The sequence below is a fragment of the Miniopterus schreibersii genome (assembly GCF_964146895.1).
Source record: "Miniopterus schreibersii genome assembly, chromosome: 8".
NCBI lineage: Eukaryota > Metazoa > Chordata > Mammalia > Chiroptera > Miniopteridae > Miniopterus > Miniopterus schreibersii.
Window position 1 is genome coordinate 33,817,400 of NC_138109.1, and position 72,089 is coordinate 33,889,488.

The following is a 72,089-nucleotide window of genomic DNA, read 5'->3' on the forward strand; positions in this document are numbered from 1 at the left end:
TCATATTTGGACAACTTTTAATAGTGACTTTGGGTCACCCATGATGTCTACCACCATTCCTGTGCTGCCATGATCTGCCTTATGAGTCCATTCACTCATTCGATAGTGGTTTTCTTGAGCACCTACCCTGTGTCAGGCCCTTTTCCAGGTTCTGGAGAGACAGCAAGGAACAAAGCCAGCTCATTTCTCATCAAGCCCAGATTCTAAGGGGAGGTGAATGTATCGGTGGGTGACGGGCTGGATCTTACTTTATTTGCTTCAACAGTTCCTTCTCAAGTTGGGAACCAGGAACAAAACCCCAAGCTCCTTGTCTTTCACTATCGCCAACATGTGCTCTCTTTCGGGTCAATTTTTGGGAATACTTTGTTATTCATCAGCAAATTCTGATGACTGAGTTCAGTTAACCACAACCTGGTAACTTTTCTAGTAGCTGAGGTCACAGTAAGAAGAGGGGGAAAGGAAGCCACATTCCAGGCTTGCTCCAGTTCTTAGCGGGCCGCTGCGAACAAAGCTGTGAGTGTCAGTCCTGCTGATTGAGGCCGCATAGCCTGGTGGTCCACACACTGCAGACCTGCTTCACATTCCAGCTTTGGGCAGATCACTTAACCTCTCTGAGACACATTCTCTGCTGGCCCCCACCCCCACCTCCCATAGAATGAGGTGACAATAATCACTTAAGAGATTGGAGTAATCATTAAATGAGATTATATATAATGTATGGTTAGTATACTGAGTGCTTGGCACAAAGCTCAATAAATGGCAGCTCTTTTTACTAAGTATAATTTAGTATTTCTTCCCTGCCTCCCAGTTTTATTGAGGTACCATTGAAAAATAAAAATTGTATTTATCTTGGGTATACAACATGATGTTTTGATATTTGTATACATTGTGAAATGATAACTAAATCAAGCTAATTAGCATATCTGTCACCTCATGTAGCTATTTTTATGTGTGTGTGGTATGAACACTTTACAGTTACATTCTTGGCAAATTTCAAGTATTTAATACAGTGTTTTTAACTATAGTTACCATGCTATACATTAGGTCTTCAGAACACATTTATATTTTAACTGAAAGTTTGTGCCCTTTGACTAACATCCCTCCATTTCCCTTCGCCCAGCCCCTGGTAACCACCATCCTACTCTCTGTTACTATGAGTTTGACTATTTTAGATTCCACATATAAGTGAGATCATGCAGTATTTGTTAGTTTCTTCATTTTCACATATTATAAGGACATCATAATTAGACTAACCAGGCAACATATCCCATATAGTTTGACAATTGTTGAGAAAAGGGAAATATAGGTTGATACTGGTGCATATAGCAGAGAGACCTGACGGTATAGGCAGGCTGCCTGGAGGAGGAGTGACTTATAAGCATAAAAATGAAAGATGAGTAGGATACAGGTAGAGAAGGTGTGTATGCCATGCAGGTGTGTGTCAGGGAGCAGTTGCTAAAGGATCTCAGTCTCATGGGGGAGACACGTAAGTGGACAGGACAGGATCAATGTAATGTAGTAAATGTCACGATGGAGGGGCAAGCCTTGGGACTTTAGGAGCCTGACAAACTTCATGAATCTGCTTCATGATGTTATGGATATGTAAAGCTAAAAGGTATGCCGCAATGGCTGTGCTCTTTGGTATCAGCCCTGGGTTTGAATCTTCTTTTGCCTTTTAATAATTTTAGCTTGGGCTAAACACTAAACTTCTAGAAACCTCAGTTTTAAATCTATACAGTGAGGATAAAAAAGGTCCCTGCCTGGCAGGATCAACATGAAGTTATCTGAGATACGGCAGATACAAAAAAGCAATTGGCAAAAGGCAGGCATCAGGGCTCTGTTAGTGGCAGTGGCTTTAATCCCTGCGTGTGAGTTCTTCCAATGTCAACACTGGGTGTCTGGCCCACAGAGGGACTCTGAGGTCACAACACCCAGGAGGCAGCACAGAGAGAGGACGAGAGTACCTAGGAGCCCTGCCGGAAGGAGCCTGCGAGCATAGCGTGCTGGAGCTGAGGCAGAGCGCCCAGCAAGCTGGTGACTGCTGAAAGCCACATGCACAGAGCACCTGGCTCAGAAAATTTGGACCTTCCGCCCAGTTCTGCTCCCATAGGCTCATCCGATGAATCTGGCCTCTGTGGATCTCAGTTTCCTTAAACGAAAAATGCAGAGGGAGTTTGCAGGGCAAATTGGATCTCCAATCCCCTCAGCCGCCCACCAATGGAGAAGCAGATTGAGAAGAATTCAGAAGCTTTGTCCAGATGCAGGAGGAAAGGGCATTCAGACCAGTGGCTTCTGCCCGAGTAACAGGGGAGTGGCGGCATGTGGGCCACCCATTTTCTGTCCCGGGCACTTGCTAAGAACCCCTAACACTTATGTGCTATGTTGTACCAGATACCTTACTAAGGCTTTATGTAAATTATATCATTTAACTCTCTTAAAAACCCTGTAAGGTTCTTATTACCCTCATTTTACAGATGAGGAGTCTGGCACAGAGAGGTTAAGTAATTTGCTTTATGTCACACAGTTAGTTGTGGCCAATGTCTCTTCCAGTTCTCACAGTCTATCTAGACTGGAAGCTATTTGAGGAGGAGGAGCTCGGTCATATTTATTTTTGAAAACCCAGGGCCTAGTGTCCTTTCAGACCATATTTATTGCTATGCTGAATTCAGGGTTCTGGCTGAACATACAATCATTTGGGGGGTTAAGCTGCTCACACCTGGGCTTGGCCTTAGGTCATTTGCATCTGAATCTCTGAGGTTGGGGCCTGGGCACATGTGCCTTCTGATTCTGAGGCACAGCAAAGCTGAACCCACTGGGCTGAATATTCTGCTTCTTAAACAAACTGTTAGCACCCCCTTTCCTCTTTCTGTTTCTTGGCACTGGGGGGTGCTGTTGGATAGCCTAAAAAGTAGTATTTCCCTCAACCCAGGAATGACATTTTTTTTGGTTTTCAAATTTGTTTTGTGTATCTCCTCTTAAGAAATGGGTGAAGAACTTACCTAGGTGGACAGTGGCCTGAGCTAGAATTGCTGTGCCCTTTTGAATGTTAACCACCATTGTTTAAGTAGGCAGATGTATAAAGTGTCTGGTGAGTCTACAGTTTCATCTTCTTTGCAGCTTTCCTCCAGGAGACTTTAGTCTGTGTTCAGGAAAAAGAGGTTTGCAAAAGGATTCATGTGGGGTGTAGGAGGCTGAATAATGGATCCCCAAAGGTGTCCACATCTTAATCCCCAGAACCTGTGACTATGCTACCTTACATTGTAAAGGGGATTTTGCAGATGTGATTAAATAGGGAGATTATATTGGATTATCCTGGTGGACCCAATGCATTCACAAAGGCCCTTAAAAACTAGAAGAGGGAGTGGAAGGTTAGATCAGAGAAGAGGGTCTAAGGATGGAAGCAGGAACCACAGTCTGATGCTACAACGTTGGCTTTAAAGACGGAGGAAGGGGCCACAAGTCATGGCATGAAGGCAGCTTGCGGAAGCTGGAGGTGGATTTTCCCCTAGAGCATCCAAACTCAGCCATACTGATCCCTTGATTCTACCTATTTTGGACTCCTGACCTCCAGATCTGTAAGATAATAACGTGTGTTGTTTTAATCACTAGTGTGTGGTAATTTGTTACAGCAGCAATGTGAAACTAATACATGAAGAATACCTGAGATATTCCCTATGGTAAACATTACTGCTTGGCTACCTAATGGCTATTCCTAATGCCCTCCTCTCATGCTTTTATCCCAAGTGTTTATACTCCCAGCACCCTTTGTACTCAGGGATGACCACGAGACGCAATGAGTCATAAGGAAAAGTCAGATGGGGAGATTCTCTTTCCCTGATAAAAGGAGATACGTACTCAATGGGACCTCTCTCTCTCACTGCCTTGGCCACCTCCTTGATTTCTTGTTTTGGAAACACTGTGAGAATGTGATGGTTAGAGCTGCAGCAACCATCTTGGGATCATGAGGTGCAAGTCCATGCATCACACCCTCAACCGTCCTTAGGATCTGAAACCACTGTTAGGTGAGCCCAATGCATGCTACCAGTCATGCTTCACCTTCCAAGATATGTCCACAATTACTCTTTCAGGAGTCACACAGTTTCCTCCAGAGAAACATATACATCAATAAACAGTTACTGAAGCCTCCAGGCTGAGCACTGGGGCAAAGATGTGAATGAAGCAGTCATGTTCTGGAGGAGTTCACAGTGTCTTTATAAGATCTCATTTGGCTGCAAGTGCCAGAAACCCAACTTTACAGTGGTGCTGTGAGCATTAGATGAGACAAGAAATAAATTCAAGATACCTAGCATGGTGCTTATTGTGTTAGTCTAATATAATCATTAGTGGAATTTCAGTTTAGAAAGCTCTTTCACATGTTTTTGATTCTGATCTTTATATTCATAAAAATCCTGAAAATAATAAGAATAGAATTGTTACTCTTAATTTTCATATGCAGAAACAGAGACCAAGATTTTGCATTACTTTCTTAGTGGTATCAAAAGCCCATGGCAGGGTGAAGACTAGTCCCAGATTTCCTGATTTCTGCCTGGGCACTTTTTCCCCCACTCATAGATCACACAATGTCAAAACTGATCAAAACCCTTAGAAACCATCTAGCACAGAGATAGCAAATAGGTTTTCTTTACTTCATATGCCAGCTCTGGCCTAGTCATAGAGATTGCCTGAAGCATGTGTTGTATCCTATTTACTGGGGAAGGGTGATGTGATTGATTAGTAATGTCTGCATGGGCTTTGACTGGGTGAGTATGTGTGGGACATACTTGCTCTACCTCTTCTAATCCAAACTCCTCACTTAACCAACCAAGAAATGAACCACAGAGAGAGGACTTGATTTACTCCAGGTTCACAATGAACCTGGGGCAGAACTGGGACTAATGATTTTTCTCACAATACAGTTCCCAAGACCACAAATCAGACCTTTCCTTTTTTAATGTTGGCAAGATTTCCATCATTTAAATGGAAATCACTGAGGCAGCTTAGAATACTAAGGATTATATGGTCTAATCCCAGCTATGATGCTGTGTAGCATTAAACGAATTGGCTAATCTTTTTGAGTTTATGGTTTAAATCTGCTTCCCCTAGATACCTCCCTCTATCTCAAAGAAAATGTACAGTTCAAGCACTATGAACTAGATGTTGCCTAAGAAATGCCAGTTGAGAAGACTAAAGTGAAAGAAACACCATGACCTAGAATATGTAGAGTGTGTGACAGGTGGCTTGAGTTGCTAAGTTGGGCTCACAGCTCACAGTGTGTCGAGGCTCTATGCTGGAGAGGGAAGAAGAGTGGCTAGAGTTGCATTCTAAGAAATAAAACAAGAGAAGCAACCCTTTGGCTTGTCAGCTCACAGAACTCTGGCTTGTTTTTCATATGTGTGACCAGGCATTTGGTCCTTTACGCTGGGGTCGGGTTGCTCTCAGGTTTTCAAGTAATCTTAAATTCTCAGTTTTGGAGGGAGAGCAGTGACTCCAGCCAAGGCAGGAACTCTGCCTGGCTCTGTATGCCAGCAGTAGTGTCCTTAGGCCATGGGATATGTAGAACTCCCATGGTCTGAACAACAGTGCGATTTCTGTACTTTTCAGAGAGGGGCCTGGGGGAAGAGTAGGAGTCCATGGAAATTCTGTTTATCAGGACAGTGAACTGGAGTGGCCTGGGTAATTGAATCAGTACACTGGGTTTTCTAACGGAAACATAATAGACCATAAATGCAGAACCGGATCATAAAAAGTATGTTTTTATGGTTTAGTATTACTTTTGCCCTCAAGGTTAATAGTTGTTTTTTTTTTTTGAACACTCCATAGTGTTTCAGAGTTTACAAAGTCCTTTCACATATATCATCCGGCTGACTTTCCACAACAAGTGGACAGAAGTGTTTTCCTTAATTTAAGGAAGAGGAAACAGAGTCCAGAGAGGCCAAGTGACTGGTGGAAGGTCAGGCGGTGAATCACTGGAGAGTCTGAGACTTGAATGGGGGTATTTGGTGCTGAACCCAGCAGTATTTCTATCTCATGGTGGTGGCCTTTGCAGGATGACTATGGGTTCTTGGGGTCCTGAGAGAGAAGTGGCAGGGGAGATACATGTGTGGTAGGAGCAGCTGGAGATGTTGAACTTGGGGTGGGCCTGTGTTGTTGGAGGGCTGGGAAGGCGGGGTTTTAGAGGCAAAGAACACAGCACAGCCAGGAAATTGGTCTGGCATCAGCAGCTATTTTTTGAGTTTTTACTCTGGGTTAGGCAGAGTAAAGGCTTTATACGCATAACCTCCTTTAATTTGTGACACACTATTATTTTTAAAATGTGGAACCCGAGTCAGGGAGGCTGAACACCTTGCCCCGAGTCATATAGCTTAGAAAAGAATGGAGCCCAGATCAACAATCCGATGTGTCAGCTCCGAGGCTTCACCACCACATGACGCCAGAGCTGTGAGTCCAGGAGGTATATTATTGAGAAATAAACTTGTAAAAGTAGTCTGGGGCCAGTTGGGGAAGCTCTGAGACGTCATCTTAAGGCACTTTGGGCATTGTCTCGTGGGCAGCGGGGAGCCACTCGATGGGAGAGAAGAGCAGAAGGCTGCCCTCCTTTCCGAGTAAAATGGAAATTTACTCATAAGTCAAGTGGGCACATGCATGGTAATGGCTTCGGTGCCATTTCCAAGGCTCTCATGCTGCTTCGCCCCCTCTGGAAAGGGTACACCGTTCCCACTACTCCCTTCCAATTTCTTTTAAAAATAAAATAAAAATCATTTAAGAGCCTCTTTTGGCCTCATAAATTCTGGAGCCACCCTTGCGGAGCGCTTGGCGAGGGTCCTATGAGGATGTGGAGGGACAGCCTTGGGCCCAGCCAACTTTCGCATCTCCCTTTGGCCAGCGGCCGCTGCGAGGCTGTTCCCTGGGGAATGCACTCTGTGGCATCCTCATTGCACTTCATATGCCCCTAAATAAACCTTGTGGATTTAACTGCTCCCATGGGGCTTCTCTGGAGAGAAGAGTGTTCGTGAAACAAAAACTTGAATGACGTTCTTGCGTTGCCAGCTCATCAGTCATGCTGATGAGGGACCGACTTCCCAACTGCCTGCGCAGGCCGTCATCGCGGATGCTGCCGGGGCCTGGCCTGGCTCCCCCCTGGCTTCACATGCCAGCTGCGAGGCACTCTGCGAGCTTGCCTGGACCCTTCATGGCCTAGGGACGTGATATGACGTGTGTGATGAAACAGGAGTGGCCTGGTCGAGATATGCCCAGGATGTGTCATTTACTGTATTTCATACCTGTGGCCCTCCCTACCCCCATAACATATAGTAGATCATATCTGTATTGCTTTACGCTTTATAAGGAGCATATGCTTACATGAGCTTATCGAATTCTCATACAACAACCCTGGGAAATAAAAGTTATTATATGAATTTTATAGGGCAGAGCACTGAGTCTTAGACAAATCTCAGTGCACTATCCTTCTTCCCCCCCACCCCCAAATGTGTAATTGGGTGAAGCTGGATTTCAAAGGCTATCAAGTCAGGAGTGAGGCGAGCATGTCTAGGACTCGCCGTGGCGTGCTGCTTGGCAGAGGGGCTGTGCGCTGGTTATCTGTCTTTTATCTTCCCAGCTCCATTCCCTTCTCTACCTGGCTCTGTGCCCTGGGGAGTTGACCCTAACAGTCTGCTTCTATGGCTCACTGCCCTCTGGCTTCTGGTTGGGTTTTGGCAGGAGTTGGAGGTGGGAGCAAGGTGACATTGCAGGGTGACATCCCAGCCAAGAGGCCGTGAGTTACCTAAGTTCTAGGCAGCCGAGCTGCTGTGACCCAAGGGCGCTGCACTACTTCTGTTGGTTCCCTTAAACTCTGCTCACATTATTCAGAAGAGCTCCTTTATTCGCTCCCTACCCCCATTACAGATTAGTGTACTACCTGTGTCTGCCAGGAACTCGCACAGTTCACTACACGGGTAGTGAGCTGCCTTGAAAAGATTGCCTGTCACATGCGCTAAAGAGGGCATCGGGTGTCAGTCTGCTCTGGGGATGGGCTGCATCTCTGCAGCCACCGACTCTCGGCTTTGAATCATCTGCCTGTTAGTCTCTTTCTCCTCCACTTCCTGCCCAGTTGGGAATTTTCCACATAGTAAAATTTCCAGATAACGAAATATCCACTTCAAGTGCCCTGAATCTGGAGAGAGTGACTCAGGGGCAAGCTCGAGTTTATTCCGGTGCCAGCCGTGCCTGCTTTGCGCCTCGTGTCCGGGCGTGGGGTGGGGTGCCAGTGATGGTTTCCAGAGTCCAGAAGTGGTGGCAGCTCCGCCCTCCTCAGATTGTTCCTGCCACAGCAAAGCCCCTGGTTGGCAAGACGGTTCCATTTAGAGCCCGTTCAATTCTGTACGAGTGATAATGTTTGTGGATACCTTTGTGATGTGGATGTGACGGCTATCACAGCAAACCCCAGCCAGAGCCGAGAAACGAGAAAATCCACGGGAAGTCCTGGGTCCGATGCAGTGCTGCTCCGGTTTCCAGATCGAAATGGGTGTTTCTCCATGTCTTTGAGGGAGCCGGTACTTAATCCTGCAGCTCTATGTTCTGATCAGAATCTGTCATTTGTTATCTAACATTGCTAAAATAAAAAGGCCCCTGGTGGATTATTTCTCCTAGGTCCACATTCCTTTGCAATGGGACTTCTCCTGCTCCTCCCAACAAGGGTGGGGTCCATTTCTCCACTCTCTGGAATCTAGGTTGGACTTGTGGCTTGCTTAGGTCTGTAGAATGTAGCAGAACTGACATCCTGAGGTTTGAGAAACCTTTTAAAAAGGCTTTTGCTCTCACTTGGAAGGAAACATACTTGCCATGCAAAGAAGTCCAGAGTATCCACATCGAGAGAGACAGACCAAGAAGGAAAGAGACGCCATGTGGAGCCAAGAGGAGTGGTCCCCACTGAGCCCTGCCCAAATTGCCCATCCTGAGATTTGGGAGCTAAGAAAATGACTATTGTTTTATGCCACTGAGATCTGGGGGGTGGGGAGGTTACTATGCAGCAATAGAAAACTGATGTACTATCATGTTCAGTTTTAGTAGACACATAGATGATAGGGTTGAACCCTCCAAATTCACAAATATTGAACAAATACTTTTTCAATAAATACTTTGTGCATTGTTATATATTGGAGAGAGTCTGGTCTTGGATCTGGGTTTGGATGCTCACCCTGTGGGTGATCTTTCTGAACATGAGTTTCCAAACTTGTGAGACAAATGTAGGGTATCATGAGTATTATTGGAGATAATGGTCATCAAGCATGCGGTGAGCTCCCAATAAATGGCGGCCATTAGTTTATTTTAATTCCTGTGAAGAAGGCAGGGGCATTGCTTTCAATATGAATACAATTTAGTGAAGAAGTAGAATTACTTTTGGGAATAAATGTGATAAATTCTAAACTAACCATGCACCACAGTGCAGGTGAGGGAGAGAGGGATTCCTTCCAGGGGGTGGCTTTCTAAATAGAGGAGGTGGCATTTGAGACAGCAAAAGATTTTAGCAAGCCAGCATCCTGGATGATAGGCAGCCTCCTTAAGGACAGCAATTCTTGTCACTTGGGGTTTTATGTATCGCTGAGTTTTATTCCATGTTTATCTTTGTAGCTTTTTCCTCTCAAAGTATAACACACTTGAGTCCTGTAAGAGCTGGCTTGGTTGGCTTGGTTTTAGGATTCAAGGCTGAGGAAGGGCATTTGCAGTTCAGCAAGAGATAAAACTAACAGAGCCATCCACAGTCTCTGAGTTATTGTCATTGGCTGGACCTACCCCAGGATGTACAGGGAAGCACCTACACGCATCTCGGGCATTCTAGGTAGGAGGTGGTGAGGAATGATGAGTTTGATACCCATTTAAGAGACAGAACTAGATTTGGTGAGTAATGGGAAGAGGCCAATGTCCAACTTTCTGGCTCAGGTGTCTGAGGAGATGGTACTGCCATTCATTCACAGAGGGGGACTCTGGGGATGAGCAATGTTTGGGATGGGTGGGAAAATGAATCTGGGTTGGAGAATCTTGAGTTTGAAGGGCCTCTGAGGCACCCAGGAAGGGGAGTCCAACAGGTAGATTGCGATTTGAGCCTGAGTCTCATGAGTGAGGTTGGAGCTGGAGAGGAGTAACTGTGAGGAGAAGTGGCCCAAGACCAAATGCTGGGGAGCAACTGACATTTATGGGATGGATAGACAAAGGAGGACCCACACAGGTCTTTAAAGTGCCCTCTGGCTCCCAATAACAAACCTTCCTTCCTGCTTGGACACAACCTTGCAAGGCATGGGTGATTTTCTTTATTCCCCTTAGATGAGCTATTGGGCCAGGCCCAGACATACTCCCTTTCTGAGCCAGCTTAGTGCAGAAAGGCAAGTCCTGTTCTGTACTAGGGTTCTGCTGTCCTAAAGCTCCATAAGCAAGTTTTGGTTTCCTGCCTTCTCTGCCTCAGCCTCAGTCTTGGATTGGAATTGGTGGCGAGGCATCTAGCTGTAGAATTTATTATGGGCCCCACTCTCCTCCCCAGGCAGCCCACTAACAGTCTGACTCAGGCGTGAGTTCACACTTTGGGAATTTTAATAAATGCTGAACATCCCAGCCAGCCCAATTCTCTGTTTCTGTGCCAATGGCTTCTCTAAGGTGATCCTTTCCCATTTGTCATTCTCTGTGCCAGACCTCCTCTGGCCTTTTAATTAAAGCCCTCCCACCCCAGAAGGAGAAAGCATTTGGAAGGTGTGGTGAATGCTCCTTTAGGCTAACTGACCAACATATCTAAACATTCAAGTGGTTTTATTTGCAGAGACTGACCTGGGTCAGAAACCTTTGTTTCAATGGAGCTTTATTTATTTATTTATTTGAAACTTTTATGAAACTTTTTTTCCAGCTTGATCTAAGCCCAAATATTCCCCTAACGTGCCTAAGTTGTCACAGATGATTTTCTGGCAACAAAATACTGCAGGCCTATCTGATTCATTGGTATAGGCCGTGGAATGACCAGATTCAGTAAAAGCCACCCCAAGGACTTCTCACAGCCTTCATGGAAGCATTACTTGGGCATCGATCTTCATGTCATGAGTTTGGAAAAGCCACAGTGATCCCCGATTAGGTCCTTTAACCACTGTGATTCCTTTCTACGTCTGCCCTTGTCCTGAAGTAACCAGGGGGCAGTGGTGCCGCTCACTGGGAGAGAGATCCTCCACGCACAAAGGCTGCCTCCCTTTTTCTCAATCTCTGCCTTCAACCAGCTGGGGGCCTGGCTGACTTGTTCAACACATATTCATTCAGAGTTTACCATGCAGCAGCACTGGGCACAGTGGGGAGCATTGGGGGCACAGTGGGGAGCCAGGTAGAAGCAGCAACCACAGTCCTACAGATTTTCCTTTTCAAGGAAGACAATGAAATAAGCCATTGCAACAGAGAGGTAAGTCATGTTAGGATGACACGACTATACGCTTTGGTTGATCTCAGGGTAAACAAAGCAATCAATGTGAAGTTAGCTTTAAATTGCAAAGGGCTGATACAAATGTGGGTCATTTATTAATATCATCAATGAGTAGGTTCTAAGAAAGGGCACACCTGTGGGTTAATGAGAGACTCTCGAGGAGGTGAAAGCAAATGGCGAGAAAGCACAGGGCAGGACAAACCAGTGCCAGGATCTAAGGAAGTTCATTTTCTCAAACTGCAAAGTTACTAGTCTCTGTGGTGAAAGGGACTGGGAAGGAGGTCACCAAGACTGCTGAACCCAATTGCCTTTCCTCCCCCTCCAGCTGCTTCCCACCCAGGAGTCTACAGTCAAGGGAACCGGGGTCCAGAGAGGAGATGGGACCAGCCAAGATTCTACAGTGAGTCAGTGACAGAGCTGGACTGGAGCCTGGGCCTCCTGACTTCTGCTCCAGGCACTTTTCTCACTATATACTTTTTCTTTTTCTTGGTCAGGGGTACTTTTAATTCAATAAAAAGAAAACCCAGGAGTCCCTCCCTCCCTCCCTCCCTCCCTCCCTCCCTCCCTCCCTCCCTCCCTTCCTTCCTTCCTTCCTTCCTTCCTTCCTTCCTTCCTTCCTTCCTTCCTTCCTTCCTTCCTTTCTTCCTTCCCTCCCTCCCCCCCTCCCTGCCTCCCCAATTTCCTTTCTAACCAAAGACATCTCGTTCTATCTTTGGCCTTAGCCCCACAAATACAAACTGGCAGCTTGGCCACGTGCTCTCCCAGGCAGGGATAGGGGCTGGGCCCTGGCCTCGTGCCTGCCTTTCGGGGGCTGCAAGTGGTTATGAAAGGATCATCCCAACAATGGGGTGGTGGTCATAGTGGGAGAGGGGAGTGCCTCCCAGAACGCTCTGCAACAGCAGCCAGATATGAGGTTTGCATTGGAGACTTCAAGGACACCATGAGTTTATCAGGTTGGGGCCCCAATTGTCCTAATCCCAAGGGAGCTGGTCAGTGCTGAGGTTTCTCCAGGCTCCACCCCAGAGTCCCTGAGGCATTCCGACTGGGGTGCAAGCCATTTCCCTGGCCTCAGCTGTCTCACCAGGGGTGGAAGGAGCCTTGCAGCCTGGAATGAGTCTGGGGTTGCCCGTGTGCCTCAGGATGATGGCAACACCTAACGTTGTAAGGGCATAGCTGTAAGGGCCTCACATGTGATAGTCTTTAATCCTCCCGACAGCCCTAGTAGGAAAGTACTGTTTTGAACATATGTCATACAGATGAGGAAACTGAGGCAGAGATGGTGCCTCCCACTGCCAAGAAATAGCCTAGCCAGGTTCATGATTTCACAGGCCATGTACTTAACTATTAGGTATGTTGGGAATTGCAGCACTCTTTCTGTTGTCCCATACACCTGAGCTTTTGCCTCAGTTTCCCAGATCTGTACCTCAAATCCTTGATGGAGTTTAAGACTTTCTACATTAGTCAGAACTCTTAGTTGCATGTGTCAGAAACTCAAATTAGTTTAAGTGCAAAAGGAACCGGATTTGCCTCCTTCACCAAGAAGTCCAGGGGTTGTGCTGAATTAAAGCGTGACTGCAATATGCCTCCTTCTTTCTCTCTTTCAACTCTGCGCTCCTTTGTATTGGCTGCACTCCAGGCAGGGAAAGGTGGCGCCAGCAGCTCCCGGCTCCTGTTCTGCTAGCTGGGGCTTTCTGCCTCGTTTTAAGAGAAGCCCTCATGCTGATCCTCAATTTGTACTAACTCCATCCTGTGCCCATCCCGAACCAGTCACCAGGAAGGACAGGTCGGTCCTAAGAATTTCACTGGCAGAGCCCTCTGGGTCAGGGTGGAGCCCCGCTTGAACCCCTTGGGCTGGGAGTGGTTAGAGGTCAAGGTTCCTCAAAGGGCAATGAGGGTGCTGTAAGGACAAGGAGGAGAATCGGAGGTCAGGTGAAAACGCCAGGTGTTCCTGATCCCTGCTCTGGGTCACCACTCCAATGCCTGGGCCCTGAATCCCGATGTAACCCCTGCCAGCCTCTCCTGCCTAAGCTGTATGTCATATTGCTCCCAACCACCAGGGACAGCCTGCCTCGTTTGCAGAATGCCTCCACTCAAGCCGTTTTCTCTGGACTTTTCCCACTTTTTAGATCACCCTGCCGCAACCCACCCATCCAGAGCAGGTGTGCTAGAGAGGGGCAGGTTGGAGGGCAAAGAGCTCCACTGACCAGAGTTCCGACCTCCAGCTCTTTGGGCCCCGGCTCTGATCTGTAAAATGGGGGTAATACCACAAACCTTGCAGGGTGGCTGTCAGGATTGGAGAACATGTGTGCACCACTCAGTTTAAGTGCCCGAGAAGTCATTCAAGCCATGGTTGTGGAAACTATCAGTGACCAAGGCTATTGGCTCTGGAGACGAGGCTTTAAACTTTAGAATCATCCCTAAAGGTAATCCCAAAATTACCTGACAAATCCTGAAGTTAACTGGTGGACACTGAAGTTAGCTGGTGGACCCTGAAGTTAGCTGGTGGATCCTGAAGTTAGCTGGTTAGCATGGTGATCCTGGTTAGCTTCTTAGAAGGGGTGCCATCAGTGTCTGTCTCAGCTCACTTAGCTGACAGCAGAGTGCACAATCCAGAAGTTCAAGGACTAGCCTGTGCACCAGTTAGGAAACAAACAGCATTCTTAAATTAGGGTGCATCAGGACATTAATAAAGGAACCATTCATGGCGCTATGGCAGGGTGTAGGGAAATCACAAGGGAAGCGGTGAAATGAGGGAAGGAGGGAGGAGTTAAGCTGAGACTTGGTCTCAGCCAGGACCACAGCTGCTCTGGAGCATGGATGGTTCTTTAGTTGGTCCAAGGTGGGGTGAGGGGACTGGGCTTTGTACTCCTGTGTTGATTGGACCTTGGAGGCAAGCACGAACTTAGGTGAGGTAGTTTTCTTTAGCCAAGGCCATCCCCAAAGAGGGCTGACAGCTGTGAGCTGTCTTGAAGCAACACTCCCAGTCATCGGGGGCTCTCAGTTCTTCATTCCTTGAAGGGAACCTGGGGACACTCACAGCATTGGGAACCCAGGCATAGAGAAGTCAAATGATTGCCCCAAAGTCACACGACATTAGAGGGGATTGGAACCCATGCTATACTGCCTCCCAGGAAATCCTTGTGTCTTATCTTGGTGTCTGGACTTGTGGGCCAGTGCTCTTTCTCCCATGTCTCCATTATACCGATCACCTGTAGATCTTGTTCCAGTGCAAATTGTTTCAGAAAGTCCAGTGGGGCCTGAGGTTCTGCATTTGTAATGAGCTCACAGGTGGTGCTGAGGCTACTGGTCTACAGACCACTGTATGGAGCAAGGCTGTTGGGACTGCAAACTTTTGCAAGGAGGAGGAGATCCCTGAGAGCTGAAGCAGGTTGGTGCTGTGATTCCCTGTCGAAAAGCTGCGGCCTGTTCCTCTTCCTGCCGCACGTAATCCAGGTGCTGTCAACAGGCAGCAGGAACACCTGGTTGTGGGGTCACAAATCCACTCAGGCGCCCGGCTGCTCCTGACGAGTCTCCCCACTAAATCAGTCATCTGACAACTAGACTGCCCGGTGTGGGGTGTGGAGCAGCGGGGCCTGGAGCTCCCAGCAGCAGCGTCTGCGACCTCAGCTGCTCAGGTGGGCCGGCTTCGGCCCCGGGTTTGAGACCCGGGTCTGCTACTATTTCGCCAGGAGGGCTGAGGTGAGCTGCTTTTCCTCCTGAGCCTCAGTTTCCTCACTTAGAAAATGGGATAATACTACTTGCCTCCTCACAGGTGGTTGTGAGGCTTAAACCACCTTAATACATGTAAAGTCCTCAGCTGGCCTGTAGCAAATGCTTGATGAATATTTTTTTTCTTATTTTCATTTTTGTGGGAGCCCAGTCTTCTAGGGAATTTCTGGTGGTGAGGGAGGGAGGAGTGGAATATTGCTCAGTTTCCTGTATATGGGGCCTGCAGGCTGGGGTTCCTGAGGGAGGGATCTTCATCCTAAATCTTTGCCTCATCCGGGCCTCTTCCCTTTTTTTTATCCCCCCCCATCTGATCAATCACCAATTCCTCTTCTTCCTAATTTCTTAGCATCTTCCGTGTCTATTCACATCTCTCATCTCCAATGCCTAAATAAATGGACTGTGTTTGGTGATTTACCAGTAATTTACTTAACTTTTACAAGTCCCCCGCAAAACTCATGAGAGAAGTCTTATTATACCCACTTTACTGATGGAAAAATCTAGGCTCACAGAGGTCAAGTGACTTCTCCAGCTAGTTAGTGGCAAAGTCAGGATGAAACCCAGGTCTGCTGGATATTGGAGACTGTGCTTTAGCCACTACACATTAGACCTAGTATTCTCCGCTGTAAAATGAGGGATTTGGCTAAGCAATCTTTACATTTTAAACATCAACCACCGGATCTTGCTTATGCCAGATACTGCCTGTTGTCTAGCCATTGGGCCACTTCACTTCCCTCCCAGCTCTATGTTCCAAAGCTTCCAAGGCCACTGGTCAGGGGCAAGGCCATGTTGACAGCCCAGGGTCCTCTTAGTCAAGCACATCTTTGGATCAAGTGTGACATAGATTCATCCTGATGTCTTGAATTTCCTCTGGCTAAATTATAGATGATAAGCATTTTACCATAGATGACTGCTGAGCTTCTTGAAATCCTTTCCACACCTCCCTGTCCCATCTCCACTGCCCCTGGTCCAAGCCACCGTCGTCTCTTGGCTTTCTTCATGAGCTTCTAGAATTAGCATCTTTTCCAATCTCTCCTTTATACTACAAGACTAGACTATGTTTTATAAATGCAAATCAGATCGTTTTGTCCTCTTGAAAGCCCAGCAAAGGGCTTTATCCTTGGAGTACAGTCCAGACTCCTCACCTTGACCTTCGAGGGCCTTTATGATCTGGTGCCTTCCCACTTCTCCAGCCTTTCACACCCACTTCTCTTGTCACTGCAGCCCTAGTGAATGTCTCTCTGTTTCCATACCAGGCCCCTGCCCCCCAAACTGTTTCCAACTGTTCATCCTGTGAGTCTCTCCAGGGAGCTCTCTGACGCCACATGGCTGGGCTTTGATCCTTTGCTCCGTCCCTTCTAGAACCCTCTGCCTCTCCTGTCATAATGGGTCCCACACTTTTGTAATTGGTCCACTGAACAGTTGGTCTTGGTAAGATACCAGGGTGGGACACATTTATTTTCCCTCTAATCGCTGCCTTCAGAATGTCCCTCTTTGGCAGCTCTGAGTGTCTCTGGCCAGTTAGTCCTTTCAAGCTTCAATCTCATTTCCAGTTTGGGACTCATTTCCTCCCTGGCTCAGGCCAGGCTTTGGCCTGAGGGACCTGGAGTGGGGCAGGGAAGTGTCTGCCGTTTACCCTCCTTCACGCCTCACTTTTCTGCTTCTGGACTTTCAAGGTTAGGAATGCCTGGGGAGCGAAGGGGCAGCAGCGCCTATGATGTGCCAGGCACTGTGTTTTAAATGAATGGATGAAGGGCATGGGCCTTGGAATTAATGCCAGCTTTGGGTTTAGGTGGGATTAGTTATCACTCAGAAGTGTGGGCGAGTCATTTTTCATTTTTAAGTCTCAGTTAAAGGGTAAGTGTAAAATGAGGGGATAACTGTAAATGACTTAGCACAGCACCAAGTACATAATTGCTGCCCCAAAATGTTAATTCCTGTCCCTTAATGGGGAGGGTGGAGTGATAATCCATGTCCCACAGGGCTGTGCTCATAACTCATAACTACATGTGGTAACATGGGAATGGGGGTCTTAATAATCATTTTATCTTCTTAGGATTTCCATATGGTCCCTCCTAATGCCTCTGACTTTCCTTTGACAAGACCTCAAAGTCTCTAAAATACGTAGATCAAAAGGGCTTTTGCACTCTGCTAGGCTCTGTCCTGGGCCTGGGAGGCAGACACATTGACTAGACTTCAACCCTGGCCTTAGGGACTCAGAGTCTTGCTGAGGACAGAGACCCTTGCCCCCCTCCCAATTTAATTTTGGGTAGTGTAATGAGTACTTTTTAGGATAGGAAAGAGAGGTGGGAGCAATTTTTCTCCTGCTTGAATTTGATGTCAAAGGCTTTTAGAACTTAAAGGAAGCTTAATAGGACCCAAGCTTTTCCTAAATTGTATGAATGGGAAAGTAGAGGTCCAGAGAGGGGAAACAGGTGCCTGAGGTCACACTGCTGTTTGCTGGTAGGGATGGGAGCACAGCACACGTCTCAGGCTCCCCTCTCTTTTTGTACCCAATTCTTACTCCTCCTTCCTACTTAAATGACAAGTCCTTAGAGGGGTCTTTCCCCCAACACCCCCATACACACTGGGGTAAGGCCTCTGTTTTACACTCATTTGCCTTTCAAGCTTCCTGTTTGGTAACATGGGACTTTTAATGATCAAACTGAGACTAACCATGTGATTTAAAAAACCTGCAGGACATTTAAAATAAAAATCATATAAGTGTGAGCAGAAGATTCATGAGAACTGCCATAGTTTTCTTCCAGAGGGTGGGGAAATAAAATTTCTTCCCCATTGAATAAATTTTAAGGGCCATAAGAGACAATAATAAAGGTGCTACACCCTCTAAGTCCTATTTGTTCATCATACCAGTTACATATAGGATATTTCTCATGTAATAATAGTAACTGAAGAGGCAATATACAGATTTATATATAATATAATATGACTGAACTATTTGAAGAGAGAGAGAAGGAATGTGAGCAAGAGGCTTGCGTAAGAATCTGTGTCAGAAGAAGGAGGTGATCAGATGTGCTAGGCAGTGAGTGTGAGGAGTCAGTGTGTGTCTGTGTTAGAGGGAACCAACAGCTGTGCAGTAATGTGTCACCATTAGTGCGTGCTGTGGTCTGTGTGAGTAGGGATGACTGTGTAGGATTTCTTTCATTTCCCCTCTGTGGGTCTGGCTGAGGGGACACTGTCCCAGCTGCTGGGATGTAGAACAGAGTGGGGTAGGGGTAGGGGAAAGCCCTCTTTATATCTGGACAGAAAGTCTCTGTACAAAGAGATTGGGTAACAACAGATGCCAGGCGGTGGGTGATGTGGCCTAACCTCATGGCCCCTGCCCACGGTGAGAACAAGAAATGGAAAACAGATGCAGTGTCTGCACAGGAGATCCTGGGAGCCAAGTGGTTATGGGATTATGGCACCAAGATGCATGGGACCCCCAAGTTGGGAAGGCCCTGAGGAATCATCTAGAGAAGACCCATTTCCTCAATGTAAAATGGAGCCTGAGGTCCAAAGGGGAAAGTCTTTCCTCTGATCACATAGACTTGACCTTGAGCCCTGAGAGGTGTCAGGGGCTTGGACTGGAAAAAGAGAGAAAGCCATGGCTGGAAAGGATTGAGTGGGTGTGCGAGTGGGAAGGACTCAGGTGGTTGAGGAGGCCATGGTTCAGTGCATAGGTGTGGAGCCGTGTCCACTGTTACCCGTCTGGTGGGACAGGGGTGGGGTGTTAAATGTGCTGGCAGGAATAGAGCAGCACTTCTACTGGTGACAGCGGTTGTGGGGGTCAGTCGCAGCCCTCTAAGCATCTAGGAGGAGTCAGAGAGAAACTATGGCAAGGAGCAGAGGGCAAACAGGAAATTGCAGTGGCAGTCCAGCACAGCAAATGGGGTGAGTGTGGCAGAGGAAGGTCCATCTTAGGTCAGGGACACTGGGCAGCAAAGTGCTCTCCAGAGAAACCCAAGGGCTGAGGCTTGGGTGGTGGGATTCAATGGCTCATTAAACCATCCAGCTGCCCTCTAGGTCAGGCTGGCATTGTCCCTAAGACATTCACCAGAACTTACAGCATCCAAGACAATCTCGCTGTGGCCAAGACAATCTTTCAGACACCCTTTCTCTCCCATTTGATCCCAGCCTGCTCATTTGGTATCCTTTCCTCTGTTTTGAGCTTCTGGTTTCCTACTGCAGGTGGGACACCTTTTCCATTCCTGGACCTGGTGTTTGTTCAGACCCATGGACTTCTCCCTCCTGGTCCCTGTCATTGTTTTCGGTTTCTGTGAAGGTTCCTCAGATGGTGCCTTGTTGGGCCACCCTGGCTCTGCCTTGAGGGAAGGAAGCTGATGGAGGCTGTGTTACAGTTGGCTGGTCCGGTCCACCAGGCACCACCAGCAGAAAAATGGGGGATGCAGGGTTGGGGGAGCTGTCCCTCAAACAGTTCACTTGTGAGAGTGGCCCTAGAGATGGGTCTGAGGGATCGTGGCTCAGCCTGTTGTAGGAGCTGAGGGAGAAAGATGAGTTCAGCGGCAGGCAGTGGAGTTGGGTTGGAGCTGGGAGGGAGATGACTGGGGGACAAGGGCTCAGATTTGAGGAGGGAGTGGCCCGGGTGGCAAGCAAGCCAAGGTCAGCGTGGTGGTAGAGAGAGCCAAGTGAAGCCTGAGAGCAGAGCAGGGTAGCTGAGGATCCAGTTTACAAATGCTCCTAGATTGCTTCTTTTCAGTGGGTGGTGATGAACACGAGCCTCACTTGCTGATCATCTGTGACCACATCACCAGCTAGGAGGAATGTGAGTGCAGGTCCTCTGAGAGGCAGATGCCAAGACGAGGTTGAACGTTCAAGCGATTTATTGGGGAAATGCTTTTGAAGGAGAAAGGATAGCAGGCAGAGCGAGCCTGCAGATGTGACACAGGTGTGTCACCTGGGAAAGCAGAAAGGGAAAGAAGGAGGGATGGTAAAGAAGGCCTCAGACCACGGTTAACTTCTATGAAAGTATTGGCCAGGCTGATACAGTTGTTCTTGAGCCACGTTGCCCATTGGAGGAGCCCAAGTAAGGATGGGCAGGCACCAGCATCTCTGCTGTGCTGTCATTGGCTGTATCTGATAGGGTGGGCAGGCACCAGCATCTCTGCTGTGCTGTCATTGGCTGTATCTGATAGGGTGGGCAGGCACCAGCATCTCTGCTGTGCTGTCATTGGCTGTATCTGATAGGGTGGGCAGGCACCAGCATCTCTGCTGTGCTGTCATTGGCTGTATCTGATAGGGTGGGCAGGCACCAGCATCTCTGCTGTGCTGTCATTGGCTGTATCTGATAGGGTGGGCAGGCACTAGCATCCCTGCTGCACCCAGTCATTGGCTGGGAGCAGCCCAGGGAAGCCTGGACTCAGCAAACACCTGGACAGCAGCAGGGGCAGTTGCCTGTGCTCCCTCTGATCTGGGCTCCTAAAAACCCGGTGGTGCATCCCCATGGCCTCTAAGTGTCCTAAAGAGTCTGGGGGGTGGGGTGGGGGTGACTCCAGATCACTTCCAGGGATGCACGACTCTTCAAATAGCCTCTTCCAAATGCTTACTGGCATTTAGTTATTTAATCCAATTCGCCTGGCATTTATTGAGGATCCACAGATACATTTTCAGTACAAACTCAAAGACAAGCCAGACTCTGCCCTCAAGGATCTTAATCCTGATGAAGACGATCAGATATGCTAGATGTGATAGAAGTCATCAGCGGTCAAGGTGAGCACTCCAAGGGTTCAGAGGAAGGGGGAAATGTCCAGTTAGGGGTGTGGGTTGGAAAGGAGTTCAGGGAAAAGGTGAGATATGATTGGGCCTTTATAGGTGGAGTTTGACTCTGGAGGAGGATGGCATGTGGCAAAGATGAAGAACTGGGAAATGCCAGCTCATGCTTGAACAACATCGGGAATTCACTGCAGGCTGAGAGAAAACATGAAGGCGAATGTGGTGCGTACAGCTGGAATAGGGGACTAGAGCAGGTGAGGGATTTTTAGGCTGTAACCTCTAGCGAGTTTTAGAGACTCTTGAGCATAGATGAGATGTGACTTTTGCAGTGCTTGAAGGATGCTTATGTGGTAGCTGGGTGTAAGAGAGAAAGCCCCAAAGTCTCATGGGAATACAGGGGCAGGACAGACCAGGAAGTTTCAGGACTCCCCCTTCCCCAAATTGTCTAAAACACTGCAACTAGGTAACCCCACTTACCTTCCATTCTATAATCACAGAGTCATTCCTTGGGCTAAATAATACCCCCTTTAGTAATCTCTGTTTAAGCAATTTCCCTTTGATGAGAGGACACAGCAAGTCCCCTTATCAGTCAGCCACACCTTAGTGTAAATGAGCTGATAGTCAGTTTTCTACCCAGACTAGCAATTGTTAGAAGGGCCCTTAGAAATGATTTAGTACCATCCTCTCCTTGTTTTACAGATGAGACTATGGGAGTCAGAGAGCAGAAGTGGTGGCAGAGCCAGGCCTTGAACTACGATTTTGTCATTGAGGACATACTCTGTGAGGAGGGTCTAAGGCAGGGAGCAGAGGCAAAGGAAAGGCACTGCTCAAGAGAGGGGCAGCAGGGGTGGGGTGAAACCGAATCTGTGGGAAGGGCACGGGGGTCAAGAACAGAGAGCAGTCCTGCAGTTGAAAAGGCACTGGTCCCAGGAATGAAGACCTGAATTCTCTGGTTCTGTCACTAACTCTCTTTGTAGCCATCTCACTTCTCTGGGCTTCTTTGCACATCTGTAGATTGGGGGCAATAAGAACTTTAAGGTCCTAGACTTGTTGGGAGAATAAAAGAAAATTATAGATGTGAAAGTTTACTTTTGACTGAAAAGAACTACATGGGTATGTGGTATGACATAAATATTATCAGTAGGGGTAGACTAGGGTTATTATGATGAACAAACAAGTTATTTCATGTGACATGCTTACCCAGGTGCGAAGTAAGTGCTCAATAAAAATTAGCTGCTATTCCCCCCCCCCCCCCCAATTCTGTCAAGTGTCAATTTTATCCAGAGAACATTTTTGAATGTGTTTAGGCCTAAATGTTTTATGTCAAGAAATCTGAAGTCAGAGCGGCTTTTGGAGGCCGTGCTGTCCTGGGTGAGCTGCCACTTCCCGCCCCAGCTTTTGCTCAGGTTTAGGGAGCTCCATGCAGGGAGGCTGAATTTACTATTAGACATTGTCTCTCCTCCTGCACTTCTGTGAGTAGACACTGTTATTACCTCTGTTCACAGAAGACCTCAGAGAGGTGAAGGACCTTGTCCAAGGTCACAGGGCCTCAGTCACAGCCCAGAGCTGTCTGGAGTAGAAGCCACCAGGTTTAATCCCCACCTCTCAGGAGTGTGAAAAATGAACCAAGTGGGTAAAGGGCCTGGCACAGTGGTGGCCCGGCAGGGGCCTGGCACACAGCGGTTACTGTTATTACTAGCCCAGGTTGGCCCTGGGTGCGGGTTGCTGCTCCTCAAAAGCCTCCTGCCCGCCTGCCCTGCTTCATGTCCCCCCTCACCCTCACCGGAGGGCCTACCGCACACATCCTTAAGCTGAACACGATCTTTCTCCCAAGGTCAGGCTGCTCAGTGTTGCCTGGCTTGGGCTGCCTTGGCAACACTGCCTTGGTGGCCTCTTGCCTTCTGGCAGAGAAGTTCCAGGTTTTTGGGCTGCAGCCCTTGGCCCACGGGCTTCATGTACGGGGAGGACATTCCACATAGTTCTTTGGCATGCTTTCTGGCCCCCTACATTGTAAAAGCAAATTTCTCTATCAGTTGGCTCTTCCACATGCATTTATTTATTCATTCAAAGAACTTGCTGAATATATACAACACCACTGGCACCGATACCAACACCATCCATCGAGTGCTTATTGTGCGCCAGGAACCGTGGGAGTGCAAGGGAAGTCAGACTAATGGGGATGACTGTTGAACTCTCACTCCGGGCAAGGCACCAGCGGAGCACTTTGCGTAGTGACCCCTCCCATCCTCAAGCGGCCCTGTGAGGCAGGTGCCACCCCCCCCCTTTGTACAGGCCGGGAAGCTGAGGCGCAGAGAGGTTGAGTAACTTGCTCAGGATACACAATTGATCAATGCTGGCACCAGATTCAGACATTTTGGCTTCCAAAACCCAGGCTCTTAACCACTACACTGACTGCCTTCTAAGGTCTCATGTTCCTTAAAAGATGGATGTTTTAACATGTAGCTGTAGAAAGAAAGTACTTTTTAGAATAATTTAGGTCCAGGTGCAATTTCAGATGCACCGCTTACTAGTGTGTAAATTAATGAAACAAAAGAAGTTTCAACTATTGAGCACTGTAACTAATGCTCTCCTAAGTGCTATATAATATAACAGCTCTTATTTATTTTTTATTTTTTGTAATTCAGTAAAAGAGGTATTATTATTATTATTATTTCCATCTTACAGAAGAAGCAATAGAAGCTCAGAGAGGTTAAGTAACACTCTTTAAGCCTATGAGTCAGGGTCTAATTAGAAGATAGAAACCATACAGTAATTAGAATAGAGAAAGTTTAATATAAAGAATTGTAAACTAGTTACAATTATTAACTACTTTATTAACCAAGTTATTATTAACTAGTTATTTACTTGTTTATTAACTAGTTTATTAACTAATTATTAACAGTTATTAACTAAGGGGTAAAGATAACACTAAAGAATGCAGAAATAGAGGATTAAGTTGCAGTCTCTACCTTTAAGGCTGAGGCAGGGTAGCTGGGAAATAATAAGAAATATATATATATACACACTGTCTTCTGCCCCTGGATCCTGACACAGAGCTCCCAAAGCCCTATAATTTCCTGCGTGATGGAGGAGGTAGGAGTGCCTTACAGAATTCCTAAATCTCTTATAATTTTCTGGGTGACAGAGCATCTTTTGTTCTAATGATGCAACTCTTGGTGGGCTCCTACATGGGGCCCGGTCACCAGAAAGATCAAGCATGATTACAAGCTTGGATCTTTCACCCTTCCCCCTTATCTCCTGGGGATGAGAGAGGAGTTGCCTATGTGATGGAACCTCCATAAAAATTCCCTAAACTGTGGGGTTTGAAGAACTTCTGGGTTAATGAACACATCCACAAGCCAAGAGGATGACACCCCCCCCAACTCCATGGGGACAGAAATTCCGTGCTCAAGACGCTTCCAGATCTCATGCTGTGTACCTCTTCATCTGGTTGTTCACTGTATCCTTGTGTCCTTAATTTAATTCACTTCATTTTTTATATTTATTTTTCAATTATAGTTGACATGCACTATTATATCAATTTCAGGTGTACAACAGAGTGATTATGTATCCTTTATAATAAACCAGTAAATGTAAGTATGTAAGTAAGGTAAATGTGAAGGAGGGTTGTGGGACCCCCAAGTTACAGCTTGTTGGTCAGAAGTCTAGGTGACAACCTGGGACTTGTGACTGACATCTGAAGTCATGAGGCAGTCTTGTGCGGCTGAGCCCTTAACCTGTGGGTCTGAGCTAACTCCAGGTAGTTAATGTCATGATTGAATTGTAGGACACACAGTTGGTGTCTGAGACTTGGAGAACTGGTTGGTGTCAGAAGTGTTATGAGTAGAGGAGAGCAAGAGATATGCTTTTCATGTGCAAAGAAGGAATACATTTGGAAGCAGACTCCCGCTCCTAGGCTGAGGTTCAGGCCTCATTGGAGAAGGTGGGACTGTAGTCCACTGGATGGTGGAGAGGTTTGATCACGTGCCACCAGTGGGAAACCAGACCCTGGGGTGCCCACAAAACACTCTAGGGATTTCACATTTGCTGGGGAGCTGCCTTCTGGGCTGCCAGTGACACTTACTGAGCACCGATGAGATTGGGTGTCGCGTACATGCTGGTTGCTGTTCACCACAGGAGCAAGAGGAAAGAAAGCACATGGAACCAGGAGGAAAAAGCCCCTCCTTCCTGTAGTGCCCTCCACTGACAACACTTAACATGATGCCAGCTGGCAAAGGAGACATGGTCACAGGGTCCAGCTCCTGCATCACAAAGCTGGGCAATGAAGCATGAGTACAAAGCTCAGAAACAATACATGGATCACTGGCATAGTCAGTATTATCACCTGTGTTTACGTGACATTGAAGCCCCAGTTCTTTCTTTTTTGACCTTCAGTTTTTCCATTTCTAAACTGACAACAACAATGCTGGCCTCATGGAGATGCTGTGTATATTAAATAAAACAAGGTATTTATGGGGCTGGGACATTACATTAACTTTCAAGGTTCAGTGAAAGTTAGTTGCCTACTAGCCTATCTGTTTAGAGAACTGCAAGGTTGTAACACTGAAAGAGACTGAAGTCATCATCAAGCCCCTTTTTTCTAATTTCACAGATGATAAAACTGAGGCACAGAGAGAAATAATTCATCTCAGGTCTCAACACCTATCAGTGACAGAGCAATAATTAGGTCCCGGGCCTCCTGACACCTCTTCTATTTCCCTTCTTACTCAACTCTGCCACCTCGCAGTTGATATATTAATTTAGAGTGAAAGTGGGGGTGGGGTTGCTCCATATGAAATTATTTAACATTGGCTGGCCTTGTACTCAGTTGCACAATCAGAGAACTTTGTTTTGTTTACAAGGAGAAAAGGTTATTCTGGCCAATTCAAGTTTTTCCTTAAAGATCAAGTTAGTGCTTTTATTTCATTACTGAATTGGCAACATGTAACAAGTCAAGTTCATTAATAACATTAACTTTCTGACATGGAGAGGGCATAGAACTCATATCTCATTGCCATAGAAGTGTCCCTTTGGACTCCTCATTGCTATCTACAATTTCCTCCTGTTGCCGCTCCGGCATCTGGTAACAGTTTTCCAGCTGGAGTCGTCTGGGCGGGCTGCAGGCTCTCTCTCAGCTCTTTCGGGGTTCCTGCCACGGGATTCTCTTCTCTTGTACACCTTCTCATTGGGGAATTGCATCCCTAAGCATGGTTTCAGCTATGTCCTCCAAACCAATAATTCCCAAACCCTCGTCTTCAGGCCGTGCGTCTCTGACTACCTTGGGACTATCTAGTGCCTCCTGGGCTGTCCACATGCAAGTCTCCAGGCACCTCAAACTGTCCCTCCAACAACAAACACACCATCTCCTTTCAGATCTGCTGCTCCTGCCTCCCTGCCTCCTGGAGTGGCACCTCCATCCACCCAGTGCTCAGGGAGGAGCATCTGCTTGAAACTCTTGTCACTTCCCAGTGTACTTGTAGTTTTTGTTCCAACTGCCTGACGGACCTGCCTGGGCTGGTCTGTGCTGACCCTGCTCACTCGCGTTGGCCCCTCCTCATTTCCTCACATCTCCCAGGGCATCGAAGGCTTTCCTGCCCGGGGCCTTCATCCAAGCCCTTTCCTCTGTCCGTTGTACATCCGCAGGCCTGCGCCCAGAGCCTGCGAGGGCTGGATTCAGTGTAGGGCTGCTTACTGTTTGTGTAACCATATAAAAGAAGCCCTAACGTTTTAAATGAGTCACTTAAAATGAGTAAACATAAAATAAGGATGTAGCTTCATAGTGAAGAGTAAAAAGGGAAGAGGTTTGGTTGGAGATTATTTTGAAAAATGGACAAAAAAATTATTGTCATGCTTATTTTGTCTTCTATTTAACAGCATGTAGATTGCATTGCGATTATATGCAAATGGCTACAGTGAACCAAGAGTGAACCGAATGTTGGTGTCTTTGGTCTAGTTTTCCCATGACACTGTGTGCTAGCACACGATGCTTTGTTTACTTGTGACTTCTGCGGCATTATCAAAGCAGGGAAATTGGGTTAAATATAACAGAAGTCTCGTTAATTTTTCTTTGAGTTTCATTTATATTAGAAATGCTCTCCTTCAAAACTCCTATCATATTATTAACCTTTTTGATTTTTTTTTTTTTTGTCTACGATGACTAGCTAGTCTACCTGCCAGGTTATCATTTATCACTGACTCTGCTGTGTGATTCATGCACTTCTGTAGCATCATTTTCATTAAATTCATGACATCAGCATCTTTTATAAATTGTAGCATTACTACGTAGGCCATTTGATTGATGTATTCCGTGTATTATTAGATGTGGTGCATTTGGCGATGAAGGAGAGGCCTTCTGCCTATCTCATCCACTTCTCTGTCAGTCATAATCATTAGTGTCAAACCACGCACGAGTGCGTGTGTGTGTGTGCATGTGTGTGTATGGAGGGCTGCTCTGAGTGAGGGTTGCTTTCATAGGTGGTGAGGACATTAACGAATGTTCTCATGTTCAATCCCCGTGACCACTCAGGTACCGCACATCCTGTAGAAGTCTATTGCTCAGAGCTTACACCGTTTCCATATTTATTGTCCCACATTCCTCACACCAGTACCCAGGGGCCCTTATGAACTCTCTTTGACTCCTGAATCTAATAAATGTCCCTCATGCTAAAGGTTGGCCAAGAGCCGTTTGATTGTTTACAAGGGAGCCCCAGCCTCCTGGTGGGGTCCAAGCCACGGTCTTGTGGGACAAACAACACATCCTCTCTTGTGTTGCACCTTCCAGGCCATACTTGACATAGAATTGTAGAAGGTTGGAACTGGGATGTATTATGCCCCAACCAACATTTATTAAGGGTCTGCCCTGTGCCAAGACCTTTTCCCTGTGTTCTGGCATTGGACCTGCATAGCCGTACTGTGAGGTTGCTGTTGGTTCACCCCCATTTTAGAGAAGGAGCTCAGAGAAAGTGACTTATTTCAGGTCTCACAGCTGAGAAGTGGAGCTGGGGTAAGGCCTGTGGTGTTCTCCTCTAGCTCCAGGGTCTTTCCCTCAATTTACTAGTGAGGAAAGGAGGCCCAGGGCTGAGAAAAGGCTTGCCTGAAGGCACATCGGCTGCCTAAGGTTAGTGGCAGGACGCAAACTCTCTCCCGCACGCTAGTTCCCGGTCCATCTTCTCCACTTTTCTGCTCAGACTTGCTATTGTCCAGCTATTGTTTTAGGAAAGAAAAACAAATTTCATATGAAATTATTTAAAAACCTTCAGGCCCTTCCTTAGTTGCACAACCAAACGTTCCAATTTATTTACAAGCACATTTTTAAGTGTTTTTAGACTTCTAGCGATACATTTATTTCATTACTCAATTGGCAACATGCGATAACTCAAAATTCATCAGATTCATCAAACTTTCAACACCCTTTGACACAGGGACTATATTCCACGGAGATTTCATTGTCCTAAAACAGCCACAAACATTGATATGTGATCAAAGGGAAGGATCTGTCCACAAGCCAGGTTTTCTGATTCCAAATCCTGTGTCCTGCCCAGACTCATATCCTTTATTAGAGAAAACTAAGCTGTACTGATTAACATGATAGCTATAATTAGATAGTACTCATTACGTTCCTGGCACTTTTAACTTTACCAGGCATGTATTAACTCATCTAGTCCTCAGAACAATCCCATGAGGTCGATATTATTATCATTCCTGTTTTAAAAACAGAGGCCTTCACATGGGGATCTATTGATAATATTAAATATCCACTTACATATTTTCCAGTTTTTCTAAAGGATTATTTTCTACTTTTAACCCCGGAAACATCTACTCCCCGTGCAATCCCTTCATGTCCCAAGATGTTAATATACTATGGGTTGATAATGCATGAGGTCTCAGTTAAGATACTTTGAGTGCAAGTAATAGGACACCTGACTAGCAATGGCTTAAGAACTAGGCAGTTCCGGGCTGGTTCAGTGGCTCATAAAAACAAAACCAAAAACCCACCCCCCAAAACCAAACCAGCCCCTTTCTACCTCTCTGTTCCTCTTTCCTTAGAACACCAGCTTTTGTCTTCAGGCTTGTTGATTTGTGAGTTAAATAGAGCTACCTTAGCATTAGCCCTCAATGGCTATTTTCAAAGGCAGGAAGCCAAGGGAAGCCAGAGTGGCATCTCTCTATCCCGGGAGACGTCTTTCTCCAGAAACCCTCCAGTAAATTCCTCTGAATACATCATTGAGTTGAACTATGGCCACTCCTAATTGTAGGGAAGGCTAGGAAAACATGAACCTCTGTGTGTGTGTATGTGTGTGTGTGTGTGCTCACACACGACGTGTAGATGTCACTATAAAAAATGTAGGAAGGAAATGTCTGTTGGGTATTCAAACAATGGTTTCTATCATGCATGGTGAATTGTTAGTTGGATAATTATCTTTTAATGTGGTCTCTAGCGGGTACTCTGAATATTTCATTTAATTCTCACAAAGACCTAGAGAGTTTGTTGAGTTACGTGGTAGAAAGTCAAGATAAATGTGGCTACTTTGAATTCTGAGATGTCATAATTCTAAGATTTCACAACACGTGGTGTATCAGGATTCTTTCTGCTCTGTAAAACAACCAGCGTTCTTGTGAGGATTCTATATGACTATGAGAACCACGTCTGCCCTTGTCCTATAGTTTATTTTAGCTGAAGAGTGTAGGTAGAATAAAGGGGCCACTATAATACAATGCCAGAACCCTGAGACTGAAATGAGTAAAATGATACTCATTTCATAAAATGAGATCAATGATGAGCTGAGCCACCTTAAAGATAAAAGTTGTCCCAGGCCTACAGAAGGAAGAGCAGGTGGGTAAGAGGCTCTTAATATTATCCTTGAGGGTAGAGTGGCTAAGGACATCTCTGGGAACTTGGCCTTTCCTTTATGGGAAAGTGCCCCACACATGGTTGGTCTCTCCTGGGAGTCTTCCTAGAGGGAGAGTTGTCTCTGTGGGCTTGTCCTCAGAAACTGCAAAGCAGATGTTTGCTTTGGGGAGGCAAATGTTTTCTCTCCTGCCTTACTTTCAAAGACCAGCAGAAAGAATGTAAGATCTTGCCTGCTTGATTTAGAGGCCAATGTGCTGGAAGCCCCCAGGGCTAGCATGCCCATTACTACTCCATCTACTTCCCTGATGGGCACAGATGTTTCTTTTGGGCACATCTGGTGGGTGGGGGAAATGTGTCTTTTGCCCCTTGAGAGCTTGGCTCTCATTCTATGTGGTGGAGATAGCAAAAAGTAGCACACTGTCTGGGAACAACCATCTTCTCATGCCTGGAACTGAACCCAGGTGTGGCAATGAGAGCAGAAGGATGCGTGGGAGGACTGGGAGCCAGGGTTTGAGCGCTGACCTACCTGGCAGGCACGCATGCATGGAGCACCCACTCTGTGCCGAGTTACCACGCTAGCGGTAAGCCTGAAAGAAGAGGCAAGCTTCCCACTTCCACATCCAGTGTCCTTGGCACTCTCTATTCATGTGAAAAGATGAAAGGTGATTAACACAGAACACGTTCTGTATGCAAGGCATTGGGGTGCTGTTCCATTATATTGGTGAAGAAATGGAAGATCAAAAGTATTAGGTCCATATGCATGGCCACACAGGTAGGAGGTGGTGAAGTCAGGGCTCAAAACCTGAGTAGTCTGTCTCCAAAATTCACCCTCTTCTCACTTAACTCAATGAGCTCAGCTCAGAAGATGGGGACTCACTTGTCCAATTCTCTGGCTGAGGACCTCTGACCTTACTTGAGCACACTGGGGGCCACTCAAGGGTTTATATAGGGAGAGATATAGTTATATTTTTAGTGTTAAGAAAATCCCTTTGAAATCCTCCTGTGTGTGTGGCTTTGGATGGGTTGGTGTGAGACTGGCCTTCGGGAAATCTGAAGGAGTCAGTGTATCAAGGGCAGAGGCGATAAGGAGATAGGTTCATGGGACAGAGGATATAGAATCAGTAGGATTTGGTGAGGACTGGTTGGATATGGAAAGCGTGATTGGGAGAAAGGCACCAAGGGACATCTCAACCAATTGATTAGCCCTTATAATCAGCACAAGTCTTCATTCATGTTATACTTCCTACAAATTACATTGATTTTTGCTACAACTGAATGTTTATGTCCACACCCATCCCCCGATTTATATGTTAGAACCCAATCCTCAATGGTTTTGAAGATGGGGCCTTTGAGCTGTAATTAGGTTATGGAGGCACTTAGTGCCCTTATAAAAGAGACCCCAGAGAGATCCTTTGTCCCTCCCATTATGTGAGGACTCAGTGAAAAGCCATCTATGAGTCAAGAAGTAGGCTCTTACCAGACACCAAATCTGTCTGGTGCCTTGATCTTGAACTTTCCAGACCCTGGAACTGTGAGAAATAAATTTCTGTTGTTTATAAGCCACTCTGTCTATGGCATTTTGTTATAGCATCTTGACTTGACTAAGACAGCTTCCAAGCTTATGAGCCCAGTCTAGTCACCCTGACCAGTGATTCCTTTGTTATGTGGGCCTTGTTGATGTGTCTTTTGCTCTGCTCTGCCGCCATCTTCAGGGTACTAGATGGTCACTCTTGTCATCTGCTCCCAACTTTCTCCTGTGATGACAACAACACTGCTCCCCCCCCCCCCCCCAAACTTTGGTGGCTTAAAGTAATCAGTTTCTTTCTCCCTCACCTAATAGTTCAATGTGGGCATTCCTGGTTGGTGAGTAGCTTTCCACCAGGTGGTGACTCAGGGTTGAGTCCCCTTCAGTGTTATGGATGTTCCAACCTCTGGGGCCATGAAGTATTCAGCCAGAAGGTGAGCAAAGGAGACGGTGGAGTAGACACACCTGATTCTCACCTGCCCTTGCATGGTAGTGACATGTATCGCTAGTACATTCTATAGTGCACACTAGCCCCCCACAGCCACCTGGATGTAAGGGGACTGGCCAACATAGTCCCTGGTTAGGCAGCTGCTTCCCATGACAACCTCACACTATGTTATAGAAGGACAAGAATGAATTTTGGTAGAGTAGCCATCTGTGCCCTCCCACTCTAAGGCTACTTCCAGCCCTAACAGCAAGCACATAAAAGGCTACACATTAAGTCTGCTTTAAGGAGTTCAGGGCCTATTAGCCACATCACACTAGGAAATATGATAAAGGAGGCATGAAACCTGTGAAAACCCCTGTTGTACACATTAGATCAAACCATGTAGAACTGCTGTTTTGTAGATTAAGAAAGAGTTGAATGCTAGCGGTTTCATGTGATTCAGCCTAATGTACTGGGGAAGCACTTCAAAACATTTTTTTCTTAGCACTCTCGCTCATAAAATTTGGGAAAATCCAGCTTACTCTATACTCTGCTGGGGGACTCAAATACACTTTGGCCAATTAAAGGCTTTGAAAAAATCTTACATTGTTTACTTTCTTTAATCAGTGGTTTCCTAAGTAACTTGTTTAATCAGTGATTTCCAGGCCAATGTGTGTATATAACTCATTTTTCCCAAATGCCTGTTAAGCTCTCATAGATTTAGTCTTTTACCTTATGCACTTTGGAAACTTTGCATGGAAAACACAAGGGAATCCATTAGTGAATCCTTTTATATAGCAGAAAAAAAAAAAGGCTTTTCTCTACAAAATCCATGCTAAGAACATTGGTGGAAATGATAAGTGTTTGTTGAGTGAATGAATGACTTTGAACTATCCACATTACTCTGAGCCTTACGTTTTTCATCTGCAAAATTATGACAATAAATTAAATGAGAAGGCCCGTTTAAAGAGCTTAGGAAGGGGTACATATGTGCTCCCTCTTCCTTCCATTAGCATCCTGAGATTGGAGGAGGCAGCCTCTTGCCACGTAGAGGACACCCCATTCCAGCAGCCACATGTGGGATTGCTTTGGTCCTGACGTGCAAACATGTTTAAGCCCAGCTTCTCGAGAGCTCACATGGGTATTTGGGCCTGGCAGAGTTATTTTTATGTGCTCAAGAGAGAAGAAAATAAAGAGCAGCATCCTCATGTTGACAGGAAATGGCCGCCTGTGATTCTGGGCTGGAGGTGGGGGTGCGGGTGGGGGTTGAGTAAATGATCAGGCTGAAAAGTCCACATGGAATCACTTTTCCATGGTCTAATCTGGGAACCGGAACGTTCCGAGCTTGGACTGGAGTTATGGCTCTGGTTAGAGGACTGATTCACTGGGGCTAGCATGGCCTCTGGCAGGGCCGTGGACACATCTGTCCTCCCCCTGTCCTGACCTCCCGCTGGCAGCCTCATCTCCAGGCCTGGCGGAACCCCCAGAATGATATTTCTCCTGGCCCCCAGCAAGGCTCTTCACGGACTTCCAAACATGTGTGACTGCTTTGGCCATCTGAGCTGGAGGCTCCTCTGCAAGGGGGCCCTGCTAGGATGTCTTTCTCCACCCTGCACACTTGTCAGGGCTTCCAGCTGAGTCATGTACCTGGCCCTCCTGCAGGACCTGCACTCCCAGGGCTCTTTCCAGCACTAAGAGGAAGCAGGTCAGGGGCCTTGTCTGAGACTGAATGCAGTGCCTGCAGTCCAGGTTGCCGTGAGGCTGGTGCCTGCAGAGGTCCTCCTGCCAGCGGCTAGTGTGGCGTCCAGAGCCAGAAAGACCAGGTGAGCATCTTGACTTGGCCACCAGCGAGCCATGTAACTGTGGACAGATATTTTGCATTCTTTGAACTTCAGTTTCTTCATCTGTACAATGGGGATTGTTGTTGCTGTTTCATCAGTCATTCAAGCATCACACATTGTTCTGCATGCCGGGCACTGGAGACACAAAGGTGAACTACAGCTGCTCCCTGCCCCAAACAGGTGGCATTGTCTGCCGGGGGTGGGGAACCTTTTTTCTGCCAAGGGCCATTTGGATATTTATAACATCATTCTTGGGTTATACAAAATTATCAACTTAAAAATTAGCTATGAAAGAAGCTCCTAGATTTATGGAATTTGGAGTCCCACCTGCCGTTGCCTTGGCAGGGCCAGACCAAAAGATTTCGCCAGCTGTATACAGCCCATGGGCCAGATGTTCCCCACCCCTGGTACACAAAGAAGATTGTGAAAGTAAGTGTTAAGCCCCAGGCTAGGCATCTAAAACATGATGAAGTGGAAGGAACTGGGCTTTAAATTCAGACACATGGAAGCTTGAATTCTTGCTGACATTAAGTTATTGTGTGTTGTTGGGTAAGACGTGCTTTAAGGTCTTTAGCTCCCTCATCTGCACAATGGGAAGGTTTAACTACAGATCTTTTTTTCCTCTAACATTCTATGATTGTATGAAGTTACCAACCTAGAAATCAAAAGGAGAAATAAGTTATTTGAATATATCATTTGACGTCATATAATTAAACCCAATGGGTGCAGTGGCACTTACAATTCTGTCCTGGACTGTCTGTGGTGAAGAGATTTTGAGGAGTCCTGTATATTCTTGGGGAAAGAGCCTGAGGTTTAACACCCAACAGATTTGGAATCTAATCCCACCTCTGCCACATATTGGCTGAGTGCTTTTGGACAAATCACTCAGTGTCTCTGATTGCATTGCCCATTATAAAATTTGGGGGAAAACATATTTTTGTAAAAATCAGAGATTGCTTAGGTAAAGTGTCTGGCATAGCAGACCCTCACTACATGATCCTGTGGTCCAACAGATTGAGTCCTAGAGAGCAGGCTCTGCATCTGGCCCATTGGTTTTTGCAGGGCCCAGCAGAGGACTGGGCAGGAGCAGATCCTCTGTGTTTATTGAATGAATGAATAACTTTCAGCACTATGCTTTGTAACCTGGGCCCCAGACAAGTGTTTTTCCTCTGTTACAGGTGGTGCACAACAGAGAAATGGGAAGAACTTTAGATCCAGATAGAGGCCTGAGATATGGGTAGTATGGACCTTGCCCATTAATAACTGTAAGTCCTTGGGCAAGTCGTGGCACCTCCTGGAACCTCAGCACCCCCATTACCTCATATGCGAATTGCCCTGCCCACCTTGCTGGTTCCAAGATGGGCAAAGTATTTGTGACTGTGAAACTACTCTGTAACCCTAAAATGCCAACCACACATAAAGGGTTGTTGTTGCCAACAGTGTGCTTGCAGAGGGCCAGGAAACTGTTGGCATCTGCCGCTTGGCATTGGCTTGGAGGAAGGTCCAGTGCTCAGGCATGTGGACTTCTGGGACTTCACATGCTGGGAACATCATCAGGGGATACCAGTTGACCTCCCTCTATCTCCAGGGAAATGAATGTGTTTGGCTCACTGTCCTCGTGGACATTAATGAAGCATTACACAACACAAGCAAGACCTCCAGAGCATCCTAAAGCAATGCTAACTTTTGTCCAGTGCGTCATAGTTTACACACCATCTGCACACCTGTTATCTCAATCTTCCCAGTGACTCTGGGAAACAGGTACTGCTCCTATTTTATAGATCAGGGAAATGGAGCCCAAAGGGGTTTAGAAATGTGCAAAAGGATGCAGAGGTAGTTAGGGGCAGAGCAACCCAAGCATTCTGACTCCAGGTCTGACATCCTTTCATCGCTTTGCTTTCCATAAGAAAAAAGATCTTGATATTACCTAGCAAACAGAAAGCCAGCATCTGATATTTTACTATTCTCCGTGGACTTAGCCTGAGCTGGAAACATAATAGGTATTTAATATTAGAATCGTGGAATCAAAGAATGTGGCTTTGGAATCAGGCAGACCTGTCTTCAAATCCTGGTCAGCCGCTTATTAGCTGTGTGACCCTGGGCAAGGTACTTCGATTCTCTGGTCTTCACATTTCTAAGATGGTGAGAGTGAATGTCCTGCCTTGGGCTCTTGTGAGCATCAGCAGAGAACATATACTGTACACCAAGTACTGGGCCTGGCACATGTTAAGAACCTAGTAAACAGCAGGTTCTCTAGGTAACAAAAGCTTTAAAAACCGGCCTTTAAACCCTTTTGTTTGAGTGTAAAGAACGGAGGGTGATCTCGAGAATTCCCTTCTTTTTTTATTGCTTCCTACCCTTCTCTCTGGGACACATTTATTTTTAAAATCCATGTGTGCAAAAAGGAGGGAGAGTTCACACGAAGACAGGAAACCAGAGGGTACTGTGTTCTCACCCACTGTCATTCTCTCACCCACTCGTTGATCATGCCAGAAACACGCTCCGGAGGAAGGATGTAAGTGCACATTGACTGCTCTCTGTCTGCCAGATATGATGCTTCAGTTTTCACATATGTTACCTGATGCAAAATAATGAAGAGACAACTTAACACGGCGGAAGGATTATACGCTTGATTGTCAGACAGACCTGGTCTAAATGCTAGTACCGGCACCTTTTTTTGCAGTGGGAGTTGGAAAAAACACAGTCAACTTCTCTTAACCTGCTTCCTTATCTGTCAAGGGAGGTTAATCATCAAAGACTCATCACGAGGATGGAAAGGGATCATGTTGGTAAACCACCGCACATATGGCTTGGCACAGAGGCGGCTGTAAATGAAAATGCTGGCTCTCTTCCCTTCCTGTAGCCTACAGAACTTTTTTTTTTAAAAGAGAAAAATTATTGCCTATCACGGCTTCTAGAACTGGGCTGTATTTGCTGAATAGGGAGCACTCTTCTAGTATAACACTCTTGACACTTTGATTACCTAATCCTGCAGGATGAAAGAGTGGGGTGGTGTCTTTCCCCTTCGTTTTATCAAAGACATCCCATTGCTGGCTGGACTTAATTCATAGGCTGCAACAAAGAAAACTGCGCACTGGGAAGTGTGACTGTTCTCTCCTAGGATCTGTTTTCCCTGGAGCTGGATGGCCAAAGCTCCAGTGCCACCATGGAAGGACATGCCAGCTCAGCCTTGGGCCCCAAAGGCCTGTGCTACTTGGGGTTCCCATCTGGAGGATTGTTATGGGTGCAATTGTGCCTCTAAAACAAGACATGTAGAAGTCCTAACTTCGAGCACCTCAGAATGTGACGTTATTTGGAAATAAGGTCTTTGCAGATATAATTAGTTAAGATGAGGTTATACTGGAGTAGGGTAGGCCCTTAATATAATGTGACTGGTATCCTTATACAAAGACTGTGAAGAGGACACTATGTGACAGCGGAGGCAGAGACTGGAGTGCTGCAGCAACAAGCCAAGGATTGCAGGCCACCACCAGAGGCTAGGAAGAGGCAGGGAAGGATTCTCCCTCACAGGTTTCAGAGGGAGAGGAGGGCTGGAGACACTTTGATTTTGGACTTGTAACTGCTACAACTGTGAGACAAATATGGCAGCCCTAGGACACTAACAAGTTATTCAATGAGTAGATATTTCATCTCTATCTTAAATGTTCAGAAACTGAAGCACCTAAACTTCTTCAGCACCAACAATTTAGTATAGGACTCTGTAGAGGTGGTAGGTTTATCAAAGGAGTGAGTGAGTGAGTGAATGGCTGTGGCTCAGACAGGGGTGTGAATTGCACAGGATCCCATGGCTGTTGGAGGCAGAATCTTTTCTTGAACTTGGTGCCTAACAACTCTTTGCTCCACCAGGACAATCATAATAGCTACCAGTTAGCTCCTTGGTTATAAACCTGGGCTTTGGGATGTCTAAGCTTCAGTTTTCTCACTAGTAGCTTTTTATGTGCTCCAATAAATAAACTTCCAATAAATGTCAGCTGCTGTTGTTATTATTGCCACAACAACATTCTCATACACTGGTAGTAAGAGTTTAAATGGGTTTAATCAATTTGGAGAGAAATTTGACAATAAACAATATAGTTGAAGATGTATAACCAAAAAAGTGTACTCAGGTATATTTTCCAGAGAAAGTCTTGTACACATGCATAGAGAGAGATGAACATATATGGTCATGGCAGCCTTATTTGTAATAGCAAATTATTGGAAGTAAACACCCATCATCAGGAGAATGGAAAAAATAAATTGTGGGGTATTTCTGTATGTTCATACAATACAGTTGGCATACTGTACAGCTTTAAAATGAAGAAAATTGAGTTATATATATCAATATGGACAAATCTCAAAAACTCTGTTGAGTGAAAGAAGCAAGTTGTAGAAGAATAAGTGCAACTCGTCAAAGCTTTAAAACATGCAGAACCAGTATGATTGTTTTACAAGCATATATGTGATGGAAGAGTGAAAATCTGAAAGGGGACCACACACAAATGTCAGGACAGTGTTTCCCTGTGGGATGCAGGGGAGGGAATGGGGTTAGGGAGGGAGACATTAATTGTATCTGTAGCCTTAATTTTCAATGAAAGAGGGATATGCAGATGTTTGTTATACTTTTTTGATACTTTTTACATCCCTGAAATAACAGTAATAACAATAACAATGATGATGATGTACTTGTATGTCATTTCCCTATGCTTTAAAATAGAAAAAAAACAACTTTTCTCCCCATAGTTAGAAAATGCTGCACCTCTTTAAAAAAAAACACCTCTAGAAAATCTGACAAAAGAAACAAATGCAGGCAGTTGGCCCTTTTGGAGAGCCAGCCCAGTGTATGCATTCTTTGTTGGGATTCGGATCTTAATTTGGGTGCAGAGGAAGCCACTGAAAGGTTGTAAACTGAGGAGTGATCTCATTCTTGGCTTGCAAGGACTTCTGGGACTCGTTTCTTTCTCCCTTTTCCACCCTCATCTGCCTGTTCCAGCTTTGATGTTTCTTCCAGTAAGTTCACACTTCTGGTAGGTTCCTAGCTACCCTCCGCTGCTTGACACCTCGGCGCAGTGGCTCACGGTTTCCCTGCTTGAGACTTCTTTCTGCCCCTTCTTTCTGGTTAACCCACGCTCCTCCTTCCAGGGCGGCAAAGGCCATGCCGCTCCCAGGAGGCCCTCCTTGCTCCCTCGGGGGGGCAGGTTCGCCTCGGAACTCCCAGGGCCCCCTCTGACGTTGGTGTGTACCCTTATCCAACCTTCGTCTGGCCAGCCCCCCGCAATGAGCGTTTAGGAAAAGGGGAAGTGCTCTTTGGGCAAGCAGGTGTAAATGGGGTGTTTGTTCAAGTCGCCCAGCACCACTGCTTTCTAGTAATGGCTCACACGCTCAGAAAGCTGCAGTTCAGCGTGAATCAGCTCCTACGAGCCTTTGGAAGGCTTGGCTAAGACCTTGGAAAAGACACTCTGGGAAGGGGGTAGGAGTGAGGTAGGCGGAGGGGAGGAGTGAGGTTCAGGAGGAGATCACAGTGATGGGTCCGGACCGAAGACACTTCCAATCGCCACCAAGCAAGAAGGGGACTGGGTGGAGGACAACCTGGTCTCTTCATTCCAGGCCAGTGCTCTTCTTTTTGTTCCACCTTCTGTGGCTTGAGGAAACAGCTGCTCTGTGTCATCTTATTAAAAATCTCTTCCAATACTTGAAACAGGAAATGACTCTCCGGTTCTGGTAGTGAAACGGAGTCGGCTGCAGCAGGTGGCTTGGAAGAACCTCAGATAAGAGGCACTGGAGAACAGACAAGGCCCAGGAAAGCAATATTAAACTTGAGCAGGGTCTAAGAAAGGTTTCTGTAGCTGAGTCAAGTTAAAGCAAGTTTGGTTCCAAAGGTCCAGTGACCCTCCTCAACGTATGCACACATCTGGATATTGGACTGAATCCCAGTAGATCTGTCCTTGAGGATCATCTAGGGACAGACTTTTGTGCAAAAAAGAAAAGAATGATGAATTTTCACATAGATGATGCTGGCCAGGTGTTCATTCTTAGAAGACAGACTAAGACAGGCCATAAACAAGATAAGGCTTCCACGGCATCAGGAGAAATGTGGATGGTTGTTCTTGATTAGCTTTGAATCTCAGGGCCAGCCCAAGTCCTGGAACATGGCAGGTTTTCACCGAGGTTTGCTGAATGAATGGATTTCTCTGGAGAAGTCTCATGACTGGAAAAAGCCTCACCAGTCACGCCTCATATATCTGGGTTGGAAGAATGTTGGTGGCAAAATAAAAAACAAGACTTCCTGTAAGAGCTTTTGACATCAAGCTGACCAGAAACATGCCACATCCATGTTGGATTAAAACCAAGGAAAGGCTAAGTAGCGTTCTTAATGGTTAAGAATTAGGGGTTTTGGGGTTATGATGGTGGCTTTCCAGCGGTGTCTGATTTTACTGCCCGTCTTTTCCGTAGAAATACTCCCAAACACACAATAAGACTTAAAGTTGCAACAGTCTGGAAGGAATGACTTCCATGAATAATTTTCAGGTCTCTGGGAGGAATTCTCTCTGACCACAGCATTGATGGGCTGAAGTTGAGAAATGACTTACTTTGACCTCAAAAACAGAACCACAGTGCAAGGCTGGAATGTCCACCTGTGTACCAGAATATCTGGTTTCCCATTGCTTGGGAACAGCCTTCCAAAGAAGGCGGCTCACTTCTCACTGTTTCCACTGTCTGTCACGGCTCCCTCCCTCCGCCCATTTGGCAACTGTTACTCCCCAGCATGCGCCGTGATGAAAAGCGAAGTTGGCAGTGGAAGAGCACCAGAGGAAGGGCTTTAGGAACACAGAACTCCGGGGCAAAATGTTAAATTGGGGTTACTATAGGAGCTAATAATGTTTCTATCTACATACAGAGCAAAGAAGATGGATATCTGTGTATAATACCCAGTCTCTGAAGGAGCCGGAGCTGGATGGCTTCTTGGTGAGTAACAGGTGCTATAGACTGAACTGTGTTTCCCCCATTTCATATGCTGAAGCCCCAATCCCCAATGTGATGGCACTTGGAGATGGGGCCTTTGGGAAGTAATTAGGGTTTTGATGAGGTCATGAGCATGAGGATAGGGCCCTCATGATGAGATTAGTGTCCTTATAAGAAGAGACACCAGAGAGCTTTCTCCCTCTCTCTCCACCAAGTGGGGACATAATAGTGTGGCCGTCTGCAAGCCAGTAAGAGTCCTCATCATGAAAAAAAATCAGCCAGCACCTTGCTCTTGGATCTCCCAGCTTCCAGAACAGTGAGAAATAAATGCCTATTGTTTCAGCCACACAATCTACGGTATTCTGTTATGGCAGCCTGAGCAGACTAAGACAGTAGGAATTAAACTGCTCAAGGGCATGGCTTATTTGGTCTGTGAGGGGACTATTCCTCTCTAGAGGAACACTGATCACAGGGGACATTTGCATCATACAACTTCTGTTTTCTGTGGTTCTGATTTTCTGTTCATTAGGCATCATTCTGGAGGTGGATGAGAGGGAGTGAACAGGACTCTCTAGTCCTTAGCAGTTCCATTTCCATTGTAAAAAAGTTCAAGGGTATTAGGGTTTATACATCAGTTTCATGGGCTTGGTCAACCTAGGTCTTCCCCCATATATTGGAACATTCACCTTTGTGAGGCCTTCTGGGCTGGTCACCTTCCTTCTCTGTTAGTGTCCTGACTGCTCTAAAAGAGTGAGAGAGCCATGCTGTGCTCACTCCTTCAGCTCCCATTCCAGGTATGCCCAAAGGCAGACTACACTCTAACCAGTGATGCTGCTGCTGGCAATGATGATAAAAGGTAGGTTTTATCAATACTTTTGTGCCTGGCAATTCATTTTAAACCAGTGAAACTAAGACAAACAAGCTGGGGCCAAGGAAATGGCTTTCTGAACGAGATGATGTGTAATCATCTACGTTTTTGAATAATGGATGAAAGAGAGAAAAACCCTCTCTATGCTGTTCAGGCAGAGGGAACAGCATAGGCAAAGATTTGGAAGTTGGACCTAACAAAGTGGATTCTTGGAACTCAGTTTGGCAGGGCTGAGGCCAAATGGAGCACCAGCTTTGGCAAAGTGTGGGGAGCAGACAGTTGCTTTTGCTGGAGAGGTGATGGATGGGGCGCTCAGGGAAGGAGGCTGCAAGTGCAGGTGTGCCAGAAGCACCATCTCCCCCATTCTGTAGTTCTGCCAGATGCTTTTCTGGGCACCTATCCTCCCACGTACATGGCTGTGATTGATTCTCTGGTGGGACCAGGAAATGGTTTAGCCCAATGAAACTGGCTTTTGATGAAAGGAAGAAAATGCCATTCTGGACGCTGACTGGGTTAACGTGGACCCTGTGCCTTTCAAATGACAGGAAAAGAAGAGGTGATGTGGCGAGGTAAAAGCGAACAGGTGGGAGAAGTAAGATTTGTTGAGTGCCAGTGTGAACTGAGCCCTGTGGTAGTTGCATTATTCACAACTATCATTTGGCTTTTGGAACCTCAGCAGTTTAAAGCCCTACTTATAGATGAGGACGTTCAGAGATGTTATGGGGGCTCCTTGTCCAAGAGAGGAAATGGTGATTTGAACCAGGATTGTTTTGTCTCTCTCAATTGTCTCAGGCTGTTAGATACTTCAGGAGGTCTTCGCTGACATTCTTACTTGGTAAAACAATGTGCTGTGTGGGTGCAGGTGAGTTACTTAACCTTCTCTTAGCCTCGGTTTCTTAATCTATAGATCTGTCTTCTTATAGATTGTACCCATTTACTCCATTCCTCCCTTTGGAATCTTATAGAAATCTAATTTTTCTGAGTCATGACAATCATTTAAAAATATGAAAATAGTGCTCTTTCCCTGGATAGTCTCATTTCCAGGCTAAAAATTCTTCTTTCAATTGCTTATTTTGCCTTTGCTTTTGATTTTTTTGAAGTCAATCACATGGTTGTCCTCAAAAGCTAATGATAACTCAGATTTCATTAAAAGAAGTACAGTATCTGAATTAAAGGAGACGCAAATTTTCCTCTGGTCAGAATACCTCTGGAATCAAAGATTCAGCTCTGAGACCATGAGGTGTGAGGGAACCAGATGAATGAGTTTGTATTAGAAAAGAATCTTCTGCAGGACTGGTCTTGTTGACCAAAGGAAGTAGAATTAAAATGGGCTTCTCTTTACTCCTTTAATGCCAACCCTGGAAGATTTCTCCAGAGTGTCCTTCGAAATTATATCCTGAGAAGGCACATGAAATATCACACTGACATCCTAGGCAGCTTCAAGGCTATATAGGGACATGGCTGAGGAAATATGTGGTGGTGGTGGTGGGGGCTCTATATCCTGATGGAAGATGCAGAACTTTCCATGAGCTCTCATTCAACTGTTGGCAGCAGGTTTTTCAGCTGCTAAGCAGTTGATCAAGGGATATCTAATGACCATTGGTGCACGAACCAGGTTCTATTATTAGCTGGACATGACCTTGAGCAAAACCCTTTCTTTCTCTGGACCTCTGTTTCCTCCTTTGCCAAATGAGAGCATTGGATTAGAATCTGAGAAGGCCAATTGATTTCATCACGTAAACATGTCAAGTACACGAAACATCATGTTGAGGCGAAGTATGAGACTGTGCCTGGGCTCAACAATAAAGAGCTTTGTGAGTGATTAACATTAGAGCAGAAGTGACAGAAATCTAAATTGAACAACTGTAAATAAAAAGAGAATACATTGGCTCATTAGCAGGGGTGCCTGCAGGAAGAACTGCCTTCGGCATAGCTAGAGTCAAGGGCACAGTGGTGTCGTTAGGGCTCTTCTCACTCCATCCCTCAGCTCTGTCTGACTGTGGTGGGCTTCAGTTTCCATATAGGCTCTTCTTGGAAACAAACAAACAAAACCAAGGAGCTCTTCTCAGAAGGGGTTGGAAAAAGCCATTTGGGTAGAATACACCCTGTAGCTATGTACTAATACCAGCTATATGCAGGGGAGGCCGATTGGCATCAGAAAGGCCCCACATTCTCCATCACAGGATTAGATAAGGCCCTTACAACTCTTAGATTCTATTTTTTTAAAATATACCTTTATTGATTTCAGAGAGAGGAAGGGAGAGAGAGAGATAGAAACATCAATGATGAGAGAGGCATTGATTGGCTGCCTCCTGCATGCCCCCCACTGGAGACCGAGCCTGCAACCTGGGCATGTGCCCTGACTGGGAATTGAACTGCCATCTCCTGGATTATAGGTTGATGCTCAACCTCTGAGCCACGCCTGCAGGGCTTAGATTCTATTCTTATGAGTAAATAGCTCAGAATAAACGGCACTGCACTGAGATTCAAGAGGCTCTGCATTGGCTGTTCCGCATAATACAATCAGATGAATGACAGGCTGACCAACACTCCTTTCCACTCGCGGCCTCAGTTTATTCTTTCTTAAAGTGAAAGGGTTGATCTTGTCACCAGATGTCCTCTCAAAGTGTCCTTCCTCTGACATCTCAATCCCTTCCAGCAAGAGCCCCCTGGAGTTTCACTCCACCTGGCCCTGCGCCAAGCCTGGGCAGGGCCGGCAGGACTCAGTGCCTGTGCCTTTTCAGAGGAGGCCAACTCTGAGTCTGAGTCGGCTTCCTGGGTTAGGCTGGCAGGTGTCTGTGGTGAGCTCCCTGAATCCCAGCCTGCTTCTATCTTTGTGATGTTGGCTCCATCTTTTAGTTCGTGCCAACTTTGCTTTCCTGTCTTCACTGAAAGAACAACTCATCCCATAGATCTGAACAGATAGCAGACTTTAATAGCCCACTGAACCTGAGTTAATGATGTCTTGCCCCTCCCCATGAAACTTTTAAGGTGAATCACTCTGAATATCCACCCCAAAGAAACACGTTTGCAGATGGCACAGGGAGAAGGAATCTTCTGGATTCCAGCCCAGTCCAGGCTGATTTCTTTGTTTCAAGCTTTGCTCTCTCCTTTATCCCATTATTTGATGAAAATTTTCCACCCCTTGCAATCATTCCCCAGTTGCTGCTGGATGATTTACTGAGTGACATCTGTGTCCTGGCTCCTAATTCCTCTGAAGAATGTGGTTTTTTGATGAGTAAACAACTATTGCAGCTTGTTTTCTCTACCCCCCGTGGGACTTTGGGTTATTGGAGTTTGAGGTGCACCAAGACTACATAAACACCCTGGATTTATAGCCATGATTGGCAGCTCTTGCTTTGTTAGCTCATAGCACGTGCCGGGCGTAATGGTTTGATTTGGGATTGGGTAGAGGAACCTGGACGGCCTCACCCCAGACACCTGTATAAAACAAAGCTCAGCTGGAAAGGGAGGTGGTTACTCATCCCCCTGGCTCAGCACACAGTGACTTCAGTACTGGGAAATCAGCCGCGAGGCCCTGGCCAAAGCACAGTGCAGGAGACCAATCAATATTTCAGTCCTTGCTGAAGCTGCCAGCAGAAACTGAAAGGGAAGCAACGTGGACATTTTCTAAGTGCCTAACTCCAAATCTTGTTTCAATTTACAGTGTCCTAGGAAAGCCACAAACATCCTGATTCTATTGAAGAGAAGGAAACTGAGGCCAGAGGAGTGGAGCCCTAGTGTAAAGATACACAATTGGAAGATATCACACCTCTGCCTGTCTCTCTGGTCATCTCCCAAGGCTGCTCCTAAAACTCAGAGGGCAGATGATTAGGCAACGGGCTGAAAAGAGACCACACAGATCAGCCAGCCAGCCTGGAAGCACTGCTGGCTTAGAGGCCTTCGCTCCAATTCTTGAATTCTGTCAATCATCTGTAAACTGACAATGAGGCCTCCTGAGAGTGTGGCCGGGTGGGGCAGGAGGGGGGCTTCCCACGTGGCTTGGTGGCCCTGGCCCACTGCAGGAAGAAGGGCTCCTTTCTCCAGCCAACCCAGAGAGTCTTGCTCTGTCCCCTTCGCACCAACACGAGGCAGCAGAAAGCAGTAAACTTTCCGTTCAGTCTTCATTCGCCAGAAAAGCCCCTTTTTGTTCCACTTGGTTTTGTGAGTTGGGCCTCAGTTTCCTCATCTCTTTGGGGGTGATAATCCCTACCCCACAAAAATTCCTCACATGTTTTGAGACTATAATGAGATGGCGGATTTAAATCGCTTTGCAGATCAAGTATGGGCCCAGTTAAATTTCAATGTCTTCTCAGGCCTATGGTCTTTTATGCAAATTTCCTTTTAAATCTTTTGTAGAAGTAGGTGGGCTATGAAAAAGCAAATACAAATAAAAGAGATGATTGTTATAAAATTTTACCTGAGAGTTGTTCTGAGAGAACACTTTTAAAAACAATCTTAGAATTATAAAAAAAAAAAATTGGGACCATGATTGGATTGCGAGTGATACTCATTTACTTAAAAATACGTAATGATTACCTTCCATGTGCAGAGATAGTTCAAGTAGGGTATGTAGGCTTTGACCCCTTGAGTTTAAACACATGTGCAAGAGTGTACCCTTAAATTATTTAATTTTAATTATGATAAGTTCTAAAAAGGGACACCTAACCCAATTTGGAGGGTGGGAGAGAGTGATGTTTGAAATGAAATCTGAAAAATGTGTGGGGATTAGGAAGGTGAAAGGGAAGAGGAAAAACAATTCTAGGCTTTGGGAGTAGCAGGTGCAAAGGCCCTGAGGTGCAAGGGTAACGAGGAAGGTCAGTGTACACAGACATGGAATATTCATGGCTTTTCTATCTGTGAGGAAAAACAGTCCATGAAATATTGAGTAGATTGAAAGTATAGAATTTCATTTTTTAGCACTCATCATATTGCTAAATCAACATGGTCAGCTTTAGGATCATAAAAATGCAATTGGTGTGATTGTCTATGCTCATATGATGAAAATATTTGGCATAAGCATAATGAGATAGTGGAAAAAATTCATTTTCAGGAACAATTACTTAAGAACTAGACCCTCAAAAGTGAGTTTTCTTCTTTAATTTTCTATTTTGCCCTTGATGTCTGACTTTGACATCATTGGCGGGGCTGCATTGCTTTGAGACCTGTCCCAGTGTTTTCTTGCAGACTTGTTTCCATTACTCTTTCATGGCTCTCTGCTTTACAGTCAGGCTCCTCCCCGTCCCTCCCAAGCCCTGCCCCCCCCTGCTCCCTCTCCTCGGCTCTGGTCACTCCCCCCCCCTCACTTGTCTGTCCCCTCCCTCCTGAATAAAATCCCAGGCATCCTTCAGACCCACATGAAATACTGCCTCCCCTTGAAGCCAAAGCAGAGTGACTGCTCCACCCCGATGTTCCCCAAACATCCCCTGTGGCCAGTTTATTACGGCGAGCACACCCTCTGCCTGCCATCAGGGTATGGCTGTCGGTGCCTCTCTCATTAGACTGAGTTCTTTCAGGACACAGACTGCATTCACTTAATCTTTGTGTCCCTTTCAAGACAGTACAGTGTAGGGCACACTGTCATGCATGTCACATTAAGTAGGTGCTTCATCCTAATTGAGTTCAATAGATGACTAGGAAAATTTCCTCTAAAGTTCTAGGGTTGACAAGGAATTTCTGCCAGTGAACATGTTTCACTTAAAAATAAGATGGCTTGATTTTATTTGTAACAGAAAATGTGGGCCACAGTCTAGATGTCTAATAGGGTTTGCTTACATAAATTAAGCTAAACATATGTCATGGAATACTATGCAACCATTAAACATGACGCAGAAACACGCTTACTAATAAAGAAATATATCCGCTATCTATTGACATGTAAAAAAGGAGGTTATAAGATTGCAATATGTTATATCCCTTTTCACATTCGACACAGTGTTGAGGGAGTCTGATGGTGGGTGACTCCATCCCTTCCTTCCCTTCAGGCGACCTGATGCATGTACCATGTCTGGAGAAGTCAGCAGGGGTAGGGCTTGGAGTGGGAGGAATGGGAGTTTACAGAGGAGGCTATAAAGTCCCTGGGAGATGACCCTTTATGGGGGAAGGGACCTGAGGGTCATTCTTAGAAGATTAGGAGCAGATTAATGGTTTCAGATATAGGATGGGTCTCTTATTTGTGCCTGACCCAGCTACTGGAGGATTCCTTTATCCCAGGGATGGGAAGGACTGTGTATTTCAATCCTGGGGAACCCCACTGGAAGAGCAGAGATGGGGAAGGTAATTTTCCTGTGAGGAGGCAGGAACATCCATGTCACCCAGGGAAGTGGCAGTGGTTGAGAGTCAGAGTGACAAACCAGAATTACCCTAGGGGATCTAGAGTGGTCCAAGGCAGAGGGAGCTCGAAGGCAGCTTGAGCTGGGGGCCTGCTGGATGGGAGGAGCCACAGGGCAGCCATGTGGTAGCTGGCGAGCTGTGACAGAGGCAGGGTAAACACTTGAACTGTTTTGGGAGTGTGCATGGGACCCCCTCCTGAAGATGTCCAGGGATACTGGGGGAAGGAGCCTGGAAAGGGAGCAGGGGGCCTGGTGACAGGCAGGTAGAAGCCATCAAGTTAGCCATATAACCATTCATCAGACCTCAGTGGAGCCCACCACCTGGTGAGACCTGGAGGATGTTTGTTTAATAAACTAGATATGCACAAAGCAAAGCCTGGAAAAATAGCCATTAAGGTGTTAACAATGAGTGTCTCTGGGTGGATGGGTGAGTATTTTTTATTGTCTTCTTTCTGGCATCTCTGTATTTTCTGATTTTTCTGAAAGGAACACATCTTGCTCTTATCATAAGCAAAAACATCCAATAAAAGTTGTTTTTAAAAAATCAAATTACAGAACACATGTTGCCAGAGGACATGCTCAGGAGCACAGCCATTTTAAACTAAGTGGTCGCCAGAGTACAAACTGTTGCAGGCCATCGCGCTGACGATTCCCTGCTCTCACCCCGGGTGAGAGAATTCAATGAGTGTGGTTACCCCCCTGCAGCGTGCTTGCACGGATGGCCATACCATGCATCCAGCCGTTGCTAACCATGCACACTCACTCTCTGTGCGGTCCAGCCAGCACCCACGTCACTCCTTCTACAAGGAGTCACTGATGTTCTCCTCACTCTGGGTTGGCACTGCCCATTTCTTGAAACTTGTCTGACTAGGATAGGGAGGACAAGGGTGGGTGGGGACCAGTGTAAGTCATGCGGTCATGGTCCCAATTTTTGATGTGCAATGGTGAGTCCTGGGGAGCCAAATGCTTGAGAAGTCATTGTTTTTATCATCACTCTCAACACATCATCACTCATCTTGGTTCTTTGTATTTATCCCTTCATTTCCTGTTGGGGCTCAAGGCCTCTTTGAATCTCGGTTTGTTTGGTAAGAGTCCTGACGGCCTGCCAAGTTCCTGAAGCCCTGTCCATCCTGGATGACCTCCCTGGGATCCTCTGTCTGTGCAGTGACCACATCGCCTGCGAGTGACTGCTACCATGTGTCAAACTCAAGTGTCCCTTGTACCTGGAATCTTATTACAGTGCTTGAATCTCTAGGTTGGACCTTGCCCATCCTGATACCTGCTAGATTCTACTTTTTGCTACACCTTAAGCAGAGTGACGTGAACAGGACACTCTTTGTTTTGGCCCTGAAGCCCTATGCCAGCTGCTCCCTGCTTGCCTCCCTGAGCTCACCCAGTACCACTTTCCCTCTCATTTCCCACACTTCAGACACATTGGCCTTCTTTTTGTTTCTTGAACCTGCTAAGCTTGTTTCTACCCCAGGGCCTTTGCATTCACTGCTGTTTGCTCTGGGTCCCTTCACCTGGTGTTTTTCCCCCCATCATTGGGTCTCAGTTCAAAGTCACCGCCACAGAGAGGCCTTCTTTGATCACTACCAAGGCTGTCTCTCCAGGCTTTCCCTCAACCAGGGGTGGGCAAACTTTGTCCACACAAGGCTGGGTAGTAAATATTTTAGGCTTTGTGGGACACAAGCCATCTCTGTTGCATATTCCCCTTTGTGTTCTTTACAGCCCTTTATAAATGTATAAACTGTTCTTAGCTTGCAGTTCTATGCCAAGACACACTGTGGGTGAGATTAGCCCCTGGCTGAATTTTAGTAACTTCTGCTCTAGACCATCAATCACCCTGTTTTATTTGCTTCATAATTTATCACCATCTGGAATTATCTTGTGCATTTATGAACTTGATATTGTTGATCTCTCTCACTAGAGGGTGGGAAATGGGTCTGACTCGTAGCTCTGGTATCTGGTACCGTGCCTGGCACAGAGCAGGCCTCAAATACATCTTCGTTGAGTAAATAAATCAATGAATAAATATGTGAATGAATGGATTCCAGAGGCCGATGAATTTGGGTCTGAATCTGTGTCTGCCTTTTAGTAGCTGCGTAAATTTAGGCAAATCTTTAAACATTCGAATTCTCAATTTTATCCTCAGTAAAAATATGGTGACAAAAGCTCCCATGCTGTGTCATTGTGGTGATGAGTTGAGAGGGCCCTGATAAAGCCCCCAGCCAGGAGAAAGCTCTCATTAAAGCTCCCTTCTGCCTGGCTCCTTTGGCAGGCCTTCCCAGTAGGAACAGCATCTTCAAGCCATTTCACCCAGGCCCAGTCTGCGTAGTCTCTGCTCCCTTGTCTTCCCCTCTGTTCACCCTCATCAAGGTCCCAGTGTGCTTTGCAGCAGAGCCTCTCCACGTATGACAAACCTCTTGGAGTAGGAGTTTCCTACAGCAGATACAGCTGCAGGAGGCTGTGATGAAGGCCATTGGGTGACTGATGGATGCTGAGAGGACAGAGCTGTCCCCATGGACATGCAGATCCCCATGGATTTAGAGGGCGGTCCCCACCCTTATGCCTCCCTGGCCAGGCCTGGCTCCACTCTAAGTCCGCTGACTCTTAGGAGCAAAGTGGCAGGAGACAGCACAGCCAATGCAAGGCTTCCCTTCTTCCCCAGCAGAGCTTCTTGCCTTTTGAGCTCCAAGGAACTGGAACCAGATCCCTGAAGTGTGGGTACTGTTGTAGTCACGTAGATGGTCTTGGAGAAATCCCATAACCCTGGAATGTCAGAACTGAAGGGAGATTCAAGAACCCTTGGGAAGCCCTCTGGCAGCCTCTTGGCCTCTCCTCCCCTTCCTCTCCATCGCTGCCCCATCCAGCCTTGCTTGATTTCTCCTGGTGGGTCTGGCCTCTCTGCAGCTGTGATGGTCCCTCTAGTTCATTCTCTTCCCACTGCCAGGGTCCCCTCCACATCTGATCAGGCTTGTTCATGCTTTTAAGTCCCTGCCCTTTGAGGAATCCCCATTGTCTGTGGGTGAAGTCTAAGTGTTTAGTCTGTTCTGTGATGCTGTTCACAATCTAGGACCCACGTTCCTTTACTCCCCACCTGTCACCCACCTCCCTTTGCAGTAGGCAGTTAGGCATGAGCAGAGCAGAAACGATAGGCCAGGGTGGAGAGGCCCGGGTGCCTAGCAATGGGCAAAACTATAAGCCCTTGCCAGACCACTCCCTTAAGCATTAACCCCTGGAAGATGACTTCAAGGCCTCAGCTGTGTTTCAGCTTCAGGCCCAGAGAAGCAGCAAAATCAGAGGTAGTGAAGCCATGGTGATATCAGGACCAGCTGCATTGACTAATGACCTCTTGCTCTGGCACCTACCAATTTGTGGAGACCATGACTCTGAGGAGACACACAGGGAAATCTGACGAATATTCTATTGAGATCATCCCCTGAGACCTCCAGATAAAAGCCCTGAGGATGGAGGACACACCTTTCTCCACCCTCTTCTTTCCCCAGGGTGCACTGTCCCCTTCCCTCCACCAGCACACCTGAACCTCTCCTCCCTCTTTAGTCTTTCAAGGCAGGCATCTCTCCTTTCTCCCTGTCTCTCACTCTCTATCTCTCTGTCTCTTTCCCCAAGGGCCATTCTTTCACTGTAACTAATTTCCTGAGCCCATTTCTTCTATGGCTTATTTCTTTTACCTCTGTGACTTTCCAAATACTTTCTCTTAAAATTTGAGTCTCGGCTCTGAATTCTTCTCTTAGCTGGAACTCAAGAACTGAGATTAACACCCGGCACCATTTAACTCTCTAACCCCCCCGCTGTCCCCTTCCCTGGGCTTCCCCTCCTTACAGCCTTCACACCGGCTGCAGGAATGCCGTCTCTCCTGGGAGGCCACCCTGGCCTTCCCCCTCTCCCTCCCGCAGGGCCGCGGCCTCTCACCAGGCCCCTGGAGCAGCTCTGTTGCTGCCCTGGTCTAACGTTATAAGTAGGTGACGCAGATCAGCTGCTTAGCAGGTTCTGGTCCTCACACGCCCCTAGGTGCTTTAAGGATTAACTTGTGGCTCACAACCACCTTCCAAGGTGGCTGATTATTACACTACTTTATAGATTAAAAAAAAGAAAAGTGAGGGCTATGATGTGAAGTCACTTGCCCAAAGTCACATGGCTAGTGGATGGTGGAGCTTGGACTTGGACTCAGAGCCTAACTACAGAGGCCACAGCTAATGCATTGAGGTCCTGAAGCTCCTGCCCATGAGAGACCCCAGTCTGTGAAAGCAGTAACAAGAGAGGTGTATAGCGCTATAGTCGGCACACAGCCTGGCCCCCAAAGGGGGGCTCAGCACCTGCCTACTCACACAATGAACAAATGAGCCATTATGATTTTGTTCAGACCACCCGGTCCACCCAGGAGTGAAGCAGGTCCCACAGGGGAAACAAGTCATTCCAAGTCACATGACATGCTTATTCTAGGACTAGGTAAATTTTTCCTTGTCTTGGAGAAATCTGTTCCAGAGCTGGAAGTATACCCTGCTTCTGAGATGGGCATGTCATTGGCAGTGCCCAGATTCATGCGTGCTCAGTCCTTTCCCCTCCATCATTGGCACCTTGGGCTGGATGCTGCCCCTTCACAGTCCTCACAGAGGTGATTGACAGTGTCTTCTGGTTCTCTGTAGACCTCTTTGTAAGCTAGCATGTATGAGGTATCCAGAGTTGAAAATGATTTTATGTATTGTAGATTCCATGTGAGCACCTTTTATAATGGATCACACCTAGATCTCCAAAGTGAAAACCTGATAAAAATCCCTCTTCCTCTCAAGAACCTTCAGCGGCTCCCCAGTGCCTCCTGAATTAAGTTCCAACTCCTCACCTTGGCTTTCAAGAGCTTGGCTCTCAATCTGGGTACCGCTTATTTTTCTGCTGCACACATCAATGACCTTGATATCACAGTCGATCGGGCCTACCTGCTGGAGGAAGTAGTAGGGTGAGGTATGGGGGACACAGACCTTGCAGTCCCACACTGCATCCCATGTCAGTCTTACCTGCTTACTACCTGTGTGACCTTGGATTCGTTACGCCAAAACCTAAGCTGTTTGCAGGACAACATGCCGCTTCTCTGATCTCCTATAGGTCCCCCAAATGGTAGAAGTGTATGAAGAGAGCCAGTCTGTTGGGGAAAGGGAGGGAGAGACAGAGAACCTTGCACAGTGCTGGTCTTTCTTCGTCTCATGTTTTGGATTCTGTTAAATGAGTTCTATTTAGGTGACTTACATGACAGTTAAGAGACCCAGAGGCAGTTAGTTTAGGTGGAGTCAAAGTTTTGTTCATGGGAGTCACATGTTCCATTTCAGAGGTTCCTAGGGACGCCCCTGTCAGAGGACACTCTCTTCTTCCCATCAGCTCAGGGCGCCAAGAGCCTTTGGGGGTCCACAGTCAGTCCCACTAGAGCACAAGCTGTAGCCTCTGCCTACAGGAAGGGCTGGAGGGGCGGGCTGTGGGGCTCCCAGCAGGTATGCTGTGGTCTCTTAGCGAATATAATTTTCACGGGACAGATGTTTTCTGCTGGCGGAGAAAGAAATAATAACTGTGCTGGGACCCCCCACTTCCATGGCTGGAGGGTCGCCAGCACTAAATCAACAGCTTTCTTTTTAGTGTGTACACGCATTCTTCCAGCCTGGTCAGTGGCTGAGGGCTACCCTGGGTCCATGCAGAAGAGAGAGAGAGTGTGTGTGTGTATCTGTGCAGGAGAGAGAGAGAGAAAGAGAGAGTATGAGTGTGACTGTGTGTAATTGTGAGATAGAATGGAATGACCAAGCCCCAACTGGCCTTAGGCCCAATAAAAAAATGCCGCCTCCTCCAGGAAGCTTTCCCAGAGTCCTTCAGCTGGAAGTAAATACATTCTTTGGTACATGTGGCTTTCCACCCAGTATTCTAGGGGCCCTGCCAAGTGTGAAACAGACACAGGCTGGAGAAACGCAGAACTGAGTTTGAATCGCAGGCCTCAGTTTCCTCACTTTAGATAGACATAATCATATCCACCTGGCAGGGGTGTCAGAGGATTTAATGAAATACCACGTGTACCTGGCAGAGAGAAGGCCCTCAGTAAAAGTGAACTTCCCTCCCCCCTTGCCATTGCTGGCTTGTTGGGCAGTGCCCGGGTCCTTCGCCCACCACCTCTGGCTGTGTTGGCTTCAGCTCTTCCCAGGGAAGGGAAGGAGAATCTATAAACCCTGGGGGAGAATGGTGCGCTCCACACATCTCAGGGGTCAAGAATGACTTGGCTCCCAAATGAAAAATCGGCTGACAGACTTGATAAACTTGGTTGTGCATTCATTCATTTTTCATTTATACAGTAAGTACACTACTCGTTCAGGCGACTTGGCGGTGTTGACCAATACCAACATCACGGAGTGATGGGACTGGTAAGGATGCAGAGACCCCCTAAGGATGCAGCTCCATAGAGGGGGCAGTGCCTTGTTTGAAGACACATAGCCATGGAATGGCCAAGATGTGTTTTGAATGGAGGCCTCCTGACTTTTAGATCATTGCAAGCCCCGCTTACCTCTCTCAAATCTCTAGGGCTGCGGGTGAGAGAGTCCCGGCCTTCCGATAGCGCTCTGCCTGGGGAGTGCCACCTTTCGGGCCTCCTCCCGCTCCGTGCCCCATGACTGATGCCCGGGTGAAAGGCACCATGCTTATTTTCTTTCCTCAATTTCCGCTGTGATGGAAGCATAAAGGATTCTTTAGTGTCTGGTAGCCCACAGCCACCCGTCTCCCCCACGGACATGAAAGAGTGAAGGCAGCCGCTTTCACTTCTAATTTGTCTCTGATGGAATAATCCAGAAGGTGGTTTCAGGGGTTTCCTGGAGACAGAAATGCTACCTGCCCTGTGGCCTGGGCCTGAAGGAGAACTTTCATGAAATACGGCCCAGATATTTGATGTCGCCTGGACAGAATAATGAAACACTTCTTCCAGGCAATTTATGAGTCTGAAAAACAGGCAGCTGACTTTCAAAGGCAGACGCCAAAGTGTCAGCAGGCTCCTCTCAAGGTCAAGGCTCAGATGAAAACCTGCCCGAGGCTGAGTGAGGGGCGGTTTGAATTTGGGCCCGTGTGTGATGGATTTCATTCCGAGCTGTTGGCACCTTTTGCCACACCCTTCTCCTGCATTATTAAAAAAGACCATTGGACTTGAAATTATAGTCCTGGGTATGGATCCTGATTCACACTCTTACATGTCGTGTGACCTTGTGAAGTCACTTGATCTCTCTGAGCATCAGTGTTCTGAGGATTACAATGAAAATAATATCCTCGCCTCCAATAACTAATACAGGATAAATGTGAGCGTGCCAGGTATATAACATAATGTGTATAGTACGTTAGATGTGGAGGCTAGAGAGGAAAAGACAGCGTGGAACGGGACAGGGCCTGTGTGTGTGATTTTAAATAGGGAGGTCAGGTAAGGCCGCACGAGAGGGCGACAGTGAACACAGATGGAGGAGCAAACAGCCACATCTGGGAGAGGCGTGGGAATGCACCTGCTGGGTTCGAGGGGCAGCGGGAGCCCCTGTGTCTGAGCATGGGAGCAGGGGGGCACAGTGGAATGGAGTGCAGGCTCCATGAGGATGTGGTGCCTGGTTGGCCAATTCAAGACCTTCTGCTCTTTCTCTGAGATGGGAAGCCAGTGATGTAGGTAGTTTTTTGTTTGCTTTTACTTTAACCAGGTGTTTATTTCACAAAAATGTTCTCATCTTTACCTTTCTCAAGAAGTATTCTTGGTCCTCTAAAACCTTGCCCTTGATTCCGCCCCTCACCCCAAGGCTCTCCCCTCGTCTCTCATCCCTCCACGTTTGTTTATCTTTCCATTTGACGGTTTTGAACTAAGATGTAATGAGATTGCTTTTTGCATTTCGAAAAGAATCACTTTATCCTGCCATTCAACTTTTCTCTTGTCAAGTCTATAAATCCAGTCATTTTAAAAATTTTAGTAGCTATTTGGTAGAGACCTTGAACTCTGCTATCTTCTTCTGAGAAAGTATAATTTTTGCTCTGGCACACAGTAAGGAGTTTGATTACTGGCTCATCGCCTTGAAGATTTGTAGGCTTACTTTCCTGCTTTGGTATGGACGGTCTCCAGAAACTCAATGTCTTTCTCAAGAAACTCTAACTTGATGGGGTCAACATCCAAATCTCTGTCCCTCATGCATCTCGTGAGGGCTCTGCTTTAGGCTTTTTTATGGTGGAACTAAAGCTGCACTATAAAATATGGTAGCCACATGTAGCTATTTACATTTAAATTTATATAAAATAAAATAAATTTAAAAAGCATTTTCCTAGTTGCACTAGCCATATTTTGAGTGCTCAGTAGCTACATGTGATTATCATCTGGGACAGCACAAATAACATCAATATTATTGCAGAAAGCTCTACTGGTCAGTAGTTATCAAGAGTATGCCTTACTTCAGAGTGTGGTCCTTACTCTTAAGTTGTCACCTTTTGGCATCTCAGCTGGAGGCCTGGGTATGGACAAGATTTCTCCTTTATGGCTGAACTGAATCTCTTCTGTTCTCTGGCACTGCTTAACCTCTAGCACCTCTGTTCTGTTCTCTACCCTGTTATAGCTGCTCTCTGTGTACTTTCTCCCTGAGCACATACATAGCCTCGCTTACAGCCAAGGACTCTATAGGGGACTCCTACACAAGCTATTGGGGACCCCTGTCTATGTGGTTGACTTCTCTCTGGTGCCGTACCTCACAATTTCAGCCACTTCAGCTGCTCTGATCTTTGATTTCTACCTCCTCGGCTCCTCAGAGCCATTGTGTTGTGCAGACTCTAGCTCTCCACTCTGCAGTGGGAAATCATTCCCAGACAGAGAGCTGGGGCAATTGTGGGGCTCACCTTGGGAACTCACGTTATTTCAGGGATCCCAGTCTTGTGCTGCCTGTTGTCCAATGCCAGAAAACTGTTGCCTTCTATTTTGTCAGGTTTTATGTTTATTTTATCTTAACAGTGGCAGGCATACTTCATACCAGCGATTGCATCATATCCTGAAGTGGAACCCCATTAATTAGCAAGCAACTTGAAATCACAAATTACCTAGCCCTGCTTTTCTTTAAAAGTTCCTTTGCTACTGGGTTATTCTCATTGGCAATTCACTCTGCTCAGTAGCTAGCCTCATACTGTTTTCTCTTTCTTTGTTCTTATTATTTTTCCCCATTGAGATTCTCTGGGAAACTCCAATTTTTTTTCCTTCTATCATGCAGAAAATTTAGCTCTCCACAGCTCCTGTCCTCAAAACTATATAAGCAAAGTCATAGACATTTTTAGCATAAAAAGGCCCTCTTTAGAAGATGGTGGTAGTTACAGAAAGCAAAACGATTTTTTTCTGTTCTAATTTCTGTTGTGTCATCAGCTAACTCATCTTCATGCTTCTCACCCTGACCTCCCTCAGATCTGTTCTCTACTTGTTGGCCAGAGGATCTTTGTAAAACACAAATCTGACCCTGTCACTCTTCAATGGCTTTCCCCAGCGTATAAGGTAAGATCCCATATCCTCAAATGACATAGAAGTCCTTTCAGGAAATGTGGAAATGTCCCTTTCTCTGTCTGTAGCTTCACCTCTTGTTATTCCGCATCCACACCTAACACACACACACACACACACACACACACACACACACACACACACACACACCCCTCCTGTAGATCTCGAATCTTTGTGGGTCTCAGAACACACTAAGCTATTTCTTACCTCTATTTCTTTTCTCAGACTACGTCCTCTATCTGGAATGCCCTCCTCTCACCCCTAACTTTTGCATCTTTACCTGGCTATCTCAGTTCATTCTTTAAGACAGAGCTTAGAAGTATTTTCCTTCTGAAAGGATTCCCTGGCTCTGACCTTCCATAGTTGGCTCAGGTACCTTCTCAGGGATCCTATTGAGCTCCCTGCTGCTTTCCTCCCCATACAGACTAGGAGGGGAGAACTCTGTCTGCCCATTTGGTCTCACTAGTGCTTAGTGTAATACCTGGCACATAGTAGGTGTTAATTTGTGCATTCATTGATCTACCCAATACATGTTTATTCAGCACATAGCATGTACAGGGCACATTTTCCCCAAATCTCTGTCCTATGGGAGTTTGCATTTTGGTGAGAAAGGAAGAAAACAAATGGATACATAATATAATTTAGGAAGTGATAAGTCTATGGAGACAAAGCAAAATGAGGGTAAAGCAAGCAGTAGGGCAATTTTGGATAGAGCGTCTGTCTGATCAGGTGACATTTGAGCCGAGACATAAGTGAAGGGAGGGAAGGAGCTATGCAGATCTGCAGGGGTACACAGTTCTAGGAGAGAGAAGAAGGAATTTGGAGTGAGAGCTTTCTAGGTGAGCTCAAGGCACAGCAAGCAGACCATTGCGCTGGAGCAGAGTCAGTGGGGAGGGGATTGGGTCAGAAGAGGTCCCGGATCGCATGACCTTCAAGGCCAGTGTAAGGACTTTGGATTTCCCCTCTATGTTTAGGGAAGCTGTTGGGAGGTTTTGAACAAGAGGATAACATGATCGGACCGGTGTTTTAAAAGGCTCATGCTGGCTGCTCTGTTGAGAATAGGCTGTCGAGGAGCTAGAAGGGAACCAGGGACCAATTAGGAGGTAAGAACGGCGGTAAAGGCGAGAGAACATGTGGCCTGGGCCAGGGTGTTAACACTAGAATTGGGTTAACATGGGCTTAGTGTGTATTTGTGGTATAATGATTGAATTCAGTTTCTTTACATTTGGCTCCCCTGAGCACGTAAGCTTTTGGAAGGCAAGGCCTGTGTTTGATTTATCTTTGTATCCTGAGTCCTTAGAATAAGGCCCGCTAAGTAATAAGCATACTATTTTGAGTACTTATTACTTTTATAATTTTATAAACATGCATATTATTTTTAAATCTTTTTCTTTTTTTTAAATAGGTAAGTTTCTGAGCATGATGTAAATGAGAGAAGGATGATATATGATATCTCACTGTTACCCCCATTTTCCAGATGAGGAAAATGAGGCTCAGAGAGGTTAAATCTCAATCAAGTTCTCACGAGCCACAAAGCAATGGAGCCAGTCTTTAATCTCAAATCTGCCTGACCCCATAGCTCTTACCTTTTCCATTTCATCAGCCAGGCTGGTACAGAGTGGGTGCTGGGGAGCCACAGTGGGACAGGCTGGATGCAAGCCCCGGCCGTGAGCAGTGACCCCCACCTGTGATGACAGGCAGAGCCTCCTTCGAGAACAAAGTCCTGAGATACTTCCTGAGGAGAAATGACATGATTTCGGTAAAGCCCCCTTTTCTAGGCAGAGTCGGCATGCACCTGTGTAGCTAGTCCTTCTGATTCACACATGGGGGTTACATTGTATATTTCTATTTTTTGAAAATAAAATGTAAAGGAAAAAGTAAAGTCCCAATTGCCAAGTCTGTTAACGACACACATAATGGTGTGTTAACACAAGCGATTATCGAGCTGGACAGCACCCAGATTTCTGCCAAAACAAACCTTTCTGCTCAGCTGACCCGGGAATGCTTCAGACAGAATGGGACAGAGCGAGGAGGGTGGACTGCAGTCTTCCATGGTCTGGAAACAATTAATGCCACGGCTGTTGGCATTGCTGACTTTGCTGTGGGCTCCAGTGGGAAGGACTGGACCCCAGGTCTCCTCCGACCCCTCCACAAGACCCCAGGCAAGTCTCCACCTGTCTTGGGAATCTCAGTTTCTCCTCAGATGGATTAGATTAATGATTGAAAGTCCAGTGGTTTCAATTTACTGTACTTCTGGGTGACCTTCAAGGAGCCAGAGGACTAAGTGAGTTCTGGGTCCCTTGCATGTGCAAGAAGGAGGGTCCTGTCTGCACAGCAGAGCCAACCTGGCACGGCCAGCTTGGTGGCCTGTGCAACACCCCCAGATTGCTCCAACAGCTGCGAGACCTTGGGTGTCACCTAAGTCTCCGTTTTCTCACCTGTAAAATGGCAAGTGGGCTTTCCTTAACGAGCTGTTATGAGGATTAAACAAAATACAAGATGTAAGGTACTTAGCACAGTGCCTGGCACATAGGAAGTCACTAAGAGGAGCCAGCTTCCATCCTTTCCTCACTCCCGCTATGCTTCCATTCTTTCTTCTTTCTCCTTTCCCTCCCTTTAGCCCCTCCCTGTTTCCCCTTCTTCCCTCCCCAAAGGAAAATCTGTCTTGAATTACGATGCCGTGAGCCAGTTTATCTGCTTCATTCAATTGCAAATTACTCAACTTCAGGGATCAGGCATGGGCTATTTTTTTATCCTACCTGCATGGGCAGAATAGGTGCTCACTAAATGCTCGATGACTCAGTGATTGACTTGAAGGAGCGAGAGATGAGCCTGCCACCCCTGTTTTCTTTGGCTTTCTCATTCCTTTTTCTTCTGATGGAAACAAAAAAGCAATGCTCGCTTGCATCTCCCTCCGTCCCCCAGGCTATAAAAAACCTTAGATTCTAAAGTGAAACAAAGGTAATGGAAACCAGAAAGCCGTGTTTTGTATGAGATGGAAAACATATGTTAATGAGGATTCAAACTATGAATCTGCACAAGGCTGTTGGCAGTGTCCCCTCGCCTCGCTGCTCTGGTCAGAAGCAGGCGCGCAGACCTGCGCAGCCCCGGGCTGAGCGGGCCTCGGTGGCGGGGGTGGGGACAGCAGGCTCGGCCTAGCCAGGGGCCTGCTTTTCCTTCGGGCACCTCCCGGAGGGCGCTAGGTTGTATGGGGGTGAGGATCTTTCAATATTTTTCTGACCTTTAGAAACATAGAGAAAGGATCTCTTTGGGTTCAGAAACAAAGACCTTAGTTCTATTTTGCCCTTAAGATAAAAACAGTCACTGTGACTTGTTGATTTTCCCCCATTAAAAGGTAAACTGGGGCATATTACACATTTTAAGAGTTTCTTTAAGCAAAAAATCATTTGGAATCAAACAGCATCCAATCTAGCAGATAGAAAGGGGCTCTGAGGAGCTGTACGAAATGAAAGACATTCATAGGCAGAAGGGAACGGGGACAGGGAAGTTATGCTAGGCCAAAAAATGGGTTGGTCGTTGCCAGGTCACTTCCCTTCAGGGGATGGCAGTGGTTTATCAGGCAGGTGACCTAACTAGTGCTGATCAGGTGATTCTTGACTAACTGGTTCAAGATCCCACTTCTGGGAGGGCTGAAACTAATTGAGTCTTGGTTAGGCGATGTGGGGCTTAGCGTAAGTGACTCCATTGGGGGTCTGAACTCTCCTATGAGATAAGCCTCTTATCTACATTAGGTCAATAGCTGCTTTGCAGTCATTTTGAGTAGTCATCCTTCCTATTTTATAGATGAGGCAAAGAAGTCACTGAGAATATAATATTAGTAATATCCATCTGACACTGGGTTCCCATTTAGTTATTGAATTATTCACATATGCATTCAATAGATGTTTATTGCACACCTGGGTTGGTGTGCCGGACACTGGGTTGGATGGAGATACAGCGCTGAACAGGAGAGAGATCTCCACCCTTACAGTTGGCTGGCAAAGATGCCATGACCTGTTCAATGTTTGGGTTTGTAGAGTATGATGTAGAAGAAATCTCAGGTGCTGTGAGCCTTTGTGATACAAGAGACTTGGGTCTGAGGTGTCAGGGGAAGCTCTCCTGAGTGACAGATCAGTGGTGGGACGCATGCAGAAGAGCTCAGAGAATATGTTTTGGTTTCTCGGGGAGAGGCCACCACACTGCTTTAAGGTGGGCATTATTGCCCGTGTAGCCGTTTCAACCTCAGGCGAGACACTGGGAGGTGGAGCCCAGGCTGGAGAAGGTACGGGCTGGAGAGGAAGAGCTGCATTTCCCAAATGGTTTCCATCTGCTCTGGCGTGTCCATGCGCTTGGAATGAAATCGCATTTAACTGCCTCCTGCCCATGCATCCATGCTATGAACATGTACTGAGCGCTCACTATGTGCCAGGTACGGCTCTATGCTGGGAAAATACGAGGTGGGGCAAAAGTAGGTTTACAGGTATGAGTACGTGAAACACAGGGCTTACTATTGTATTATTATTTATTAATCATTGTATCATTTTCCATATGAACAACTGTAGACCTACTTTTGCCCCACCGTGTAGACATGAAACAGCAAGTGTATTGGGGGAGACAGATGTGATGCAAAATGCCTTGCATAACAAGCAAGACCTCCCGAAACCCAGATCCATGGTGAGCTACTTTGGAGAACTGGGAGAGGTGTGTAGTAGAGACAACACTGAAGCTGAACCTTAAGGATGAGTAGGAGCTTGAAGGTGAAGCCAGGCATTCCTGGCAGAGGGATCAGCCTGAGCAAAGACCCTGAGGATTGCTAGGGTGTGTTCCATCCATCTAGGGAACAGGGCCAGATTGGTTCAACGTGGTAAGAACATAGGGCACTCTTGGGGTGGCCAATGGGAGTAGAAGGAAAGGAGACCACAATGCCAGGTGTCGCAGCACCTGGACTTGCCCCCTGTAGAGACACAACCACAGTGTCAGCTGTGAAACAGCTGACAGGAGACCTGACCAGTGATGGGGAATCAGCACTTTTCACTTCTTCCTGTGGGTGGTCCCGTCAGCCAAGCATGAAGAGCCCAGTGGCTGGTGGAAGAAGCTGATGGGTATCAGTATAGACGATGCAGCTGCTGGTGCACTGCGGGAGCCCACAGGGCTGCGTATTCAGGGTGGGAGAGGTCTCAATAGGAAGGCTTGGCATGTACTCCAATTAGGAAAACAGCCAAGAGCCACAGCAGCAATATCTCCTCTCAATGCTGCCCCTGCTTCCTCCAAGAGAGACTTGATCAAGTGTTCTCTGAGGAGAGTAGACTAGGGAAAGAGAGAAGGGCTCCAAAGAAGAAGGTGGGCTCCCTGCACCTGCAGTCCACTGTCCTGGCTCCACAAAAAGATGCAAGCCCATGGCAGCCTTGGCTCTGATGGCACCACCCAGGCTGCAGGAACTGCTTTGCCACTTGCATCTAGACACCTGTCCCCCTACCTTGCAAATTCTCTCTCCTGAGTTGTGTGCCGGGAGGTGGGGGTCCCCTTGGACTTTGAACTCAGCCTGTATGTTTCTTCATTACCCCACCTGTATCTGGCCCCAAGTTGGGAAGCCTGAGGTCTCTGGTCCCCCTCTCTTCCCTCACAGCCTCCCAAGCTCTGTTTCATTTCCTTGCAGCCTATGCTGTGTGTCTGAGGCCTAATCAGTAATGCGAGCTCACTGAGGGTCTGCACTGTGTCTTACATATAGCTGTAGGCCTGGCCTCCAGCATGGGGCCAGTGCTGGAGATGAGAAACAGACAAATATTCACCTAATTGTTTCTGAAAACAGACAAAACTGGTGATGACACACCTTACTATGTGTGGGGAAGAGAACGGGGAACAGTGACTTACCCTTTTCCTCATGGAGTTTTAATCCCTTCATTTCTTAGCTGACACTCTCCCCTTCAACCGTCTCCATACTCCCTTGGGCTGGCTGTGGACAGGTGGGTGGGAGTGAAAATGTTCCTTGCCTATCTATCTAACTATCATCTATCTCTCTGTGTAATATGGACTTTGTTAGAGCAGTTTTAGGTTTATAGAAAACTCAAGCAGGAAGTACAGAGAGTTCCCATATGCACCCCCTTACCACAGATATACTTTCCCGTTATTAACATCTTGCGTCGGTGTGGTACAGTTGGTAACCAATAATGATACATTGGTATTAACTAAAGTCCATAGTTTACATTAAGGTTTCCTCTTTCTGTTGTGTAGTTCTATGACTTTTATAAGTTTTGACAAATATCAAATATCCACCATTACAATATCGTACAGAATAGTTTCACTGACCTAAAAATCCCCTGTGCTCCCCCAGCTCCTCCCTCCCTCCACCTGAACCCCTGGCAACCACTGATCTTTTTATTGTCTCTGTACTTTTGTGTTTTCCAGAATGTCTTATAGTTGGGATCATACAGTATACAGCCTTTTCAGACTAGCTTCTTTCACTTAGCACTATACATTTAAGTTTTTGCGGTGTCTTTTTGTGGCTTAAGAGCTAGTTTCCTGTTATTGCTGAATAATATTTCATTATATGAGAGTATCACAATTTGTTTATCTATTAACCTATTGAAGGATATCTTGATTGCTTCCAAGTTTTAGCAATTATCAATAGAGCTGCTACAAATATTCATGTGGCCATAAGTTTTCAAGTCTTTGGGTGAATACCTACCTAGGAGCCTGATTGCTAGATCATACAATAAGATTATGTTTAACTTTGTAAGAAATCACCAAACTCTTCCAAAGTTGTTGTTCCACTTTGCATTTGTGCCAGCAATGAACAATAGTTCCTGTTTCTCTGCATCTGCACCAGCATTTGGTATTGTCGGTGTTTTGGATTTTAGCCATTTTAGTAGGTGTGTTGTAGTGTTCCTCTTCTAAAAAGAGTAAAAAACTCTTGCTTCCAATGCTCTGGGTTGGGTATCTGCTGTTTGTTAGTCATCCTTCACAGGGTATGTATGTCTCCATTTCATACATGAGGAAATTTAAAATCACTTAGATAAAATGACTTGCCTAAAGTACCACTGCTGAGTGACTGCACCTTTGTCTGAACACAAATAAGCCTGGTTCCAAATTCACTGCTCTTTTTCACAACTTCAGGCTCCATTGAACATTAAACATACACTTGAGACAACATGCAATAGTACTAGCCCAACCCTGCACCATGTAACCCAGAGACAAGGAAATCTTTTAGTTAAAAGGTATCTATAAAATCCATCCAATTGGCTGGAGAAGGGATTCATTTTGATTGGTGTGGATAAACCATGACTTCAAATAGAATTTAAACTAGAAGCCCACCTGATTCAATACCCTCTTTTCCCAAGCGAAGAGTCAGAGGCTGCATTTTTGAGTGAAGCACTCTTATTAGGTCTGTAGAGGAGTGGGCCTGAGAAGTAGGCTCCTGGAATTGGAGACTAGATCAAATGTGGGAGTTGCAAGCTTTCAGAAGTGAGCTCAAATGCAGAAATTCAGGCAGTCCAGGCCCACAGGGAAGAATGGTCTCTGGAGAGCATGGTGATAGATGATTGGTGATGTAGAAAAATTGGCCCCAGGGCAGGAAGATCTGCCCATGGTACATTGGCTATATGCCAGGGTCTGCTGAGTGCTGGAGGGAAAGATGAATTAGACAAGTGCCTGAGGTATGGTTTAGTCATCAAGAGTGTACATTATGGGGTCAGATCTCATAAACTTGAATTTCAATTCTGTAGCTTCACAGCTGTATGATCATGGGCAAGTGAAAAATTCTCCAAGCCTCACTTTATCTGTGGACTGGGGATAGTAGCAGTCCTTTCCCCATAAGACTGTGTGAGTATTAAATAAGACAATGCATGTAGAGCACTTAGCATAATCCTAGTGTATAGAAAGTTCTCAGTATATTTTAGTCATCATTACTATAAAAAGGAGGTTCAGCCACAGAGGGGCACACTGCTGGAGTGGGATTAGAAGGCAGGCTGATTTAATGTGGAGTGTCCTGAGTTACAGTCCCCTGGATAAGGGACAGGGTAGGTTCTAGAGTCTGAGGTGGAGCTGAATCTTGAAAGATGAGTCATGTGTCTCCAATGGTGTGCAAAGACAGGAGGCAGGCAGGGCACTTCAGTCAGAGAGGAAAAGCAGCCTCTCAGCCTTTGTCCTTGCACCTCCCTCTCCTTTAAATGGGTAACTTCCTGGTACTTTGTCTTCTGCCTGGTAGACAACTACCCACTATTCAAGTCTCAGTGCAGGAGAGTAACACGCTAGCTAAGAACAGGGTTCTAGAGTCTGTCTGACCTGTGTTCAAACCCTGCTTTTTGCCTTACCAGCCATGTGACCTTTGGTAAGCCATTTACCTTTTTAAGTCTGTTTCCTCATCTCTAATATAGGGCTAATGAGAGTATCTGCCTCCTAGGCTTGTTGTAAGAATTAAGTCATATAATGTACTCAGGGGGAGAAACATGGTGTACTGTGTTAGTTTTGGCATCCAGAAAGATTCGTTCAAGTCTTAACCTCCCAGCACTATCAATTTCAATGTATTTGGAAATAAGATCTGCAGATGAATTCATACTGGATTTAAGGTGTGTCCTAAATTCAATGACTGGTATCCTTATAGGAAGAAAAGACACACAGAGACAGAGAAAAGGCCCTGTGATGAAGGAGGCAGAGATGGGAGGGATGCAGCTACAAACCAAGGAACGTCAAGGATTGCTGGGAGCCACCAGAAGTTTGGACAGGGGCATGGAACAGATTTTTCCTCAGAGCCTCAATGGAACCAGCCCCGCTGACACCTTGGTTTCTGGCATCCTGAACTATGTGAGAATAAATTTCTACTGTTTTAAGATACCCAGCCTCTGGTAGTTTTTTAAGGCAGCCCCAGGAAAATAATACACATGACAAGCACTCAGTGGATAGTGGAAATTAGCACCCTTATTATCTATGAAACCTTTCTTAGGGAAGAACCGACTCCTCCTCCTTGATGTCCCAGTGTACCCTGCACAACCCTGACACTCTTTAGGGAGGTTATGTGCTTGTGTACTTGTCTCTGACATTGCACTTTGAATCCTTTGAGGGTATGTGTCTGGCTCATCTTTGTGTTTGCGGTGCCCAGCCCAGGGCCTGGCACTTGGTGAAGACTGGACAAGAACCCAGGTTTTCTGGCTCCCTTTTGGCACCCAGGTCCCTGTCAGCCTCCTGTCTCGATGGGATACTCCATGATCAAATGCAGAACCTCTGGCCCTCCTCCCCCCCACATCTGGCTGAGTTAGGTGTGAATGAATCAAAAACATAAGGATCCCATTCGCTTCCCCTGCTTCTTTCTAAGCGTGCACTTAGAATTAATCACCCGAGCATGACTGAGAGTTGACAAACCTGAAATATTAAGGAAAGAGTTCAAGATGTTTTGATGATCCTCAGTGCAAAGACGGTTAAGCTGTTGGTCCAACCATTTGTTCTACTTGAGGCCAGGGACTAAGTTTTGACTCAGTAGCCTGCATCAGCCTTCCAGGTGGAGGGGGGAGATGCATACGGGGACCCTGACAGGCTGTCTCTCCCAGGGGTACTTGGCCCAGGATTCACGCTGCCCAGGGCACAGCCAGCACCAGATGTGCCAGAAAGACAGCGTGGCGTCAGAGCTGCCGCCTTTGGCTCAGGGGCTGGGGTCCTAAATGCCGCAGCCCTGGGCAGGTCTGACACTGTGCACTGATCTTTAGATTTCACTTTTGGAAATCCATGATGACAGGTGTGATGCAGGGATATGTACATCTAGACCCCGCTGGAGGTGAGTCAAGAGGTCAGATGGCTTACAAATCGATGCACAGCCTTCTCTCTCTTTTAGAAAACAAGCGAGTCACCTTTTTCTCCTTATTGCAAGAATAGTAACTACTTTTTATGTGTATGTGGAAAATAATCACATGGAGAACTTTTTATAAGGGGAAAAAAATCCACTTATAACTCCACCTTGCACGGATACCACCATTAACACTTTCTTATATATCCTTCCAGACATTTTTCTTTGTACGCACATGTACATATTGCATATAGATGATCGCATTGCACCCTGGTCAGCTCCCAGCGTATAAATGATGTGCCCCAGCAGAGTAGAGGGATACTCCACTCACACACATAAACGTCTTATTTTAAACGTAAAGGCAGGGCAAAACTGGGAGTCTAATGTTCTGTTTTTTGCACCCTGATTATTCTGCTATTTATCCTTCAGATTTTATGTCATTTTTCTTGGAAGCTTTTTTGGCTGAACCGGGGCAGATTCCCCTACTACATGCTCCCACAGTGCCCGGCATTCATGCTACGGCGCGTTGTAATGCGGTGAGACAGCAAACATTTCCATGTGTAATTTCTGTCTCTCCCGCTGGGCTGTAAGTTGGGCAAGCATGGAGCAGTGACCGACTTGAACCACAGAGCTACCCACCGCCTCTCTCCAATCCTGCACCTGACTTAGCCTTCAGCCCCTGAGCTCCTGGGGTGGCGGGAGGCCTGGAACCCTTGACAATGGACCTTGCTCCATGCACACCTAAGTGTCCCTATGACTGTCTTCTCAGTCTTCCCCAAAGAAACCTGCTCCTATTGAAACCCAGTAACTGTACCCCTAGGAGAGAGAGGTGGCTAATCTTTTGGAATTCTATTTTATATTGGCTTCAAGCTAAAGCTAGGGATTCAGAAATGCCCTGTGGTTCTCCACTTATCACGGCGGTGAGGGAGGCTTTTGGTAGGTCAAGATACAGAGATTTCACTTGAATTCTCTTCACAGGACAACAGAGCACTAGATCTCCTTGTCATTATTACGCATTGTGGGTGTGAAGCCGGAATGGATATCTTCAGCAACTGACGTAATTCCCACAAGGCTTCCTGACCTATGACGGAGGAAGGATCACACAGAATTGTTAACATCCACCTCACCAGTTACACAAAAAGAAAAAATCAAAAGGGGTAACACTTTTCCAAGGAGAGTTGAAGACATTATCACAACCATTAGACTTAGAAGATACAGTCAGGGTGCTTCCTAGCTCATCCCCACTTAATTTTTCATTTGCCAGGGTAAATGGGTCTTTGAGATGATAATGGCTGGCCACAGCTGTAATCAGGTGGAGGCTCCAATTGCAGCTGCCCTTTCGGATGTGTTCTCCTCCTGCAGCTAAGCGATCCAGCCCCTGACCTTGGATATGTAGCTATTGAGTCGGCAAATGCATTTTCTCCCTTCTGAACCAGTGAACATCAGAGCAATTGGCTCTTATCTGGTAGGTGGCCCAGTAATATACTACTCACCTGACTCAGGGACTTGTCAGTTCTCCATCTGTGTCACAGTCTGTTTTACAGGCTCTTGATGGCCTCACCATCTTACAGGATGTCACCCACGTCCACTAGCTTGATGTCATTATGTAATGATAGGGTTCAAAACATGCAACCCCGGACTATGGCACCTTGGCATGTTAAATATCTTAGGCTGAAGGAGTCTGAGTAAACGGCAGAACCAGGAAGCTTACTCTGACCACCCCTCCATGCCCTTCATCCCTGAAACATGTCACAAAACTCCCATGTGAAAAGTATCCTCCCTGTACCTGAGGGAGAAAAGAGGAGCTGGGGAGCACTAGTGATGGCCCTTGTTAAACAAACCCCTGCCTTCCTTGTTTCCTCTTCACTGTTGAGTACCCCAGCCCAAACCACTTTGTCATGTCAATTCTTCACACAGTTATTGCTTTGTTTTGTTTTTCTAAAAGATATAAAAGTTTCCTGCTCTGATCTCTTCTTTGCGTCTTCATTCCCTTATGAAGGCTCCTATGTATATGCAAAAATTCAATAGTTTATATGTTTTCCTCTGTGAATCTGTCTTGGTCAGTTTAAATTTTGGACCCAGCCAGAGACCCTAAGATGGCTGAGGAAAACTTTCCTTCCCCTACGGTAGGTAAGACCTAGAAATAGCAGCTTCCCTAGATGTTTGGCAAGATACACGTGTGCAGATGGTGAGCTATAGACATCCTATGGACTTGAGTTCCGTACAGCTCCAGTGATCTAGAGCAGAGTCAGCGAACTTTCTCTGTAAAGGGTCAGATAGGGATGAGTTTTAGCCTTGGGTACATGGTCTCCCTTGTAACTAGTTAACTCTGCTGTTTGAGGGAGAAAGCAGCAGTAGACAATATGCAAACCAATGAACATAACTCTGTTCCAACAAACTTTTATTTACAAATACAGGCTGAGGGCAGTTTGGCCTGCAAGCCTCGGTTTGCAGACCCCTGATCTAGAGCATCCCAGGTATCTCCTCCAAAGATATCTCCTGTTCTCTTTTCCACTACCAAGGAGGCATGATGCTAAGTAGGCTTCTTAAGAATTTGGAGTCAGTTGATGCCATATGTGCGTATATTGCTCTCACCCATTTGCCAGGTGACTTGAAAAACGGGAAGCTTTAAGAGAGGAGCAAATGAAAAGAAGAAACTCTGGCTCTTGCAAAACACAGTCTGGTGGCTCTTCATTGAACTCTTTGACTTACAGATACAGAAGGGCTTGTGTGCAGTAAACTGAGATGCTGAATGGTCTTGCATGAGAACACCATCCTAATGTTCCTACTTTCTTGAGTCTCTGATCCTTTCCTCAGTACTCTGCCTACGTGGTTTTGGTACCTCTTCCTCATTTACTGTAGGCCAAATTTATGTCTAAGCTTCAAAGGGCCACCCCAACTGCCATAGAGGCCTACTGACTTTTACAGCAAATCTTGAATAGTTTGTTGAGTTATCATTTTCCTTTTGTCAAGACTTCTAAAACTGTTACCCGCAGCTAGCCAAATCTACAATCCTCGTCATAACCACTGCCCTCATATAATTCGATGTTCCCATCTTCACCCCCTTCGGACCTACCTCTGTCTTAGCACTTGGTACTTCTGAGAGAATAGGCAGCGAGTTAGCTAATTAGCAAAGGAGGAGGGAGCAAACAGAAGAGTCACAGTGCGGGGGAGGGAGGGGATGCAAGTGGAATAGTTCTGCTGGGTTAACTGGGGGGGAGAGAGGGGATGCAAGTGGAATAGTTCTGCTGGATTAACAGGGTGGGGGAGGGGATGCAAGTGGAGTAGTTCTGCTGGATTAATTTGGGGGGGAGGATTCCTTTTACTAAGTGCGTGTACAGGAGAAGCCAAATGACAAGGAGGAATTGTGAGGCACCAAAATGATGACCCTACGAGGGGAGAACACGAGCCTGGGAAAGCCTGGGAAAAAGATCGAATTGGGAAAGGCACAAGCGCTGGAGAATCAAGGAAAGAGACTGAATAGGGGGAGGGCCCAGCCTAAGCCCAGGAAAAGCCAGGAAAGGGATCGGGTAGTTTGAAAGAAAGCCTACTCTTTCCGGAGCCCAAGGGAATATGTGGAAGCTAAAGAACCCAGGGCACATGCCTCCTTGGAGCACACCTGTGCCCTTCCTTCTCTCGGGCACATACTTTTTGCATTACTTTCTCCTAAACTCTAAGGGTTCCCACGAAACTTGTGACCAGGGGAGCAGCGAGCAGCAGCAGAGGGCTCTCCTTTTGCCTCCGTCACGTCCTTTCCTGAGTCCACACAGCTGCGGCCCTAGAGTCTGCCCGCTCTCTGCCTCTCGGAGAGTGTACTGTCACTTGCCACTTTTCATTCTAATAAATCTTGCCACTATTACTTAAAACTCCTCCTACAGGAGTGTCCTTGAAATTCTTTTCCTGCAGTAGGTCCTCTGAAGGACCTATTTCCTCCTGTAACACTTCTAGGGGTTATTACTATCCTACTCACTACCAGCAGTGGGCTCCTTATCACTGTCTGACCTGTGAGTATTATAGTCCAGAAGCCTACCTGGCAGGTCTGCTTTCCAAGAACGCTTTCTATAGCAACTCCCCTGGATTAGGTTACAGCTTCCCTTGCCCAAATGTGTCACTGACTTTTGCACTGTTTCTTAGTTTTTTCCTTTTAGGCAGAATGAACAATCTTCAGGATTCAGCTTTGTGCCCTGTTCTCCAAAGCTTCGTCTCCTATCCCCCTTCCCCCAAAGTCAAGGTACTAGTCAAGTGAACAGTTTTTCCAAATACCTCATTTATAGTGCTTAACACCAGATCTGTCCTGATTTCCAGATGACTGCTTGTGACTGTTGGTCTGCATATTATTGTTTATGGGACTGTTTCCCCCGTGAGGCTGTTAGAGATGAAGATGAATGTAAGCCCATGGCTGTTTCCCTCACACCAAGCATTCTGCCTGGCAAAGAATCTTAAGCGTATCTTAAGATATTTTTTGCTGAGTAACTGAATGAATAGATATGCACCATCGGGACCTTGGACTGTGTTGAAGACATCAAGACTCTAGAACTGCTCTGGTGCTGGTGGTGGGGTTTCTAGTCCCACAAACAGCTGCCCCACTTAAATTATTTGCTCTGTATTTTTTTCCCCCAAGCCCCTAAAACCTTGAGGCACAATAACCTCTTTGCCTGCATAAGATTTGCAAGTCATCAATTCCTGACCATGGCCCATTTCCTTTGTCAAGGGGAGAAAGTGATTCCCTGCAGTCTTCTGAATTTACAGAGAAAAGCTGTCCAGATGTGGCTGGCCTACCTCTCTGGGCTCTGTCTCCCCCACAGCTCCCCTAATTTTGCCTCCAAATGAAATTCATTCCTAGCTGAGGGGAGAGAGGAAGGATTAGGGAGTCCACATGCAGCTTCTTTCAAGCTTTGGGGGAGGGCAGATGGTTCCTGTCAATGTTTTCTTTGCATGCAGATTGTGTTCCTTAAAGCAGAATGCAGGCTGTGAACACCCGAGCTGGCTTTACAGCAACCCTGGGGGTGGGGAGGCCCTCCCAGGCTGGGTCCCAGCACGGCAGGAAGAGACCTGGCTGTTGCTGGCTTC

The 72,089-nt window shown here is 46.4% G+C and overlaps 1 long non-coding RNA gene across 2 annotated transcripts; it reads left to right on the forward strand.

Annotated features, from left to right (window-relative positions):
* The first annotated feature begins 20,538 nt into the window (after positions 1 to 20,538).
* Positions 20,539 to 45,794, forward strand: LOC308560700. Of its 2 annotated transcripts, XR_013999369.1 has the most exons (4): positions 20,539 to 20,902; positions 40,445 to 40,512; positions 42,170 to 42,239; positions 45,045 to 45,794. It is a non-coding gene; the product is annotated as an uncharacterized lncRNA (long non-coding RNA). The 2 variants fall into 2 exon arrangements; XR_013999370.1 differs by lacking the exon at positions 42,170 to 42,239.
* Positions 45,795 to 72,089: the final 26,295 nt, after the last annotated feature.